We start from the raw sequence: 72,089 nt of genomic DNA on the forward strand, positions 1-72,089 counted from the left end.
TGGAGTCAAAAGTTGAGATTTTTGGTTCCAAACGCCGTGTCTTTGTGAAACACAAAGTAGGTGAACGAATGATCTCCGCATGTGTGGTTCCCACCGTGATGCACGGAGGTGGTGTGATGGTGTGGGGGTGCTTTGCTGGTGACACTGTTGGTGATTTATTTAGAATTCAAGGCACACTTAACCAGCATGGCTACCACAGCATTCTGCAGCAATACGCCATCCCATCTGGTTTTGTGCTTAATGGAACTATCATTTGTTTTTCAACAGGACAATGACCCAACACACCTCCTGGCTGTGTAAGGGCTAATTGACCAAGGAGAGTGATGGATTGCTGCATCAGATGACCTGGCCTCCACAATCACCCGACCTCAACCCAATTGAGATGATTTGTGATGAGTTGGACCACAGTGTGAAGGAAAAGCAATAGAGCTCAGCATGTGTGGAAACTCACTGTTGGAAAAGCAATCCAGGTGAAACTCGTTGAGAGAATGCTAAGCTGTCATCAAGGCAAAGGTTGGCTACTTTGAAGAAACTAAAATATATTTTGATTTGTTTAACACTTTTTTGGTTACTACATGATTCCATGTATTATTTAATAGTTTTGATGTCTTCAATATTATTCTACAATGTAGAAAATATTTATAAAAGTAAATGAAAGTAAAACCCTTGAATGAGTAGGTGTCCAAACTTTTGACGGGTACTGTGTATTCAGTTGTATACATGTGCAAACGGTCTTTTTTCCCCAGTGACCCAGTAGGTATATAATTTAAAAAGGCCTAATGAAAGATTTTAAACCATTGGCCTTGTAGGAGGAGAGGAGAAAGAGGGAGAACAGTGTGGTGGAAAGAGGCCCTCCAAGCAGAGGATTGCTAAAAATATGCAGTTGCAGTGGAGGAGTGTCATTTTTATCTCAACTTTTAAATTAAGTTAAAAACTAGGCGTGTCAAACAAAAGCCTTTCTTGGCTGCACTCATCTGTGCCCGCCTGTGACCAACACATACAGACCATTCACTGTGAAATGACAAGTGATTGAGATATTTAATTACCAATTCTATATAAATTATTTACAAGGTGCAGGTCTTTTCATTTAACAATAGACTGACTGGGGTGTCATTTTGTGTTTCTTGGAGAATAAATCAGTAGACTCTCAAGAGAAAGGCACAAGAGACCCATTGTGTAGCTAAGGGCTACTCCATGATGTACTGGCCACAATATGGGGCAAGTGGCTGGTGGCAGGGTGGCCGATAATCAGCTACCCTGGGGTGTGGGGAGGCTTTGGTTGAGTTAAACGGAACCAGGACAGACACTGCAACTGGGCTGGGGAATAATAATGAGCTTTGGGTCTGACTCAAGATTTCAACAACTATATAACAAATTAAAAAATAAAACAAAAATAGACTGCCCTTTTGATATGTTCTGGCCGGTTCTCAAAACAGAGAGCAGACGGGTTTATAATATTTGGAACTTCAATAATTGTGGTTTTTAAATGTTTGTTCACGTCGGATCAGTGTTACGTTTCGCTCTTTTGTTCCTTTTCATCAAATCTTTAGTAAGAACATAACAAAGTACAACACAATCCCCCTAAGCAAGTCTCTAGTGGAAAAACAACCCTTAACAACAAGCCAACTTAGTGAGGAGTGGGGCTGGGGGGAGTGATGGCAACAGGAAGTGACTGGCGGTGCTGATGAGGGGTGAAAGGTCAAGCCAGGGGTCCTTAGCACCCTCTACTGGGAGCTGGCCCTCTCCAGGGGGTGTCTGTGGCCCCTGCTCACAGTGAGTCTGAAGGAGGCTTGGGGGCCATTGTGGTGGAGGAGGGAGTCCTGCGCAGTGTATCCGGAAGGGAACATGGCCAGGATGGTGTAGACGAAGGCTGGGTCAGCAGGGGCTTGACCGTGGGTTTGGGTGGGGGACACCGTTAGCCCCCCGACTGCCAATCTCGGAGGCTGTGGTGCTCTGGGAGCCCTCCGACTACAGCCCGGGCTCTGGAGAGCTCACCTAGCAGAGAGTCCGCCTCGGTCCTGCTGATCTCTCCCGGCAGGTCAGTCACCTCCAGGACTTGCCCACTCACTGTCACAGACAGAGCAGCGGGAGGGGGGGAGCAAGAGAGAAACTGTCAAAACCAACTTTGAGACAACCTTAGGCCCATGACCTAATTAGTTTTACTGGTACAGACTAACCCTAGCGTCCTTTGCAATCAGTTTTGTTCTATGTACAAATCTGTGGGAATTCAAATCAAAGAAAAATATAAGAGATCTAAGAGTGAGATATGAGGGAGGTTTTTAGGCTTGGAGGTCCACATCTCTGTCCTCTAACAGACAGAGGGTGTTCCCTACCATTACCTGGATCACCTACACTGAGATCTGTAGACAGAGCTTTCCTTGTCTGCTTCCTCCCTCTGCCCCCTCCACCGCTGTGCCGCATCCCCATGTGTACCTGGGTGCAGAAAGAAGGACAAGAGCATGTTCAGATTACCATCTCTCGCAACTATACTTTCTTTGGACTCCAGCTTAAGGTATCGGAATGATATTGATTCAATTGGAAGACAAATGAGGAACAAAAGAATTGGAGACCAATGTTTGACGTATTTTGTTTTATTTGCACAGTACTAAAGAGATGTTTCCAGGCTTTGTCAAGCATTTCAGAAGGGTATATCGAAATCCCCACATAATTCCTCCTATAAACAATAGGTAGCTTCAACTTAAGTGGATGATCTGTCTTGTGTAGACTCACCTGATGGTTGGGGACCATGGGTGAAGCGTGGAGAGGAGGACGGATCTGGGGGTTGTACTGGAGGGCCTGCCCTAGTAACGGGTACCGCGCATCTCCTGGGAAACACAGAGATGACAACACACTTAGTTTGGCTCAATTTCATTAGGGTTACAATTTTCCATAAAGATGGAGCAACTGAGCTGTCCTCAGGGACCCTGAGCATTCCACACATTTGTTGAATTTAGTACTAGCACACCTGATTCTTCTTGTCAACTAATGACAGCAAGCCCTTGGGATATCATATATTCCTATATAATTGGAATAGATTAAATATGTAGAAATATCTGGTTGAAGGTCCACCAGGACTGGGTAGAAAAACACTGAGTGTCTCCCTCACCTTGCCCTGGCATAAAGGGTCTGGAGAACTGGGGCATCATGGGTATGGGGGCGAGGCCTGGACGGATGCTCTTCACATTGGTTAGGTGGTGTGGGTGGGAGGGTGTTGGCGACTGGGCGGGGGAAGTTGAGGGACTGCCCAGCTGGGGAATGCTCTGTACGGACAGTTGGAGAGGACAGGGGAGAGTTAGTGGGTGAACACGGAGCTCACAGACACCATTACATTTAGTCTCAGGGATACTCCCTTCTTAGAAAATTACAGACCATGGTCACGTCTGTCCACATCATCAAACCAAACCTCATTACTACATTTACACTCAGCATGTGATACTGATAAATATATATATTTTTAAATTAAATTGTTTTTTTTTCATATATATATATTTTTTTAAATCTGCAGGTTCTCTCTAGGCTCAGCTGGGTACCTGCACTCACCTGTGAGGTGTCTAGGGTGGAGAACTCTGTGGACTTCTGTCCTCTCGTGTGGTCCAGACTGTAGTACTTGCTGTGTTTCCACTGCGGGGGCGAGTGAGGCCGTGGTTGCTGGCCGGGGGGCAACGTCAGCTGCATCATCACCATCCCACCGCCTGGGGGAGGGGGAACGCCTAGGGGGGCACAAAGACATCAAGGACAGACATTAGAATCTCATATTAAATAAACGTTTATTTATCCCCTCAGGGGCAATTAAAGATTTAATGTGTATAAACATATTGACCGCCTGTTAACGTGGGAATTCCATTATGTTCATCCTGTGTGTAGCAGGTTTACCTTAAAAATATTTATCAAGTTCAATAGGATCAGCATAGGTCAGTGTGACGTAAAAATGTCCACGTTCACTGTCTCACCGTTAGAATCCTTTGTAATCTATTTGTGTGACGTTAACCTCCACTCATTTGATATGTAATATGTTAATAGTAACTACATTCCATGTTTGAACAAAGTGTTTGTTGATATGTGTATTATTCTTGTCTGGTCGCGACTTTCAGCGTGTCTTCTTTCCAAGGACAGCGCCAACCACTAATACATAATCATATCTAAAACCTTCAGCCGTCAAGCATCCATTTAAAGTTGTTTGCCCAACAATGAGGGGTTAGGAAATTTACTAGACCTGCACTTAGCCTGTCTAATGATTTTTGGCGGTGGTTTAAAAGTAAACAGTATCTATATAATGCTCTTATCCTGACAGGGTGTAAACCACTGTATATAGCTAACTCATGCTTGAAGAAAACAAGTCTTCAAACAAAGAAAAAGCTGTACTTGTAATAGAAAACCAGGCAAAACATAAAATATTTAGGCCTGTCTTGGTGCAATATGATGCAGTTTATTGGGATTTAATTGCAAATGAAGAAGCTTAAGGACCAAAACACAATTCCACATTTAAAGAAAGAGAATGCCATTATAATTTTGTACTAAGGACTTATCTAACTCCTTGTAAGCTTTCATATGAACATTTTGAATGATGCATCCTGTACACTGTGCCCTCTTAATGAACCTGTTACCTTTATACACATGGTTTAGGAATTCCCTCGTATCTCTACTGAACAAAAATATAAACGCAACATGTAACAATTTAAGATTTTACTGAGTTTGTTAATGGAAGGAAATCAGTCAATTGAAATAAATAAATTAGGCCCTAAACAAATTTGTGCACAAAATTTGAGAGAAATTTCTGGGATCTTTTATTTCAGCTCATTGAACATGGGACCAACACTTTACATGTTGCGTTTTATATTTTGGTTTAGTATATATTCTGGGATGAAGTAGCTTTGATCTTGTCCACTGATGTCCGAAAATATTCCTGCAACTCCTTTCGTTTTACTTTTAAATGTTTTCTCTGTACTTCATTTCTTTGTCAGTGGCACATTCTTCTTGCTGGCCTAACGGCTGCAAAGAAAATGATTGCCGTATGATGGAAGCCTCCACACACTATCTGGCAATGGATCCTCACTTTTTTGGATGTCATTTATATGGAGCTGTCTACCTCTCGCATTCATGGAGCTAAAGAAGTCACTTTGAACCAATGGTTCTTTCCGCTGAAACACTTTGTGATGTGTTGCTTTGAGTTTCTCTTTTCCTATCATTTATTTTGATCCATGTATGTTTATTTAATTTGATACTTTAGGTCCTCGGAATGATTGGGATGGGGGGAGGTGTAACTTCATTTTGTATGTATGTATTCATGTTTGCTGACTATTATTACTAAATTTAAAAAACATTTGATTAAAAAAAAGAAACAGAACGCAACAAAATACATTTGTTAATTTGATAGTATTTGCCACAAAAAAAATGAAGGGAATTATTTTTCACTTGGTAATCCCTGCATGAAATTAAAACATTTACCACCTCACTTCTGAACGGAGCGAAATCTAATTTCAGGATTTGAAAGAACATTTCCCTTTCCATTTTAATTAGATATTCAAGGAGAAAAGACAAAAAGAGAGGGAGAGATGGAAAGGAGAGAGAGAGAGATGGGGTGACTGACGATGGCTATACTGATTCACAGGGCTTCGCCACAGAGAGGAAATTAACATTAACTGAAATTAGAACACCCATGAAAGCCCTTACTTTTTAAAGATGGCCATAACTGGGAACAAAGCAGCAGAGGAATTACTTTTTAATTACCAGCCTATATCTGTTCAATAATTAGATCGTTAAGACTTGGAGTGTCATTTCAATTAGCACCTTAACGCTTCACAGCTAACAATCGGTGGGGGGGCTGGCAGGGTGTTAAGGCGTCTACATGACTACCTTTCTTTTGTTGTTGCCACGTCGTATAATTATAGCTTTGGCCCTGGGAGATGAGAATGCTGCCTGCCTGTCTGTGCCCCCTCACCCTTTTAGAATCGATTCAATCAATTTTGAATTGCCAGAGAGTTCAGTCTGAAGTAATTTCTCCTGATGACACCTGCCTCTGTTAAGTGGGGTTCTAATTCCAGGGTTTGGGGAAAGGTTATAATAGGCTATTACACTCCAGTGTTTCGCACAGGGGGGATTGGATTGAAGAGAGTATTAAAGAACAAAAAAGTACAGGTAGCAGAAAGGTTTAAAACAGGGTGCGAAGAGAAAGTCGTACATGGAAGCTAGTGATCTGTGGGTTTTGTTCTAGAGACAACCTATACGGCAGCTAATTTTATTGACAGTGATTGTTATTTCATTCCTAGTTGAGACCTGGTTGTAATGGATGCTGTTGCTCAGGCTGGGTCTGTGCTTTGACTGGGCTGTGTACCTGAGCACTGCTGTGCCTGATGGAGGGGCTGCTGGGAGCTGCAGGGGGAGGACGGCCGAGGGAACTGCATCTGCTCTGATCCAGGAGGAGGCAAGAACCCAACAGAGGAGCTGCAGAGAGAGAGAAACACACACTTTTTAAATCTGAGCAGCAGAGAGGCAAAGCTCTGGCAGCGCTTCACTCAATGTAATCAGAATTTGGCTCATCAGTTTAAAATGGGCTAAATTACTGAAGTGGAACACTGTACACAGGGGCATTAGAACTACCACTAATATCCTCAATCGGAAACGAGTAAAGGCTGGGAATCGCTACGGACCTCATTTTCTACCAAATCAAAACAAATCAAGGGCAAGCATCATTTTTTACTGTGTCTCCGTAACCAACGTTGCAGTTGCCGTGTGCAACTTTGGATTTTCTGCTTTCCAGGCTCTTCTTTCGCTCATTTCAGTTGTGATTTAATAAGGATAAAAAGCAAAGCGAAGGCAGGCAAGAGGCAGGGTAATGCGTCAGCCCAAAGCACAGAGGCAGGCAGCTGCTGCTGGAGACAGTCGGCTCTTCGCTCCGCTCTGCACCCTGAGGAATAGTGTGCGTCTGCACAGCGGACCAGAGGGCTGGCATGAAAGATGGTGTAGAGAGAGCAGCTCACCACATGGGACCAGCAATGTTATATTAAGACTCAGTAGATATCTGGCCTTATAAATCATCTTGAACATGGCCTACTAAAGAAGAGGCCCCATGAGGGGGAGGGAAGAGGGGGGTGGAAAGTGACCCCTTTCTTTGCCATGCATAGCCCAGTGTGAAGCGTCACAGAGACTGGCTAGTTATCGGTTAAAACTAAAAACGTCTCACTGTGAAATAAGGAATATATTAACGGTCTGTAATATTGTAATTCGTCTATAATCAGAGTATGTTCACATTAAAACATTGTGATTTCCTACTACATGGTGTTTTGTTAAACTGGGAATACATTTAGAACCAGTATTCAACAATGTAATGGGTCTACAATAAGCATAATAATGGGTATAGGTATTTCCATGTTAAAACAGTGTGGTGACGATGTCCAACCTCATGGTGTTCTGTTGATTGGGTGTGATAACACTGTAGTAGACCTGGACACCAGAGCCAGGCATGGGCCCCTGGTTGGACTGGTTGTGGTTGGGGATGATGATAGGCTGCTGATATGTCTGCTGTGGCACACCCTGGGAGCCTTGGGGCTGCATGGATACCTGCCAAGACAGATCCAAATTACACATTGTCAACATGGGATGCCAAAAAATATACAAGATCGTTATTGTAAAAGAGAATGGTTCTTAACGACCAAGATACTTGGCTAAATAAAGGTTTAAATAATTATACTTTTTTTAACGTCTTAATAATGTTCATCATTGACAATTGTGTTTTGACATTGTAGACTTACACTGACTTAGTGTTGGTGAAATGCCAAGTACCCACCTGATAAGATGGCATGGAGGGATACTGGACCATCATGCCTTGCATCTGATTTCCCATATTGCTATGCAGGCCACTGACAGTGTTCTGACTCTGTGGCACTCCAATCATACTCTGATAGCTCTGTGGCTGATTTGGCATCACAGTTTGGTAACCTGGAGAAATAAAGAAAGCAAGTTGAAGTTGATAAAATCAAAAAGTGGACACAAATTACTTGAGGATCTTAGATTTCAGCAGACTTGCATTGAAATTAAATGCAAAGTTCGTTGGCACAGGACAGGCAGGCTGGGTGCTTATTTATTTGAAAAGTGATCAATGATTCAAAGTAAACATTAAAACGGCTCGGTGAATAAACAACCTTTAAGAGCCAAAGTCATTTCAATAGGATTTATCCTCCGCTGGTAAGATTATGGGAGACGAGAAGAGAGAGAGAAAAAAACTTTTCATAGAGTATGTTAGAGAAATTATCCTCTTTTTTTTCACTGGGTAAAATACATCAGTGTCAAGGTTACCAGAGTGCGTGTAAAGCTCTGAGAACGCCATTGAAAAACCCTCCAAAGCAGGCGCCCTGAGGAGAGGTATGGGGGGATGGAGGGGAGAAAACTGCAGGAGGTAAAAAGGAGGAAGGGAGTGAGGTGGGGGGCTGGGCAATTTTCAATTTCTCCTGGCTTTTGGCCAGAGCGACAGCAATCAATTTGGTCCAGATGAGAAGAGAAGTGGGACAAAAGGAATGGATGGCCCCCGGCGGGGAATGAAGGAGAGGCAAGCGACGAGAGAGGCTGGTCGCTATTTTTAGTGCCATTCTCTCGCCTCCACTTACAAACTGAGCATGAAGCGAATATAATATTAAACACTCTCTGCTTCGGCTGACTGAGCAGAGGAAGGTGAGGAGAAAGGAGACGCGTTGCACTATGGTACCACCCAGACTCTGAACCTGGACATAGGGACTCAAAAGGCTTGAATCGCTTGCTGCTTGCAGACAGTTTTGCCTGCCTGGTTAAAAAGGTACCGACTGTCAGGCGGCTATAGCAGATAAGATGAAACGGGCACGCCACCCCTCTCCTTGTTACAGCAGATAAACTGAGGCTTCCGCTGCCTTTCTCAAGTTCAAAAGCTTAATCTTCGCTTACAAGAATAAGGGAAAGGACTAGGCTTTCTCAGACGCCTGGGGAAAGGAGTTTTCAGACGGTACTGGTGTCCTTCAACTCAGATCTACCACAACATTTTTCTTTCTCCCTCTTTTCACCAAAAACATTTTCCTTCAGCTTTATTTGACCACATGTGGAGAAGTATAGTACATGTTCACAGACAATGTCCAGTTTCAGCTGACATTAAGAATTCTGCTGATATTTTATGATTACAACAATTGCACAATTATGAATATAATACTTTGTCTTCATAATTGCAGTTGAGACTCTTGCACAAGCCTTTTATAGTTAACAGAATCAGCTTATAATGAGCAGTATAATATATGTTAACAGAATCTGATTTTATTATGAAATAATTATAGAAGTGGAGCACACAAAAAAGTCGAAGCCTGATGTAGAAGTCAAAACCAAAATGAGGGCACTTTTTATGGCAGGAACATTGAGGATAAAAACAAAAATACACTGAGTCTTCACAAATATTCACAGCGAGATGCATTTAAAGTCTCAGTCAAGTCAGAAGGCCTTCTGATTTGACCGTCAATAATCAAGAATGCCCAGAAGACAGGAGGGCTTTAACATGCGAGTTTTACAGCAGTTTGATTTATTGCGTAATCGTTCGTGCCGAGCGATTAAACAACATTTCTGTTATTTTTCATTTTTTAAAACAACTATTGTCCAACATTGGTTCAATTATTTGGATTCCATTTCATTCAGGGTTTTTTTGTGAGCTCAATGCAAATTATATCACTGCAGATTCTCTAAAGACAAATCAGATCAACCCTGAACTGTGCGATGTAGTAGGGAGTTATAATTCTCAACAGGCCAATATTCTATAGTTTAGCGCAGTGTTTCCCAATCCTGGTCCTCGAGTACCCCCAACAGTACACAATTTCGTTGTAACCCTTGGCAGACACACCTCATTCAACTCATTAAGGGCCTTACTTTTTATTTTATTTAACTAGGCAAGTCGGGTAAGAACAAATTCTTATTTACAATGACGGCCTACCCCGGCCAAACCCTAACCCGGATGACACTGGGCCAATTGTGCACCGCCCTATGGGACTCCCAATCACGGGCGGTTACGATACAGCTTGGAATCGAACCAGGGTCTGTAGTGACACCTCTAGCACTGAGATGCAGTGCCTTAGACCATTGTGCCACTTGGGAGCCTGATGATTAGTTGACAGGGTGTGCTTGAGGACCAGGGTTGAGAAACACTGGTTTAGCGCAGAAAACATAGCAATTAACTACAATGACCATAATCCATTGCACGCCTACTTGTCCGAACACAACGCATGATGGAGAGGGATAAAGAGCAGTTGCTTTGCGAGGCACTGTATCTCTACCTGAAAATATATGATCTAACTGATTAATAGTTGGTATTCAGCAGTCAAAAGTATGCCTTATTTACTTTAATGAACAAATAAAATTGAGATTTTGTCAGACAGCATAGACAGCCACTCTAGAGATGAGATGACTAGGAAATAAATATAGTAATCAAATAAAACAAATGTAATATACACAACTGAAATATTAAATTAAAGTAATGTGAATAAAATATGGGTAATAAGTGATAAGCAGTAATTGGTAGTCACTACCATCATGGGACTTTAAATAATTATTTTATTCTGTGTTACAGCATATTGCAATGTGCTTCTGCTGCCTTTCATTAAAAATGTCTACAAAAATTCTGTAAACTGAAACCGACCGCAAAAAGCACTGATCGATCGCTCAGCACTACTAGCGGTAGGATGTGGTTGGCGAACAGTTCTGTCTGAAGAGGTGAGAGTGAGGGGCTGGAAAAGAGACCGGTTCACTGTGAGAATCATAGGCCTCTCAGACAGTGCCCCGGCCCCGTATCCTGAGCCTCTGGTTTTACCATGGAGGGCCAATACCTGGTTCCACCCATGGAGGGTCTAGATCCACCAGTATCCAGGACAGGCCTTTCGGTTCTAACCCAGTCTGGAGGGCTGATATCCAGGTAGGAAACCCATCTAAACACCTGACTTTGGACCCACAGGCATATAAACGTTCTGACATTTCCCTGCTGGAATTCACCATCATTTAATAATTTTCCCATTTGAAATCCCCATCCTTTTCTCCACTGCCAACCTGCATGACAGATGCATGTACAAAGGCTGGCAGGTAATTAAAACGAAATTCCCCATTTCCTTTCAGAGATCAGATTGGCTTCTGGATTTCAGTGGTGCAGCGGAGCATCTGTTTCTCTAGACAGGCCAGTGAATAATGCCTCAGCGATACACAGAGGGGGAGGGAAACAATGCTAACAGTGTATTTGATTGGGAATTGTTATTATGGGGTAAAAGGGTAAGGCAAAACAATGGCCAAAACTGCAGAGAAAAGCATTCCAACACAGTAGCTTTTCGCTCTGCCCCAGGGGCACTGTCTAATTTCCCTTCTGCAGTTTACTTAAATTAGCCTATTGTGTACCCGCCATAAAAGCAGATAACCGGAGAGAAGAAAGTGCTGAGTGTAATAGAAAAGAAGTGTGAAAAGGGAGGGAGGAGCAGTAACAGCCATCTCCCCGCAGCTTGATATTAACTGTCTTAAAATAAACACACAAGGAGGTGTGGTATGGGGTATTTTACCCCCCATGTAGATACCTTCAATGCAAACCACTCCACTGATGGTATTACATATATTACACCAGAGAAATAACACACCTGAAAGTAACACCTGTTTTTAATAGAAGAACTTGGCAGCTGAGATGGATGGTTGAGTTACTGGTTCAGCCTGTGCTAGATACCTACCTGTCTGTTGTGTGGGCGGGGGCATTGGCTGACTCTGTGGGGCGCTGAACTGCACTGTGCCCACAGGCCTGTACTGCTGGTTGGACAGGGGGTACTGGCCTGGCGCACAGTAACATGCTGGCATCTGTAGGCAGAGATAGAGCAGTCTAAAATGGCATACCATTAATACCAACACAGCTATCCATCTCTCTGAACATACAGTACAGTACCTCTGCTGGTGTGTGGTATATAGTTACCAAGTGCCATTTAAATGCTATTTCAAGTAGAGAGAGAAAGTATTTATGAACAAATGTATTGTACATGTCTCTCTCAGATAGTATTGATGGAACATTACAATCATGTAGTTGTGGGAACAAAGATACTGGCCAGGCATTGATTAAGATAGTCAGTTAGATGGAACAAAAGTATATTAGTACTAATGTAACAGAATAGTGTAAAGACTAAGAGGAGTAAACCAGGTTAGGCTCGGATGTACAGAAACTACCTGCTGCTGCATGTAGCCCTGTTGCTGCATGACCGGCTGGTTGACAGGCGGAGGGGCGGGGGTGTTGTAGGCCTGGGGTGCCGGGACGGGCTGGACTGGAGGGGCCACCATGTAGCCCTGCTGCTGAGGGGGGGTCTGGAGCACGGCGGAGGAGGGGTACATGGCAATGTGGGTGTCCCGACCTGGTCCCTCTCCAGAGACCTGCCGGGCCAAGCTCATGTGGCTGAACTGGGCTCCCAGGTTGTTTTGCTGTGGGAGCACACAGAAACGTGTTAAATTTATACATTACATTATTACATGTCTTTTATATATTTATTAATATAATGGGAGTTCAGTAATGGCTCTACTTGAACTACAACTGAACATTGTATAGAATTAATAATACATCGTACTTTATATAGCGATTTTCTGAAACCCAAAGACTTCTATAGAAAACTATAGGCTAGTAGTACTACCGAACGACTACTGCTGGATACAGCCACCCATGCAAATCAAAAATCTGAAGGCCCTAAAACTGAATTCCTCCTGACCTGTTTAAGTGTGGTTTGGTTTACTTTACAGGATGGCGGTTGGTTAGGGACTTTCAGCATTGCTATTCATAGAACATCAAATTCCATCATCTGCTGTGAAATTAATTATTCAAAGCAGCCTTCCACAAATGTAAAAATGTAATTAGTTATTAAGGGATGTTTATTGGTAGAGGGAGGTCAGGAAAGAGGTTAACGGAACACATGATTTGCATCAATGGATGGAGTGGGGTAGAAATACACAACACATGAAAATACAACGGATTCCATTTAGCATTAATTGGCATATTAAGTCTTACTAAGGGGGAAAAACACTAACCATTGACTAACTGCATTCGATTAGCCTCGAGAAGTAACGCTAAGCAATGCCTGACACTAGTGAATATAAGTTCATTAAGGAACTTTTGCAAGTCTTGTTTGAAATTCTGTCCTTGTGTGTATTATTTCATGAATATTAGCCTACATGTTACATTCAGAATCTAATGTGGGCATATAGCAAGAACAGAACATTAGCTCCATTCATTTTGCTGTAGAGAATTTCTATATTTATTAATCACAGTCATCTATCATATAGCTGGAAAATGACCCTATACTATTCCCATTTAGCAGTCTCAGGCACCTACAGTAGCAAACACCAGTTTGGCTCTGTACTAAGTTCACTATGTATTTACAAAAAGTATCAACAGATTATTTGGCTCTGTACTAAGTTCACTACACATTTACAGATTTTTTAAACAAGCCATAAGAGGGAAGATGGGATAGAACCCAAATATTGAGGTTGAAAGAGGAGGTGAATGAAGGAAGAGTAAAGAGATGAAAGTCAAGTACCACAGTGTATTGTTGGTTAGGGCAGACGGAGAGCAGCTGAGGTGGGTAAGAGACAGATGCGTACTGGACAGGCTGAGCAGAAGGCTGGAGGGGCCGGACCGGCTGAGGAAGGGATAGAACAGACTGAGAAGAGGAGGAGAGTAAAAGAGATAGAGGAGAAGAAGAGGTAGAGGAGGAGAGGAAAATAGGTAGAGGAGAAGAAGAGGTAGAGGAGGAGAGAAGAAGAGGTAGAGAAGAGGCAGAAAAGACAAGAGGAAGATTAAAGGAGAGAAGTAGGCGTAGAAGGTGAAGAGGAGAGGTAGGAGGAGAGAAGTACAGGAGAGAAGAGGAGGAGAAGCGGTAGAGGGCAATGGGTTTAGTCAAAGACATTAGGCAGAAGATGCAAACACTGCAAGAGGAGAAAGCATTGCCATCTCATAAACAAAATAATTACAGTAGGGGAAAAGGATATTAGTTTAGTGCTAGCTCCTGGGGAAATACAACTAAACAGTAATGAAGTTAATTAAGACAAAGAGCTCAGTCAATAGATGACCATGGATATGAATATCCTCTGTCTTCTACCAAGGTTGACTGGTGGAAATCAATTACAAGACATAAATATGAACACCACGGGACAGCTCTTAGTTCAACATAAATATCCTCCAATTTGCAAACCCCTCATCAGCCTCATCCCCTGTGTCTATAATGATGTCTTTATTAGAAAGGGACATTGCTGCTTCGCGTCATTGGAAAGGCATCCTTGTCCGACTCCTGGGTTGTGCACCCTACACTATCAGAGGTCAACTCATTTTCCTGCCCTGGTATTTTCACTAATGAAGCTCAACCCCTCTGGCTCCGGTTTATTTTTTTAAAGGACCTCTCCATGACAGGTTGTGTTGATGGGGATCTTGCTATTAGAGATTGCTATTCCTACCACCGAGGGCCTGTATAAATTCTAATGATTACCGTTTGGGCTGTGTGCTGGACCAGGGTCACAGTGTTTAGCCGAGACTCTGAACTCAATTCATTTACTCTGACAGGGGTGGCGACTAAGGAGAACGGCAGGTTGCAAAATTTCCTCAATGAATTACACTGTACAAATGTCAAGCACCGCCATGGTAATGTTTTGAAATGGGGACCATGTCAATCACCAGGGTGTTTTAGGATGACTGAGTAAGAATTTAACATGTACATCAGTTGTTTTCCTACTTTCCCTTGCCCTGCTAGGGATTAAACAAGCACGTTATGGTTTGTAATGTGTAGATGTTATGAATAAGCCAATGACATCTACATTTTCTCCTATGCTTCAATTGAATTGAATTAAATCTCAAATTAAATTCAGTGCCCTGCTAAAGGGTGTTAGCGGACCTGTGAGAGTACGTGGTTGTGATTGGTGGGCTGGTGTTGGTGGCGGCCAGGAGGGTGTGGAGGAGGAAGCATGGGCTGCTGGGTCCTGCCCTGCTGATTATGATGCTGATGATGTTGATGCTGAGGAGCCATGCTGTGGTTGGGGTTGTATACCACAGCACTGCCATCCGGGTTCACAAAGGGCTGGCCTGTAGGTAGAGAGGAAGGGCTGAAACGCACTGGAAAACCACCAGCACTGGTATCTCTATTAACACATTAATGATCATAATTTTCAGCATTATAATCAATACGAACCATCTTCTCAAATCACATCAACCATTATTGTCAACATTCTCTTCATCCCTATTGATATTGGCCCCATTATCAACATTAAACATATTCTTCAATGCTTTGATACGAATTTGCCAAATTATTAGGTATCCAGAAATGTAATTTGGCTAGCATTATCCTTACAGCAGTTGTAGACAGTATAGTGTCCAAAGGGCTTCATTTACATAGCCTATTTCTGAATTCACACAGTGTAGTGAGTAAATATTTATAATAAATGTGTACCTTTGCATGAGCAGGAAAAAGACGAAGAATATTGTGTGCGGAGGCACCTTGTGTAGAGAGAATATGAAAGAAACATCTAGGATAGATTTCTGCCCTCATTCTTTCCTAGGGCTCATTTCTCCTCTGAATCGCAGGTGAAAAATGCATTGATGGTTCTGAGGGTTCACTGTGAAATAGGCTGGCTCCGAATGCCGAATATCCTTTTGTGAAGGTATTTTTTAAGGCAGAAAGGAGGTTATTGCCACGGAGCAGTGCAGAGACACTCAGCTCCAGTGTATGGCTTATATATCACATTACCTGGTCAAATCTTGGGTGTTTTTTCCTTACATTTGTATTCTACACACGTCTAATGAAGTGCCTGTTGGTAATATACATTGCCATAGGGACAAAGGTTTAACACTCCACAGACATGTTTGCTTTGTGAGCTCTACAGTTACTCATATACTAAGAGGATTAGAGAGGGTTTGGGCCAAGCTCTTATTTTACTAAATCTAATATCAGTGAGTATCTACTATAGTTAGCATTTTTCCTACACATTTGGAGTCATAATAAATTATTGAGAAGAAAATATATAGGCTATACATTTGCACTCTGGGCTCATTTGCCAGTGGTGAGAGGATGGGTTTTCCTCAACTTTTTGCACGTGTGACACACACATGGACCTGAAAATAACTCCTCTTGAGTTTTGAACTATCAGGTGGCTAAATTAATTCCTGGGTACTACACAAGACATTTCCAAGTCCTTACGAAAGGTCAATAAGCAATTACACACTCCTGACTGGCTCTTGAAAAACATATTAGTGCCAGCTCCATATACCCGGGCTTATCAGCCAGACCCATGCATATTTAACAACTAACCTTCTCTATGTCGGCCGCTGAACGAGCAGACTGAAGAAAAATGCATTATACATCAGAGCTCCGACTTACTCTCTAGTTTTTCTATATTCAACACCGTACAGTATGGCTCCATTATCCCTTGTCTCAGCAACACTTTATGGAATTTGTTTTGACCAACGTCGGGAAATATTGATCTTGCGAGCGCACTATCGTTTTTCAAAGTGCTTCTGTTCTGACCTCATCTGCGGGCAGCAGAGAGACGGATCCTCATTTGAATGCAAGCCGCCTCAGACAGCAACTCCCGTGTCAAATCTAAATAATTTAAGGAAAGTGATACACATTCTGTCGGTTGGGTTTACTATTTAAAAGGACAATCAAAGCAAGTTCTAATTTTCACCTCCCCCAAAATACTCAGAACTCAAATACATCATAAATAATGCATGAAGAAATGCCTTGTGTTCTGCTGTGGCGTTCCACCACTTTTCTTCCAGATACCCCCCACCCGAGATACATCACCCTCCCCAGCTGGCTCCAACGTTACAAACTACAGTACGCTGTCTGTCTCTCTATGCACCACAAGAAGAAGAAAGCAGTCAAGGAATAAGCAGCCAGTTGTGAGAGTTTGTGAGTCGTGTTAGTTTGAAGGAGAAGATATCGGTTTGTGAAAGAAACACATTTTACATCCCCCATGCAAGCACCCGTACTGTACAACTAACTTATTCCTAACCAACCTGGTCCGATGGTATGGTTAGAGGGTACCAACCTGTGTGTGGGTTGACCAGGATACTCCCTGGCGGTATCCCTGTGGCTTCCAGGGGAAGCAAATAGTAGCTAGTGTTAGCTGCATTTGCTAGTGGTGGCGGCACCGGGCCGCTCCTGCCTCCCGCCTCATAAGTCACAGTACTACTAGTGCAGGTGGCTGGGTAAGCCACTGGGCAGGGGGGCACGGCGTGGTTGTGAGGGTGGCCAGCCTGGGTTAGAGCTGGGACGGTGAGGGGCAGCTGGGAGCGAGAGAGCGAACCCGTTGAGGACCCTACACTACTAGAAGACTCTAGTGAACCTAGGGAAGGAAGGAAGGAAGGAAGGAAGGAAGGAAGGAAGGAAGGAAGGAAAGCCTTAACCTACAGACACAGCAGAGTTAACACACCATGCTTAGAGTTGTTATATGGGGTTGGAAAGGGAGAGTCCTAAGATGCATGCCAAGGGTCAAAGGAGATACTGATGGTATCTACTGGAGAAGCTGCTTGAATTCATTGGATAGTTATATTAGTCTGGCTTAGACAATCACCTTTAACTGTACAATGCATCAATGGTTGAGACCATTGCCATAAAAACCTTTAGTTGACCCAAGTAGAAATCTAATGTTTTTCATTAAGAAATGCACTACATTGAAAGGTCAGTTTTGAAATTCCAAACCTACACAACCAATGATCTATTCTAATTACCTGTGGGACTGATGCGGTCATAAAATAGAAAAGAGGATGATGATATCGTCAGCAGCTCTAAATGACAATTTAATTAATTTCTTGATTAACGTCTTCATTTAACTATTCACTTTGTGTGTCCAAGCACCACCACCATGTCCATGGTGGGCAGAACACAACACAACACTTAATGAAACTAATAGATTCTTGAACTGTACATAATTAGATCATTAAGACTGGAATCTAATCATGTCAGGTAAACAAAATAAAACATGATTGACTAAGACATTCTACTACAATTCTAAAAGAATGGCAAACCACTGATAGCATATTACCATAATATTTGTAGAACTATGGTTCAAAGAAAGAGAAAATGCATAAATGCTAAAATAATGCTTTGTTGAATTGGCTAGCTACTTCCCCTATTAAACTGACCATTGTATGTTTGAGATGGGGCTCTTCTTTTTGTGAACGTAATAACCAATGAATTCACACTCCAGATACCAAATGGTTGTAATAAAATGAGAGTGGAGGAGCGGCAAATGTAATAAGAGGAGAAAGTATGCTGGAAAGGCACGCATTAGAAAGCACACTGTCAACAATGTACACACTGTCAATATGTGAGTGGTATGTTAAGTGCCAGCAAGGTGTGACAATGCACCAAGACCTGCATCAATGTTGGCAAATAGAAAAGTGCTCCGTCAATATCTTGATCAAATCAAATGGGGGGGGGGCGACGACACGATACACAAAAAGCATCCTATATCAACGCAAGGAGACAGGAGATGAAATGTGCATGGTTTGGGAATACACCTACAGCACAAGACCACACAGTGAAGCACCCATTTCACCTGGCAGGAGTCGTCATAGGGAATTTGTCTCTTTAAAGACTAAAAGCATTCAAACCCTTTGATAGAATGATGGACATTATTCTAGAATCTGCTTTTGTCATGTCACATGGCTTCTCTGATTGGACGCTCCTCTAAATGGATAGGCCGTTTTCACAGGTGCTGCACTGCTGATTGGCCAATATAAAGGTGGAGATTTAGAGTGAAGTGAACTGTGGTTGGTGGTTAGTTTGGTTAAACCAGACTGAACACTGCACTCACCATGGAGGGTGGCATTCAGTCTGGTTTAACCAGGCTAGTTGATAGTGGAAGTAGTGGTTATTTATTTACCAGTCTTAGAGAGGCGACCCATGCTCTTGCTGCTGCTCGAGCTGTCTCCCCTGATGAGGACAGAGATCCCGCTGAAGCTGCTGGCCTTGGTCATGGCTGGCCTCAGGTTACGGTTGGAGCTGTCAGAGTCTGTGCTGCTCCACGGCCGAGGGTCAGAGTACTTGGGTTCGTTCTCAGAGCTGCTCTGGCGACTGTTGGCCGGGCGGCCATCTTTTAACCTGAGGAAGGAGCCATTTTAAACCATTATGGGATTATACATTTATTAGCTATTATAACAGATATAAACTAATGAATCACATAACCATTTCCTAAGCAGAGAGTAAGAGATTGGTGAATTTGTCATGGCTATGTTACGGTGAGAGATAATTACCTAAACATTTGCCGCCTTTGCTGTGTACTGTTACAAGCATCATCCTCCTGTTTTCTTTTTTCAAGAGCCAAGCCATCTGGACCCTGGAATAAAATAAGCTCTGTTCGCTACTTGTATTTACTGACTCAAACTATATATTAAGGGAATTCTATGGGATGGTTCTTACATCTTGAGCAAATATCCTGTCTCTGGCCCTCTGGTACTCCTCCTCTCGTTCCTCTATAGACTTACTCCTACGGTCGTCCTTTAGCCGCATCCGCATCTAGACACGTCAACACAATGCTTTAGCACTAACATCTGACACATACATCCACTGTCTCCTTTAGCAGTGGTTTGTTAGTTAATAGTAACAAAAGGCTAAGGGAATATACTCTAGGAAACACTGAACAAATCACCATTAATACCATTTGTCCATTGACTACTGCTTTTACTTTGTGCATGGAGGAAAAACATTCTGAGCTGTGCTAGTAGTGAAGACACCATTAATACCATTTGGCCATTGACTACGCTTGGCGCATCAAGGAAATACACTTTTCAAAATAGGGTGTTGTCTTTTTAAAACTTTACTGGCTTTCATGGAGAAAAGCGAATAATTTATTTTCACATTTTATCTTTCTTTCTTGGAAGCTAATTGATCATAATGAGGTCTAGTATTGGGGAGCCTCACATCAAATGACTATCTTACCATGTTGTCATCTTTGTCTGAGCCGGAGTTGTCCCTTTTGAGAATGTAGCGCTTTTGGAAGTCGTCAGTTTTGTCGTCTTTGATGTGTTCTGAAAACTTTTGATCAGGTCTACAGAGAGAGAGATATGGGGGGAGAAAAAAATGAGGAAACTTGAGTTGTAGTACTAATTTGTTCCAAGAAACCTGAGATGTTTACACCATCTCCCTTCCACCTCAAACGCTGTTGCTCTCCTCCCAACTTTCATCACCCAATATTGAAAACGCAGATAATTACGTTTCCCCAAAAACTCATTTCGAGGGCTGCAAAGGAAAATCTCTTTTGCCTTGGCAGAACATTTCTGCAGGCTTAGCCATTTGAATTAAGAGTAGGGATGAACATTTAAATTATTGGTTGTGGCAGAGAGGGACGAGAGAGATTACTCACATTCTTGTATTGCTAGTTTTGTTGATGATTACAGATTTCCCGGTTTGGTCGACGTTGTGGTCTAGGCCGAAGTAGGCGGCGACGCGGTGCAGCAGCATTCTGTGGTAGGATGTCATTGGAGGGAACTTTCTCTTCTGGCTTCTGAGGAGGTGGATGAGGAGAGGACAGGACAGTGAGGAGAGGACGATAGAAGACAGAGGGAGAGGACAGGAGGTGGGAGAGGATGGGAAAAGAGTGGGAGAGGACAGGGAGAGAGGAGGATAGAGGAGAGGACAGGGAGAGAGGAGCATGGAGGAGAGGACATGGAGGAGAGGATGGGGGGCGAGTACAGGGGACCAAATCAATAATTCAAAGAGGGACTACAGGACAATTAGGAACAGTCGTTCTGTGCAAAACGGTCCAACATAGCCTGGAGTGAAATCTCATTAGTTCTCCCCAGGCAGAGAGAGACATCACACGAAATTATGCATGAGGCTTAATAAATGAACAGAAACAGCTTATTCTGTTTAAATGACCCCCCCCCCCCAAATCCTCAACAAATCGAGACACAAGAGACTCGTAAATTCAGTTGAAATGCACCCCAAAAAAACTTGACCCAGCTGAGCTACTCACTCGTTATTACTGATAAAGTCGAGAATGTCCTGTTCCAACTTCAGCAGCATCATTCTGTCCCTGTGAATATAATGGATTGAACATGGAGATAATTAGTTTGGAGTCTGTTTAGTCATTTGAGCATCCATCTCATTACCTCGGGGTATGAAAAAAACTGCAACTGATGACTGATGAAAATGCCAAGTGTTCAAACCTTTTAGAGAATGAGTCTTTGCTTATTCACCAGTGAAAACCAGTGAAAGAGAACAACAGCTGGGCTTGTGGGAACAGACTATATATTTTCAAATGACTGGCATGGGTACACACCTGGGGTTGTTTTTCAATGTGTTTACTAAGAATTCATGGATATCGATCCCGGTAGAATCTGTGTACTCCTGACTGGAATCTGGAGGGGAAAAATAGGCATTAAAGAAAAACTTTTCTATTGCGTCTCCTCATTTCGCAGAAACTTCGCAAAAGTTAGAGCATTAATGAGCAATAATATATTTTTTTTTTAAAGTAAGCTAAACTTGTAGGACATAAGACCATCCATTGTTGTGGTTTATTTTAAATCAACTTTACAACCTCTGAGAAACCTCTGATTCCAGACAATAGCCGGTGCTTACCCACACAGGATGCCTGTGTCCCAAATGGAAACCTTTTTTGTATTTAGTGCACTTCTTTGGACCAAGGCCCATAGGGGACGCAGATAATGCCTACCTCTGGACAGCATCTTCCTGGGCATCCTCTCAGTCTTCTCTAGCAGCTTCTCCACACCTTTGTCCTCCTCATCCTTGATGGGTGACACCTCCTCTTTGTCAAATGACTGGGAGACCTGGATCTCAACTTCATCCTGCAAAATAAAATACTGTTGGAGTCACCTTTTATCATGAAACAAATGGGATAAGGTGATTTCTCTTACTTAAGGAGCTATCCATCAGGATAATGATGACGACCCCACCAACTTTCCAAATGTACAGATTATGTAGCTAGTGGGGTGGCATGGTAGGAAAGCCCATGTGTACTAAGGGTTATAAGTTTAATGCTATGATCTTGAGCATTCACACCCTACAGAGTAGCCCAGCCTACTCTTTCTCTGATTAAGAATCTGAAGCACCCAGAAATGATTTCATTTAATATTTTGGTCAATACAAAAGTAGAAGTAAAACAAGCAGACAATGAGGCAGAGGGACAGCAGATGTTTTTTTTAATGGGGAAATCTGCTATGTTTACATTGGAAGAAAAAAAAACATTGCACCACCCCTGTAAAAAGTACTAGCTTAGGGGAGTTGCAGCTTGCTAACAATGCTTTGATGCTGCACAGACTGAGTAAAAGCGAGAGAGCGAAGGATAGTGAATAGAGTGGGGGGAAAAACTCCTGGGAAAGGAAATCTCAATTACACACCAGTTCAAGGGCATACATCTGACTGAATGAGTCTTCGTGACACCCTGCCAAGCGTATTCTTTCATGAGGTGGGAGATAATTTGACAAGCATTTGTTTAATTCACTCACACAGTCAGGGAGTTTCCATACTGCTCCTGATTTAGGGTTTTTATACAGTAAACCAGTTAAACGAGACACTATTTCTACTATGGAATGGGTGGAATGAAAGAAAGTTGGCCTAACACCTAATAAAACAAACGTGTTCTACAGAAGCTTGCATTCAAATAATTCAACAGATTTGAACCCCTGCTGTCAGATTAAAACAAATTATTTTAATAGGCTAATTCTAGTATGACCTTTTGGATCTTAAAAAACAAAAAATCAGATTTCATGTTGAACAAACAAATGTGAGAATCTAGACCACAGCTAACACGGAACCCAAACCGGCTGCGCACGTGCGCCATCGTGCATAAATGTATTTTGTCCCCCTACACCAAACGTGATCACGACACGCAGGTTAAAATATCAAAACAAACTCTGAACCAATGACATTAATTTGGGAACAGGTCAAAAAGCATCAAGCATCCACACATAAAACGGCCAACCGAATCGTTTCTAGTCATCTCTCCTCCTTCCAGGCTTTTTCATCTTTGAACTTAAATGGTGATTGGCATCTACACTTTCATAGTATTACCACGAAAACCGGCAAAACGTGTAGTCTTTCAATCACCCACGTGGGTTTAACCAACGAGATGGCACGTGGGTACCTGCTTCTATAAACCAATGAGGAAATGGAAGAGGCAGGACTTGCAGCACGATCTGCGTCAGAAATAGAACGGAGTTCTATTTTACCCCTTGGCAACGCAGACACTCGTTGGCGCGCGCAAGCAGTGTGGGTGCAATAATTGAATAACATTGATTTCTACATTTATTTTGCGACGCTTGCGCCACGTGTCCGGTCTGGTCAGCATGTAAAGCTAAATATGAATCATGTGGTGAGTGACCTGAAACAAGGTAGGTGCTTCAATAGTCACAAATCATTTCAAGCAACTGGAAACGTCGTGTTATTCAAACAAATTCCTTTCTGAAGCTTTTGTTGCGGGGAAAATGTTGTTCTGGAAGCTGAAGATAACCAAAGAGGGGAACAGTTGGTGAGGTGTGGAAACTACAGGAATTTCTTGTAAACCTTTCTTGACGTTTCATTATTAAAAGAGATGCACTTGTGGGGTATAAATATGCAATGAAATGATGGTTTGACACCAGCTGATGGTTTGGGGAGGGGCAGTGAATTGTCATAGGAGGGGCGTGGGGGATTTGCGGTTTACCTTGTGTTCTCGAGGCAGATCAGTGGTAATAGGGGGAGGAGGAGAGGACTCTTCGCAAACAGCCAGGCTCCGAACTAACTTTAACTTTGAGTTAGACTGGGGATTGGAGAGTGGTGAGGGTTAAGAAGAGAGTCAGGATGGGACAAATACGGTGCAGGCAGAGTTTGAAAAAACACCACAAACCAAGCGCATGGATGGAGGGAAATGTATATATCAGAAGGAAAATCAGAAGGAAAATATCAGAAGGAAAATTTAAAAAGAATCCAGAATTCCCATGCAAGCACAGCACACACTGGCATGGCAACCCAAGCTCAAGACACCAAGCACACGGTCACCTAGGTTAGATTGACCATTAACTGGTCACTGGTTAGATCACTCGTCATGATTGTGATGCATTAGAATTTACACTCGAATAACTGAAAATCACAAGCTTAAAAATATATACTACACAAAATGGGGGGGTGCAGGCAGTGTAAATTAAAAGGGAAAAACAACTCATTGTCAGCTATTAGATGGTGGGGTTCATCAAGCAAACACTGTTACAGACATGCCTCTTGCCACTGTACCTTGGGCCTTTTTCCCATCTGTCCCGGTGTTTGCCGCTGTACAGTAGGCAATGAGACAAAATGGATCACATGAGACAAGGGTCTCATTGTCTGTAAGCCCTGGGATGAGTCCCCTTAATTAATAACAAAATGACTGAGGTCAATTACATAGTAAAGATGGGAATCTGCTCTTGAAACCATTTAGTCCATCTCTACAAAAACAGAACCATTAAATGTTTTTGTAATGAAGAAATATATTATTAACCTTTTCTTTTGCCTAAATATCCAACAGATTCTAAACCTTATTTATTAATGGTTGATGCACAATAACATTTGAATTTGTTTGCCCTAATGTTTGTTTGCCCTAATGCCCTAATGCATCAGGCTAAATTATACCCAAGTCTAAATAAGTCACTGTAGTAGAGGATTTGGAAAGAAAGAGTTCCTTGCCCTCCATGCTACTCTGAATTCTAGACTTGGAAGAACGGCCGCGGGGAATTGTAAAATAACTGTTCTCTCCTGCACACACGTCTAAAACAGCACCTTGTGTGCAGTGAGGCGCCTCGATCTGCAAAGTGGAGGAGACAGATGGCAGTAAAGGCATTTGTTCCGCCTCCTCATCCCCCTAGGGGTGATACAGGAGAAGTTTGTGGATAAACTGGGATTTGAGATCGAGATTATCTGCTTTTCCGCTCTTGCATGGATCTCCTCAGCAGACTGACTGCATGGCTCCTGGCCTTCCCATTCCCTTACAGGTATATGCCCCCCCCCCCCCCTCTTATCTCAACTGCCTTTAGTACTATACAACCACCTTTACAAGGGGGGGCAGCCAGGCTAAGATACAACTGAAGTGGCAATCTTTTCCATATAAAGTGCGCTACTTTTGACCAGAGCCCTATAGGCCCTAATCGAAAATAGTGCACTATATAGTAAATAGGGTGCCATTTCAAACGCAGCTCTCCTCTGACTGCTGTAATACCATATATAACCACCTATACACATGGAGCCAGGTTGAGAGAAGACTGGTGGTGCTGAGATATGAAAAGGGTCAAGGCTTTTCAGAAAGGGGGATAGCATGAGGGAAATGTTACAGCATGAAAGGAAACTAGCCTAGCTGTTCAAATCTTTCACGCACTACCTGTCAGAGGATGGGAGAGAAAAAACGATATAGGCCGCCTGCCATATAAAACCTCCACAAGGTTAACCTTCAAGCGTATGATAACTGAGTAGTGGTTTTGCGGTACACCGCTTCTGCGGGTTCTCACAACTCAATTATCTGACAATTGATTGGTTGTGCTTTGCCAGGGACTCCCCAGGGCCCCTGAGCCTGTGCTGTATCAGAAAGCAATTATTTCTCCCCGCTCTGCTAACCATTACAAAGCCCACCGATACCCCCAACCCTCACACGTCTGTCTCACTAGTCCCCTACCATTTCTCGCTGCATATACCTTTAGTGTAGTCCTCTGGTACATAACCCAACCCCGTCAACGGACATGCCATACTTTGATACGGAAATTGTGTGGGTAGGGATGGTTGATTTTGTGGGGAGGGGGGGTTGCAGGCATTGGTTAAAAAAAGGCTGACTGGTACGGGACGGTGTGGGGCCCAGGTGGTAAGATACAACCCTGCTCTGTGATGAGATTTACCTGAGTTTCGTTCTTGTCTTGGCAGCAGCTCTCTGGTTGAATCTCGGGTTGGAGCTGGTTTTGAGCTTTGGCCTGTGGCGGGGTCTCTGCCTGCTCCCTGCCGTTTGTCTTGGTCGGGCTTGGTTCTTCTCCCCCCGCTGGTGTCGGTGTGGCACTGACATGGTGGCTCTCCTCCGTCTCCACACCTCTCATAGTGGCGCTAGTCTCCTTTACAGTGACAGTATCAGACATCCTCATTAGAGAAGGCTACTTGGAGCTTCGTCTACCAAGAGCTCGAGACCTAGAGAGCAGAAAGAGATGGACAACACACGACACGGTTGTTTCGGTCAGCCTCAGCCACTGCCTGTCCTCCCCGAGGCTACTGTTTCAGCAGCAGCTATTTGTACTAACAGATCAATGAAGTTTCCTCAATGACAAATCACCCAATATTATAGCCACCTGTGTAATAGTGCATAATTTTAAACTCTTAACCTCTCCCCCTTTCCTTTCCCTACACCCCTCCCTCGATCTAAATTGATGAAAACCGTGTCCCTGAGAGTGTGAGCAGCACCTGGCCCTCAGGAGAGCCCAGCCAGCTCAAAGGTGCTAATGAGAATCAGTGGCTTCTGAAGCGCTTCCATTAACACTTTAGAGGGTGAGATGTGCTCTACTCCTGTGTGTGTGACGCTCCTCTACTCACACAGTGGTCCTGCCTGACAGTGCGTGTCTGGTGCCAGGGCGGACGTCAGCATGGCCAGATGGTGCAACGAGCTGTGACTGCTCTGCCTGCCAGGCTGCCTGCCTCGCAGGGAGAAAAGACACGGTGGTGGTGACACTCCCATATGCAGGCCTGTAGACGCTGTAGCAAGCAGCACTGAGGCCTCCAGGGATCCCGATCTTCCTTATCGTGAAAACGGGAGAAGCAATCTCCCTGCGTTATCTCCTATCTGGCAACCTGTCACCACACTGGCATCCTATTCTCTCCCACCCAGTCTCTCTGGCTGTCACTGCCCGCTCTACCCTGCCTATCCAGTCTGCCATCTCTTGTCTGAAATGGACTGCCTTTTTAATGCTTTGTCCTGAGACATGGGCTGTGACTATTACTGCAGAGGCTGTAATGTCTGTGATGCGAGTGATGTCTGACTGTGTGTGTGTGTGTGTGTGTGTGTGTGTGTGTGTGTGTGTGTGTGTGTGTGTGTGTGTGTGTGTGTGTGTGTGTGTGTGTGTGTGTGTGTGTGTGTGTGTGTGTGTGTGTGTGTGTGTGCATTTACCGGCTGCGGTGCTTGGCCTGCAGGTCAGTGGTAGCGCCGAAGAGAAGGGCGAGACCCACTGAGGCGGGGTCCCTCTGCGTGCTGCTGCCGTTGGTGTCTGGGTGGTGCTGGACCAGTTGGTGGCTGAGGCTCTGGCTTGTGTGGAGCTGGGTCGTGCTGGAAGCCCTGAGGAAGAGGCCCATGTCCCCGTCACCAGCACTGGGTCCGGCAAGCAACAGCACTGGCCTCCGACAAGGCTCTCATGCCCCTCAGTGACCTGGGGAGAGAGGTGGTGGAGGGAGGAAGAGAGAGAATGGTTTGTTAGTATGTGTGTTCACTGATGATTTATGTATTTAAATGTAAACTCATCTTTAACATATTTGTAGAACAGGGTGTTGAAGTTATCAGTTGCATACACACTCACAGAGTAGGAGTGATACTAAAACAATAATTTTGAATCAACTCTATTTGGCTGACCGAACGGCTACTGTCTAGCTGAGAAGACGTGGATTTGTTGCTTCTCTGATTCTTTACTCTCCTGTGGTTGGAGGCCAAACTGCAGTGCAGGAGGCTGTCACAGAGAGCTAACGTTTCCATCTCTCAGCTTCCTCAGAGCTCCGCCACGCTCTAACCCCGCTAAACTCTGCTCTCTTCTGGGTTAAGAAGCTGTGTGGAGGAAGTCCCAGTCAGAGGAGTTGGCCAGGAGGTCAAGTGGATTTACAGCTCGCTCCATAATCCAGTTAACAATGGCTCCAACTCACATCTTAGCCCTACGGAGCCCCAGGTAACCGGGCACTGTGTCACCTCGTAGAGGTTGCCATGGGCACCAAGAAGCATGGCGTCATGGTAGCTAGTTCATCCTAAATCTATTCTCTCTCTTCAGTACAGTTTACTGAACAGTTATCTGATCTGCTCCACACTGGCCAGGATGACTGTGTTGGTGCTTCTCAATTCACATTTTTAGCAGAATTCAGCAGTGGAAATACCAGTCCAAATAGAGGCCTGAGATCATTGGGACGTGTTGACTTGAGAATGGCAGGGTACAGCTAAGCAAACACTTGCTGTGTACCTGACTGACTACGTAGCACATTTATCAGGCTAATGGAGGTGGCGCAGAGCTGAAGCAGGGGCTGCTGCATTATTTAATCCTCCGATGGCCTCGCCTGATTGGGATTCATGAGATCTGTAGCCCAGGGCTGGTAGGGGGCTGTCAGTAGAGAGGACAGGTGTGTGCGCGTGTCTGGTTGGCTTTTAGTGTCTCACACACACACTTACGGTCACACAAATGCTTGTCAACACACACACACACCCGTCTGTCGGTGTGCGGCAGCCTCCTGTCTGTCAACAGGGCGTGTGGTGTCTGTCACAAGTCCCTCTGCTCAGTCTCTTTCCCCAGGCCTCCTGCTGTCTGGGCTGCCTGCCCTGTGCTTTTTGGGAGTGACAGCCTGCCATAAGCCCTCCACATCTCAACTACGCAAGCTGCACTGTGGGGGGGGGGGGGGTCACAGGGACCAGACGTCGGCGAGGGGCTGAACGAGACACTCTGCATATTTTCCCACCTCTTCTCTAGGCGGACTCACACTCAAGGACAATTATGCTTTTAATGCGACCAGACAAGAGCAGTTCTGGAATTCATGAGAGCTCAGTAGTTCACCACCCCACCCCCTCCCGTTTTTTCCGCAGCACATCCAGCGTCAGGAGAGCAAGGACGCCCATGCCTGGCCAACCTTTTCCCTCCCACGCCCCCGCTTTGGAGTGGCCACAGATGGAGGCTCCCCCAGGCTGAGAGAAGTGGAGGGCTGGTGGTAGAGAGGAGAGTACAGTGCCGTCTCTTCTAGTGGGAGGACCAGTGCTGCCTGACTGAGGCCCCATGAGGATCAACCTCCATTAAACAAGTTTGTGGTGCGTGCAGTGGAAAATCTAAGAAGCAGGTCTTTCTTGACCCTGGATGTTGAGCCTTGTAGTCACATGACTCTTCTGGGACTTCTGGTCTCAGCCGGAGCACTGACTGGACGTTCCGTAGACTTTTCGGTGTCTGTCCATATGCTTGTGGTTTGTGTTTTCTTATGAATTTATGAGTGCATCATTTCTACGGCAGATGCTAATGCTTTTGTGAATGACAGATGGACAATATTAAAGCGGCAAAGGGCATTCTTCCCCCCTCTTGGAGATTCAAAAGTCCAATTCATTTTGTTACTTTTCCTTCTTTCCTCTTCAATGGGGGAGTCTGAGTCCACTTTTCACACTAATTGGTCAGGGTGTTCTATCCGAGCGGCTAGCCGGAGCCAGACAGAGACAGCACCGGCCATCTCTTCTCCTCACAGTTGACTCGAGGAATGCTTAGATGGTTAAGGATTTACATTGAGCTGCTCAACCAACTGTGGCCGACCAGTGAGCAGAGGGAAAACTAAGAGTACAAATAAGGTTGGAAGTGGCGAGTTTGTGAGTGATTGTAACGTGTGTTTGTGTGTGTGCGTGCCTCTCTCTTTCCGATCGGTCATCCAGTCGGCGAATGGATGTTGGAGATACAAATGAGATCTGTGTTGGTGTCAACGAGTGACAGCTAAGAGTGGAAAGGGTATTGATTTTGTCAGGCTGGATAAATAAGCTGTTTGCTGCTTCCTCATCCCTGCTGTGTACAAAACAAGAGGCAGGGTAGCATCCCAAATGGCACCTTACTCCTGCATAGTGCACTACTTCTGACCAGGGCCTGTCCAAAGTAGTGCACTAATATAGGGAATAGGGTGCCATTTGGGACCCATGCAGGGAGGTGTCCTATAGACTTAAATAGTGAGGAAGCATGGCACGAACATGGGCAGGAGGAGAGGAAAGCGGGAGCAGTCCGCTATGGTCGATCTGCAAGTTGACACCGTAATAAACCAGAGACAAATGGACTGATCTGTCTGTGACAGTCCAATCATGTGTTAACTAACCATGAACATACAATTTTATTTTCCAGAATATAAACTAGGTAAACAATATTTCCTTCTTATGAAAGCATGTGACTCACCAAAAATAATTTTACCCTTTATCTGTGGGGAAAGCATTTATGACAATGCAACAAGGAACATTTTTTGGGGTCAAGAATAAAATAGTAAATTTATATAATTCTGCAAGATTAGAATACTTTGTGATATTGAAATAAGAACTGAGGGAGATGAAAACTTTAATTAAATTCCTTCCTTTCAACCTTTGTTATCTTTTAAGCACATAGACCTGGAGAGAGTTTTTTTTTATTTTTTTACCACCCACACACAGGGGGATGGTGTCCTTATTAATAATCCCCATCAGCACTGGGTGAACTATTTTTTCATAGCCAATTATATTTACGGATGATTGACAGTTGGCTGACGTCAGAACGGAATATAAATTGCAAGAAGAGGGGGGTGCTCTGAAGCTGACACAACTGTGCCTTAACTACACACACGCATTTAAAACACATAATTAAAAGAAAAATACCAGTGATGCCAGCTCCGTAACTGCCCCTTTTTGCTCCCACCATGCCCCCTTCCCTTACATACAGCACCATCTGAAATATGTAATTCCCTGGCTTCAGTTTGGAACTGCGCCAAGAAGTACACCGTTCCATTGACAGACTAAGATTCCGGTGCATTCAACACTCAGAAGGCTCAAAAGACAGTCCACCTCTAGCCCCAGGGTGCTTTCTTTAATGACGCTCTCTGAGTTAGGGGAGATTTTTTTTTTTTTAAATACCCCTGAGGTCGGAAGGTTCAACTCTCAGACCCCAGTGGTGCTGTTCATTTCCATCTGCTTAAACACAAAGCCGTGATCAAAAGCAGAGTCTTGCGCACAAAACATTTTTTTTTTATTGAATGCAGGAATAAAGAAGTCTATATCTATGTCCGAGCCAGGGATATCAAAAATGAGATCGGAGAATTCCCAGTAGTGCGGGGCAATATGGACAAAAATCCATATCACCATAAATGCAATGAAATTACCACGATAACGATACATTGAACATTAATGTGCACCAATTACTTTTTATTATATTACCCTTAAAACTACTACTTTAAATGTGTCTATCATTGTCCTGTTAGCAATAGCCCATTTTAGCAGCCTTATTTTGTTTCAAACTTCACATTCCTCTAGTAAAGGCTACTTATCGTTCTTATTAATATCAGTAAAAATGTCCTCGATAAATGGTCGATATTGATACATTTTGATTGATCGTCCCAGCTCTAATTCACAGTACATTGAGCTACACTAATGACTTCAATAGCAAATCACAATATCCACTATCCATCATTTCATCCAGCAGAGAGAGGAGACATGGTGAATCTCTCACCTGCTGTGTGAGTTTCCTAATAGATGGGCCAGGTGACTTCAGGGCTGCCGTCAGAGGTGAGGCTACCTCTAGCTTCCTTTCAATTACCAACGGGGGAGAAAGAGGAGAAAGAATGAATGAAACATATAAGGGAAGGAAGGATGGATAAGGATCAAAATCTTGGTGCAGTTCTTTCCTTTGCTGGACGGCAGCAGCCGACACTCAGCACACAAAGAAGCGCTTCTTTTCACTAATGAGGCCTTCCTGCGGAGGTTAGAGCGCAGTGCGCCGGACTACGCTCCCTCCCCGGCTACATCCATATAGCAATTACACCACTTAATTGCCTTCATGGGCCAGATATTCCCCTGCCTTTTGCCCCAATCATAATGCAATTACGCCAGGTTCCTGGGCAATGTTAAACGCCATCTCTGGAGTGCATCTCTGGGGCATTGTGGCTTGCAGTAGCATTGGGTCCCGTTATGTTATTAATTTCAACCCCCTCTTAGAGTGAGGCTGGAGGAGACTGAACTGAATCATTAGCCAGACTCTGAAAACGACCCTTGTCACCTCGCTCCGGCCGTCTGGGACTGTGATGGGAGCCAAAGCTCACTGATGGCAAGTGACATTTGGGCTAGGCATCAAATTAGAATCCTTCACTTGTCCCCTTCATTAGATGTCCGATTAGTAGAGATAAAAGGATATGAGTTGAAGACTGGAGGGGAATTGATGAGAATGGCAGAAAGAGTAGCCATTAGGTGTGCGCTGACAGTAGTGGTCTGACGGACTCCATTTCCATCATAACCTTGTCCCACTTTACCAGAACTCTGATTGCCCCATTTAACAGAAATTAGATGCATAGTATTCAGGGAAACTAAATACAAGTGGCCCCACTCTACCAATTACAACACAGTTCGCACACACTTAGCATAAAAATAATTTGCTAACAGTCCCCTAAGGTATCATATGGGGAAATGGAATAGACGCAATTACCAGTGAACTATTAGCAAATAAATCCAAGCTCGTAACGCTATAGAATAATCTATGACAGGGATAATAACCAATTCATCAGCCAGCCAGAGGACGATTGAGGAAACAAACACACCTGGAGACACAGAAATGAGCATAAAAATGCTGACAGAGGCACAAGACAAAAACAGCAAACCTCTACACTTCTAAATTGCTTATGAGCTGATTGAGCACTTACTAGTAGAATTGCAAAAATTACAGAAGAACAATAGCAAGCGCACTCCTACCAGACAATGTAATAATATTCAGAGTTGCAAAAGATCTGCATATTCCGCGCCCCATTAGACTCAACAACTTTTCCGGTGTGAAGAAAGCCACAGTGTCACAAATTGACAACGCCATTGAAGGAGAGAGATGGAGACTGTCTTACTGTTGCATGCATTTCCCTCCTGGTCCAAGCATGGCACAGCGAGTAAGGTTTTAGAGAGGGACTGAGCAGCTTGGGTCCGAGTGTCGTGGTGCTATTCAGCACACATCAAAAGATCTCAGCAGGGGTTCAAGCGCACCGCTTCCTTCCCCCTCTCCATCCTAAGGGGAAAAGCTCTTTGGAAAAGAAACAACGTCGCAGCAGCGCAAATAACAATATTTTCAAAGGGGAAGTTAATGGGACTATGGCCAAAGACAACCGTGGTGCAAAAAAACTCACAAAGCTCCAGACAGCTAATCATATTCCTCCTTTTTCGAACGCAAAGCTTGTGAACTTCTAGAAAAGCCGCAGCATTTTCCCGTCAAACTCTGCTCTCTCACTGCAAATTGCTGAATACTACAGCCATGCTCAAACAGTCTCAGGTTTATTTCACTATGTACAAAGACCCACTTACACAGGGTGCTCATATATTGGACCTTGTTCTGGTAGGTACTTGCACCTCTCGAGTGGAGCGTGCACAGCACATATCACTCACCTGCCACATTGTAGCCACCATTATTTCCATTGGTCAGAGGTTTAGTTTCCATAGTACCAGAGGCTGCATTGGCTGTGAAAGTTGCTGCTCAGAGAATTGTCCCCGAGACAGCCCCCTTCTTTCTTCCTTTCTTCCTCTCTTTGCAGCGCTCTCTCGCTCTGTCTGTGCCGGGCTGCCTAAGTGCCAGAGCCCATGGTTGGGTTGAGACTCTCACTCCGAAGCCTCGGAGACAGAGCCAAATCAACGACTGGGCTGTATGATGTCAGAGCCGGGCTCAGCCACTCAGGTGGCTCGGCTGAGCTCGCGGCACGTCACTGGCTAAATTGAGCTCTTTATTAGCGATACAGCTCGAGCCCACGGCGTTGAGAGGAGCCATGGGATGTTTACCTACCTCACCCATCCCTCCCACTTCATAACCAACCACCCTCCCCGCAATAAAATCACAACCCAACCAGAGTGTGTGTGTAGGTGTTTGTGTAGGAGTGAGTGTGTGAGAAAGGTGGGGGTATGTTGGACCACAGTATATGCCTTACAGAGGAATAGTGTAAAGAGGTAGTGCGATGTAAAGAAAGCTTGAGAGAATTCTACTGTCTAGGTGTATTTGATTGATTGGCCGTAGCAGTCAATTAAGGGGGAGAAACATCTCATTTGAATAAAGGTTTTGACACTTCTCTTCTGCAAATCTTTTAGTGAACAAAACGTGTTTCTAAAGAGATAGTTACGACAAGATAAAATATTTGATGCATTATGCATTAGTGATGAAGAATTGTTTATTAAGGAATGCTTGGCCTAATCAACCAAATAGGACAACATACAGATGCTCAGGCTTACCCATGGCTGCGCCCCTGCCCAGTCATGTGAAATCCAAAGATTAGGGCCTAATTAATTAATTAAAATGGACTTATTTCCTTATATGAAGTGTAACGCAGTAAAATCATTGAAATTGTTGGTTATTGCGGTTATATTCCTGTTCAGTATAGTTCTGTACGATGGCGAGTGGTGGGGTCGATAAACCAGGACGATTCTCCAAAGTTTAAATCTCCAGTTAGGGAACATTTTGGCTTCACAGTAGACTGCAACGGCGATGGAAAGAGTGGGTATGTTGCCAGTTCTCAATGAGAATAGCCTACGCAGCTGCCAACACCTCAAACATGTTGACACATTTACACCAACATCACCCACGTGTACATTGTACCTCAATTACCTCAACATCGGTGTCCCCGCACATTGACTCTGTACCGGTATGCAATGTATATAGCCCCGCTATTGATATTTACTGCTGTTCTTTAACTATTTGTTACTTATCTCTTACTTTTTAAAAAAAATGGGGGGGGGGGGGTATTTTCTTAAAACTGCATTGTTGGTTAAAACGTCTTATGGCTGCAGGGGCAGTATTGAGTAGCTTGGATGAAAGGTGCCCAGAGGTGCCCAGAGTAAATGGCCTGCTCCTCAGTCTCAGTTGCTGATATATGCATATTATTTGTAGTATTGGATAGAAAACACTCTGAAGTTTCTAAAACTGTTTGAATGACGTATGTGAGTATAACAAAACTCATATGGCAGGCAAAAACCTGAGAAGAAATCCAAACAGGAAGTGAGAAATCTGAGGTTGGTCGATTTTCAACCCAGGCCCTATTGAATTCGCATTGGGATATGGATGAAGTTGCACTTTCTAGGGCTTCCACTAGATGTCAACAGTCTTTAGAAACTGGAATGAGGCTTCTACTGTGTTGTGGGCCTGAATAAGAGCTGAATGAGTCAGGTTACTGCCAGAGAGCCATTTCCTGGTCAGACGCATTCCACATGATATCAACCTGCGTTCCATTGCTTCTCTAGACACAAAGGAATTCTCCGGTTGGAACTTTATTGAAGATTTATGATAACAACACCCTAAACATTGATTATATACTTAGTCTGAAATGTTTCTTTGACCTGTAATATAACTTCTTGAAGATTTTGACCGACGTTCGGCTGGACCTGCACGAGCGTTTGGATATGTGTACCTAACGCGCTAACAAAAGTAGCAACTTGGACATAAATAATGTACATTATCGAACATATCAAGCATTTACTGTGGAACTAAGATTCCTGGGAGTGCATACTGATGAAGATCAAAGGTAAGGGAATATTTATAATGTGATTTCTGGTTTCTGTTGACTCCGACATAGCAAAAATGTTACTTATTTTCTGAGCGCAGTCTCAGATTGCATGGTTTACTTTTTCCGTCAAGTTTTTTAAAAATCTGACACAGCGGTTGCATTAAGGAGAGGTATATCTCTAATTCCATGTGTATAACTTGTATTATCAGCTACATTTATGATGAGTATGTCTGTTGAATCGATGTGGCTATGCAAAATCACTGGATGTCTTTGGAACTAGTGAACGTAACATGCCAATGTAAACTCAGATTGTTTAATATAAATATGAACTTTATCAAACAAAACATACATGTATTGTGTAACATGAAGTCCTATGAGTGTCATCTGATGAAGATCATCAAAGGTTTGCGATTCATTTTATCTCTATTTCTGCTTTTTGTGACTCCTCTCTTTGGCTGGAAAAATGGCTGTGTTTTTTTGTGGCTTGGTGGTGACCTAACATAATCGTTTGTGGGGCTTTCGCTGTAAAGCCTATTTGAAATCGGACACTGTGGTGGGACTAACAACAAAATTACCTTTAAAACGGTATAAGATACATGTATGTTTGAGGTACATGTATTTTGTATTATGTATTTTAATTATGAGATTTCTGTTTTGAATTTGCGCCCTGCACTTTCACTGGCTGTTGTCATATCATTCCGTTAACGGGATTGCAGCCCAAAGAAGTTAAGGGCTTGTAAGTAAGCATTTCTGTTGTATTCGGCGCATGTGGCGGCAGATAGCTTACTGGTTAGAGCGTTGGACTAGTAACCGAAAGGTTGCAAGATTTAATCTGACAAGATAAAAAAAACTGTTGTTCTGCCCATGAACAAGGCAGTTAACCCACTATTCCTAGGCCATCATTGAAAATAAGAACTTGTTAACTGACTTGTCTAATTAAATGAAATGTTTAAAAAATTAAAAGACCAAAAAAATTGACAAATAAAATTTGATTTGAGTATTCCTACCAGCCAAGCAAGACGGTAAGGCACAAAAAAAAAAAACTCTCCCACACCTCTGCATTCAAGCAGCCGTTTGCAGGGGATTCTGACCAGGCCAAAGAAATAACAATAACGATAGTTATGTTAATAGCTGGGGATATGCGCCATTCTCAGTGGTTGAAAAGAATAACGGATTTCAGCACCTCGTGAAAGTGCTATAGCTAAGTTATTAACTTTGCCCTCTCCAACCCATTTGAGAAAACGGTTAGTACCAGCTCTATATAAGCAAGCTAAAGCCAAAGTTGTCAATGAACTGGCCAATGCACCCTGTGTTGCAATGACAACAGATGGAAGGAGCTCAAGGGCTACAGAGATAGCCCATCACATTACCTCGGAGTGGGAAATTAGAAGTAACCTGCTACAGACATTGGTGCGCATGTTTCTCTCTTTGTAAGAAAACATGGCATAAGCCTATATAATGTCTGAGCCATTTTTACATATTGATTTCATACACATAATGCACTTTGTTTTAATGTTACATAGTAATCGTGTATTCATTTCAGAAAATACAAAGTGTTGGTATTCCTGATTGTGCTCTCATCAGGCATTATATGACTCATGATCATATATGGAATCAGGAATACCAACACTTTGTATTTTCTGAAATAAACCAAAATTAACTACAGTACCAAAACCGAACAAAACCGAACAGTTACCCCAAAACAACAATACTACTAAACCATGGGTTTGGTGAACCTTTACATACATACCTACTAAACAAGTAATTAAAATCTAGATGGTATTAAAATAAACAATAGCATTTCTCTCAAGGATAGGGCACAGGCAGCGAAATCCTTTCTTTACCCCTCTGCCATTGATCTACGTGGGGTCCTCACAACCCCCCCGGGCAAACACACCGACACCTTAAAAAAACATCCAATAAACAATTACTGCACATGAGTGCGGCACCCTGCCTCTACTGTAAACAAACGTGATTCTCACACCTTCAGAATTATAGTTCTAGTAGGGAATGAATGCTTACTTCCTCCATCCTCCCCCAATAATATACTACAGATCCCTGTCAAGCAACCATCAGGAGTCTGTGTTCATTAAATGTGTTTACATTATACTGCAACGACGTGGGGAGTTGAGCCCAAAGTGATGGTGTTTGGCAATAACAGACGCTTTGAATGCCTCAGTAAGAAGCAGATGAGAAAGGGGAAAGTTAGTAAAACAAAATGTAACCAAGTGTTTGTTTTTGCAAGCATTTCCCTGAAACCTTGTTGCATTATCCCTGGCAAGCTCGAGTCCTAGATTAAAACATGTCCCTGGGTGTCCCTGACAATATTCATATTTAATGATGGCTCCTGAAATGGTTGAAACTGCAAGTGCACACACCTTCTCTAAACTGTAGGAAAAATATAATTTGGCTATGGCTTAAATTATCTTGAAAGATAAATTCTGCTGAAAGAGAGAAGAGGCTACTCCTGTATATCCAACCTATTAGACTTTACTCTGTAGTTGAAGAAAACTGCACCTCTGAAACCTGTGCAGACAAACAATTATTTCAGAGAAATAATGACATACGGTATAATTAACTAAATTGGTCAAAGAGCCTGTTTTTTTTAAGCATCACACCATTGAGCTGCAAAGTTACACTGTCACCTCTGGGTGGACGACTATAAGTGGAGGTGCGAGGGATATAGTTGTCATCGCTCGAGTGCTAGAGCAGGTCTGGTTGGGCGAACTGTGACAAGCTCACAGGGCTATTTGCATAAACACCAACAGGCTACACAAGTACACACACAAGCTATACTTACGCACAAACAGGAAGCCACACGCTCACAGCATGGTGCGGTGGTGAAGGAAACATCTAGGCACACAGGTGCTGGTGCCCTCAGCATTTCATACTTCACCAGTGATTGGAAGAAATTGAGTTTCATACCGCAATATTATTTTTGGCAATATTATATTGATATTTTTTATATTTCCTCATGCTCTCTCGTCTTTCTGTAGTCGACATATAGTGAGCAATATGTTTGTAATATCAAATCTTAATACATATAGAATCTCAACACATCGTTTTGGCACCGAAGAATTGTGATATCGTATTGTGAGTATCTGGCAATTCCCAGCCCTTCAGCTGAATAGATTGGTTAACAAAATACCTCTGGAAGATAAAATCCACCCGGTGCACTACACAACACACCCCTGGCAAATAAGGTAGGTCCTTTCGCCACTGTAATTGGAGAATATTCACTCATACTAATTAACTGAATGCATTGCAAAGCAAGCTGGGGTTGGAAATGGATTCAGATTAGGGCTGGCGATATGACCAAAATATCATATTACAATATTTCTCACATTTTTTACAGTATTTTATGTTTTTGAATAATAAAAGTTTGCTTTATGAGTAGCGCTTGTCCCTAGTGTGGCAACACATACATTCTAAGTGATTTCAAAATGGGGCTTTCTATTCTGATAGTTTTATACTGTTCAATTAAACTTCAACCAAAAATGTTTTTCAGCATTATCAATTTCCTGCACTCATTTCAGACCACACTGCCACTTAGGGCTGTACAGATGGGCAAAAAATCTAGACCTTATTTTAACTAAATATTGCAATTTGACTTGTGATTTAGATCAAAACACTTAAGCTGTTGAAAACTGTTGGAATCATGGAAATAGAACGATTATTCTAATAAGTGGGCACAACCTAACGTGAGATTAGCATTAGCTGTTTACATAATTTGGCCACAAACTAGCTGTTTATAGACAGTAAGAAACAAACAGTGCAATTATAGAATGCTTGTGGATTTAAATTAAGGAGCAAAGTGGAAACAGCATCGTCGTCATCATCATTTTGTTGCATGTGCCCCATTGACCATGCAGACTGAACGCAAGTGTTCTCGTGGTCGAGTAACATCTGCGATCCTTGAGCTTGAGTGACAGGGGACGGGCTAGGTCTGTGTGGAAAGTGGCAGGGAGAGGAGAGAGACGACTCAAGTAGCAAAGTAAACTATAAAAATGGACATTACACGCAGCTGAGTAGCGCATCACATTTAAACAAACCAAACATTGAAATAAGGTTATAGAAGGTAAAGTAAAAACCTAAAACGGTCCTTGCATCAATACCGGTATATAGTCAAAAATGGTAAACCTCTCAGCCCTAATTCAGATTAGCACTGATTTAGTTCAAACTGACAAGTGTGGTAGTAGTAGTGGAGACAATGTATTTACAAAGAGCAACCAACCCATGAGTGACTAATTCTAGTAGTGAAATACATCCTGCAGTCAATTTAACATGAGGAACATACAGGTAACTGTGAAATTTAAGGAAACACCAACATAAGTGTCTTAATGGGCACTGGGCCTTCATGAGCCAGAACAGCATCAATGCACTTTGGCATAAATTCTACAAGTGTCTGCAACTCTATTGGAGGGATGCAACACCATTTTTTCAAACAATAAATTCCCTAATTTTATGTTTTGTTGATGGTGGTGGATGGGGGCATTGTAATACCTATGCAGGGATAGCCATGGGAGCCAAATCAATAGCCAAAATAATGGCCTGCTGTAAGGGTGGATGGTAGGCCCCTTACTTAATCTGGTGAGCAAGGGGAGGCAGGAAGCAGAAGATCCCGTGCACCGTATTTATTTAAGGCTCTTAGAGCAGGTGCAGGTATTTACAAAATCTATAAATCATCCAACAAGATGGTGGACCAGGCTCAAAGTAAATAATAAACTGAAACTAGTCAAATGAATATAAAGACGGAAGATCTAACAACTCTACAGTAACAGTTGAGATACTATAACCTGTACGATACAGAAATATATATAGAATACTTTTAAAGAGCTGGACTGGAGCAGAAACTCTCCCCCCCCCCCCCCCAATTAGTAATGGAGTGTTCCTTCTTAATGAGCAGACCATGGCCACGCCAAACATTTGTGGAGACAAATCTCACACGCAAAAATGTGTAAGTAATGCTTCAGACTCGCAAAATAAAGTTTATTAGTTATCTAATTTAAAAATTTTAAATGATTTGGACTAGATCAAAACACATGAAACATGTAACTTAACCAAAACAAGCAATTATATATCACCGTGTATTCTGTGAAATGGGACCAGTGAGAAAGCACAACTAGCTTTCTCACACCTGCCCAACATTTTTATACATGGCTATAAGCATGATGAGGTGTTAATCGCTTAATTTAACCACATCTGTGTTTCAGCATACTTTGTATCCCTTATTTATTCAAGGGGTTCCATTATTGAGGCCGTTACCTGTACATGTAGCGGTAGCAAATATGACAAAAATACGGTCTACAAGGCGACGGCGCCGTCACGTATACTCACTCCCTCTCTGGGACTCGAGGTCACCAGGCTTCTCATTATTACGCACACCTATCACCATCGTTATGCTCACCAGCGCCTCAGTGAAATCAAACTGTCCACTTAGGAAGCAACACTGATTGACAATTAATTTCACATGCTGTTGTGCAAATGGAATAGACAACAGGTGGAAATTATAGGCAATTAGCAAGACACCCCCAATAAAGGAGTGGTTCTGCAGGTGATAACCACAGACCACTTCTCAGTTCCTATGCTTCCTGGCTGATGTTTTGGTCACTTTTGAATGCTGGCAGTGCTTTCACTCTAGTGGTAGCATGAGACGGAGTCTACAACCCACACAAGTGGCTCAGGTAGTGAAGCTCATCCAGGATGGCACATCAATGTGAGCTGTGGCAAGAAGGTTTGCTACCAGGAGACAGGCCAGTACATCAGGAGACGTGGAGGCGGCCGTAGGAGGGCAACAACCCAGCAGCAGCACCACCGCTACCTCTGCCTTTGTGCAAGGAGGAGCAGGAGGAGCACTGCCAGAGCCCTGCAAAAATCACATCCACAAATGTGCATGTGTCTGCTCAAACGGTCAGAAATGGACTCCATGAGGGTGGTATGAGGGCCCGACGTCCACAGGTGGGGGTTGTGCTTACAGCCCAACACCGTGCAGGACGTTTGGCATTTGCCAGAGAACACCAAGATTGGAAAATTCGCCACTGGCGCCCTGTGCTCTTCACAAATGAAAGCAGATTCACACTGAGCACGTGACAGACGTGACAGTCTGGAGACGCCGTGGAGAACGTTCTGCTGCCTGCAACGTCCTCTCGCATGACCGGTTTGGCGGTGGGTCAGTCATGGTGTGGGGTGGCATTTCTTTGGGGGGCCGCACAGCCCTCCATGTGCTCGCCAGAGGTAGCCTGACTGCCATTAGGTACCGAGATGAGATGATCCTCAGACCCCTTGTGAGACCATATGCTGGTGCGGTTGGCCCTGGGTTCCTCCTAATGCAAGACAATGTGGCTGGAGTGTGTCAGCAGTTCCTGCAAGACGAAGGCATTGATGCTATGGATTGGCCCGCCCGTTCCCCAGACCTGAATCCAATTGAGCACATGATGTTTCGCTCCATCCACCAACGCCACGTTGCACAACAGACTATCCAGGAGTTGGTGAATGCTTTAGTCCGGGTCTGGGAGGAGATCCCTCAGGAGACCATCCGCCACCTCATCAGGAGCATGCCCAGGCGTTGTAGGGAGGTCATACAGGCACGTGGAGGCCACACACACTACTGAGCCTCATTTTGACTTGTTTTAACATGTAAACTCCAAGGAAAACTGTTCACCCAGAAAACAAAAAACAAGATCAATCCGCCAGTTGGCTGTATTGTCTATGGCCTGCGAAAATATATACATCTCAGTTTACAAGTCCTACAGCTTCCACACGATGTCACCAGTCTTGGCAATTTCCTTGACGTTGTTCCTTGGTCAAACGAAGAAGAGACAATTGATTTATTCCGGTCCACGACAGAAAGTTTTGGAAGAGAGAATTATGGACCCTCATTTCAAGACGTGGAGCTATTGAATACACATTGCCCCACGATCAATTTGATCGATTATTAACGTTTACTAATACCTAAAGTTGGATTACAAATGTATTTTGAAGTGTTTTGTCAAAGTTTATAGGCAACTTTGTTAATTTAAAAAAATGACGTTGCGTTTTGTAAAGCAGTTTTTTCCTGGATCAGACGGGCTACATAAATGGACATTTTGGGTATACATGGACGGATTTAATCGGAAAAAAGACCCAATTGTGATATTTATGGGACATATAGGAGTGCCAACAAAGAAGCTCGTCAATGGTAATGAATGTTTTATATTTTATTTCTGCGTTTTGTGTAGTGCCGGCTATGCTAATTCTTTTGTTTTACGTCCCCTTCAGGTATTTCGGGGTGTTGCATGCTATCAGATAATAGCTTCTCATGCTTTCGCCGAAAAGCATTTTTAAAAATCTGACTTGTTGGCTAGATTCACAACGAGTATAGCTTTAATTCAGTACCTTGCATGTGTGTTTTAATTAAAGTTTGAGTTTTAGCGAGTACTATTAGCATTTGGCGTTGCGCATTTCCATTTCCTGTTGGCTAGGGGGGACGCAGACGTCTCACTTATCCCTAAGAGGTTAACCTGTTACTCCTACCCCCTACTTTTTCGAACATTCTGTTAAAAATCGCGCAACATTTCAGCATCCTGCTACTCATGCCAGGAATATAGTATATGCATATGATTAGTATGTGTGGATAGAAAACACTCAGACGTTTATAAAACTGGTTAAATCACGGCTGTGACTATAACAGAATGTGCGTTTCATCGAAAAGCGCAGGATAATCTGATCACTGAAAATGGGAAAATATATCCATGCGCCACTAGAACTCATTGTTGAATGTGATCCACATTAAAATGGGGCCGAGGTTGCAATACCTACAGCTTCCACACGATGTCAACAGTCTTGTCATTTGCCTATGATTTGTTTCTTGGTCAAACGGACAAGGTAGCGCCTTTCTTCCGGTCTCCGACCGGATATTTTGGTTGAGATTTACCCAGACATTATTTCCAGACGTACAGCAATAGAATATACATCGCCTCGTGATCAATTTGATCGCTTATTAACGTTTACTAATACCTAAAGTTGCATTACAAAAGTATTTCGAAGTGTTTTGTGAAAGTTTATCGTCGACTTTTTTATTTTTTAAAAATGATGTTAAGTTATAAAACGCTATTTTTTTCCTTGATCACACAGTCTTCATAAATCGATATCTAGGCTATATATGGACCGATTTAATCGGAAAAAAAGACCCAATAGTGATGTTTATGGGACATCTAGGAGTGCCAACAAAGAAGATGGTCAAAGGTAATGAATGTTTTATATTTTATTTGTGCGTTTTGTGTAGCGCCGACTATGCTAATTATTTTGTTTACGTCCCCTGCGGGTCTTTTGGGGTGTTACATGCTATCAGATAATAGCTTCTCATGCTTTCGCCGAAAAGCATTTTAAAAATCTGACTTGTTGCCTGGATTCACAACGAGTGTAGCTTTAATTCAGTACCTTGCATGTGTATTTTAATGAACGTTTGAGTTTTAACGAGTGCTATTAGCATTTAGCGTAGTGCATTTGCATTTCCAGATGTCTAGATGGGACGCCTGCGTGTCGGGTAGGAGCAAGATGTTAAACACGTCCTGTTATAGTCACAGCCGTGATTTAACCAGTTTTAGAAATGTCTGAGTGTTTTCTATCCACACATACTAATCATATGCATATGCTATATTCCTGGAATTTTGCGCGATTTTTAACAGAATGTTGAAAAAATAGTCCCGAGCTCTAAGAGGTTTTAAGGACATTACATCAAAGTTGGATCAGCCTGGTTTTCCACTTGAATTTTGAGTGTGACTCCAAATCCAGACCTCCATGGGTTGATCAATTTGATTTCCATTGATAATTTTTGTGTGATTTTGTTGTCAGCACATTCAACTATGTAAAGAAAAAAGTATTGAATAAGAATATTTCATTGATTCAGATCTAGGCTGTGTTATTTTAGTGTTCCCTTTATTTTTTTGAGCAGTGTATATACAGTGGGGCAAAAAAGTATTTAGTCAGTCACCAATTGTGCAAGTTCTCCCACTTAAAAAGATGAGGCCTGTAATTTTCATCATAGGTACACTTCAAAAATGACAGACAAAATTAGAAAGAAAAAATTCCAGAAAATCACATTGTAGGATTTTTAATGAATTTATTTGCAAATTATGTTGGAAAATAATCTCAATACTTTGTTATATACCCTTTGTTGGCAATGACAGAGGTCAAACGTTTTCTGTAAGTCTTCACAAGGTTTTCACACACTGTTGCTGGTATTTTGGCCCATTCCTCCATGCAGATATCCTCTAGAGCAGTGATGTTTTAGGGCTTTTGCTGGGCAACACGTACTTTCAACTCCCTCCAAAGATATTCTATGGGGTTGAGATCTGGAGACTGGCTAGGCCACTCCAGGACCTTGAAATGTTTCTTACGAAGCCACTCCTTCGTTGCCCGGCGGTGTGTTTGGGTTCATTGTCATGCTGAAAGACCCAGCCACGTTTCATCTTCAATGCCCTTGCTGATGGAAGGAGGATTTCACTCAAAATCTCACGATACATGGCCCCATTCATTCTTTCCTTTACACGGATCAGTCGTCCTGGTCCCTTTGCATAAAAACAGCCCCAAAGCATGATGTTTCCACCCCATGCTTCACGGTAGGTATGGTGTAGTTTGGATGCAACTCAGCATTCTTTGTCCTCCAAAAACAACGAGTTGAGTTTTTACCAAAAAGTTATATTTTGGTTTCATCTGACCATATGACATTCTCCCAATCTTCTGGATCATCCAAATGCTCTCTAGAAACTTCAGACGGGCCTGGACATGTACTTAAGCAGGGGTACACGTCTGGCACTGCAGGATTTGAGTCCCTGGCGGCATAGTGTGTTACTGATGGTAGGCTTTGTTACTTTGGTCCCAGTTCTCTGCAGGTCATTCACTAGGTCCCCCTGTGTGGTTCCTAGATTTTTGCTCACCGTTGTTTTGATCATTTTGACCCCATGGGGTGAGATCTTGCGTGGAGCCCCAGATCGAGGGAGATTATCAGTGGTCTTGTATGTCTTCCATTTCCTAATAATTGCTCCCACAGTTGATTTCTTCAAACCAAGCTGCTTACCTATTACAGATTCAGTCTTCCCAGCCTGGTGCAGGTCTATAATTTTGTTTCTGGTGTCCTTTGACAGCTCTTTGGTCTTTGCCATAGTGGAGTTTGGAGTTTGGCTGTTTGAGGTTGTGGACAGGTGTATTTTATACTGATAACAAGTTCAAACAGGTGCCATTAATACAGGTAACGAGTGGAGGACAGAGGAGCCTCTTAAAGAAGAAGTTACAGGTCTGTGAGAGCCAGAAATCTTGTTTCTTTGTAGGTGACCAAATACTTATTTTCCACCATAATTTGCAAATAAATTAGTTAAAAATCCTACAGTGATTTTCTGGAATTTTTTCTAATTTTGTCTGTCATAGTTGAAGTGTACCTTCGATGAAAATTACAGGCCTCATCTTTTTAAGTGGGAGAACTTGCACAATTGGTGGCTGACACGTTTTTTGCCCCACTGTGTGTGTGTGTGTGTGTGTGTGTGTGTGTGTGTGTGTGTGTGTGTGTGTGTGTGTGTGTGTGTGTGTGTGTGTGTGTGTGTGTGTGTGTGTGTGTGTGTGTGTGTGTGTGTGTGTGTGTGTGTGTGTGTGTGTGTGTGTGTGTGTGTGTATTTCCTTAGACGTTATGATTTCTGTTCCAGCGTTTCATGTCTGTACGCTACTCAAGTTTCTTGTTTTGTTCCTTGTGTTATTTATTATTAACATCACTCTCTGTACTTGCTTCCCAATTCGCAGCGTACACGTTACAGGCTCCTTCAATTCGGCTGTGTCTGACGAAGTTACTTGAGGTCAAATCCTTGCTTTCGTTCTTGTTTCTATCAATTATTTTCAAATCTCATTTTGGGAGTGAAACATGGATGGAAGAAGCAAGGACTTGACGCCAGCAAGTAAAGTTTTCAGACACAGCCTTGGAGTTGACCAGAGAGACAATAAGTGGAAGAAATAGACAAAACAAATGCCATTTCTTCATCCAGGCTCCGCCATCTAATTGCCCCTCGCCTTCTTTCACCCAGATGAAAATTATCCCTATCCGTTATTCAATTAGAAAGAATATAAATCACAGGCAACTCAGCATTGTCAAATTATAATCCTTCTGACCATAAATCAGAAGTAGCATCACTGCACTGCTAATTACAGACACTCCAGAGGTTCGGAGAGTCAACCACACCGTGCCACCCTACTTCAAAATAATTAATGGACGGACACTATGCACACTCATTGGTTCATCAGGATTCTATAATCCCATGGAAAGAACAAGAACATTTGGGGAAATTAAACGTCTGGAAAATTGTGAGTCATTCTTGACAGAGGGTCGCTTATAATGGCCAACAGTAACACAATCACAATGCTTCCTGGACCCGACCTATCAACCCATTTCCCAAGAGGTCTACAGTGACAACTGGGTGTTTTGAGGTCCAACAAAATAAATTGAATAATATTCAGGCGTGCATGCACACACACACACACACACAAAGTGATAGAAACCTCATCTCTCAAATGCCAACCCAACACTTAAATAGCAGACATCTTGCCTTTCTGTAGTTAATAAATCCAATGTGAAACGTGATCAACTAGCATTGAAAAAGTTACTTGATTGTTCTCCAATTAAAATCTCTCTCTCTGAATCACACCTGTAACATCAGTAGCTACAGTAGAATATGCACGCTTCGGAGGGAGGGGCAGGTGGCCTATACACACACACACACACACACAGGCAAAGATGTTAAGCTGGTAGTCTCTGGAATAAGTTTGAGAGACAGTGAGGGCTTTGTTGCATTTTTTGTGGGACTGAAAAATCCAAGAACGTTAAAGAAAGTTATTAACTGGTTTCCATGCTTTAAAAATAGCAGTGCTGTTCCGGAATATTATAGTCCACTTTCGTTCTCGGTTCTGTTCCTCACAAAAATATATTTTCCAGTTTTTGCTACCGTTCCCTGAACTGGTTCCAACCCCAGTTGGAAAAATGATTTACATTTTTGGAAATTGGGTTAAAAAAATATGCACATGCATAATAAAGAGATACTGTATGTGATCATATACAAGTTTAAATTAAAATCTGTTTGGTCTTCTTGCAGTCAACAAATGATTTGTTTTTATGTTCCGGCCTCCTGACCATGCCCTCAAGAAAGAAAAAAAAGTCCCACAGCTGAATCAAGTCGAGATTACCTTGGGTTATTGGCTCAGCAGGATATATACATTATATACATTATCACTGCATTACTTTGCAGTGATTTACAATGTTAAGAAGAGCATACCTTTTGCCAACCAGACACGAGTCAGATTCCAATGGAAGGGTTTTTCATGCCTATTTGTACAGTTATAAAATGTATTGTATATCTATTATATTACATTGCTCCCCACAGTGATATGCTGCTGGCCATTATTCTGTATACTTTCACAGTGAAAAGCCCAATCAAAAACAGAAAAGAGGTCTCATTGAAGTGACTAGATCAAAATCCTCCCAATTGACGTCAATCCAAATTACACAGGGGAGTGAGTCTTCAACATCAAGCCATTTCAAGTATGAGTTTTGGAATGAGGGGGTTCTTCTAAGCAATAAATGCACTTTAAGTGACTTGGCAGAGCTGAATGCGCTGGCTCAGCTTGGGAAAGGAGAGCAAACGGAGAGGCAGATCTAACAATGTTGTCACACCCACTATTCCCAGTGTCTCCTTTTCACAGAGATTTTGAGATTGAGCCATTAACAGATGGTATTCTCAATACAAAGCAGTAAAATCCAACGTTTTATCATTTGACTCCATCCAAAACATTTAATGAGGACAGACCACCAGCCAACTATATTCCTGCCTGCCTTCTGTAGTTTAATAAGCTGTTCTCAGGTCCATTCTTCCACTGCCCATGCAATGGATCCACCATCAGATGTGGAGGTTTGTGGCTGGCCTGGTCAGGTGGTGGAGGTTTGTGGGTTTATGAAACGGAGGAGAGGAACTGGAGAAGGCGTGTCAGGGAGCCCTAATCTCCCTATAAAAAATGTTTCAATATTAAACGACTGATAACACCTGCAGGCTATTCAGCACTGCAGTTTTCAGGCACATTGCACTCTGGATTTATGAGTATCAATTTCCACGTTTGGCAAAGATGGTTTCCCGGGAAAAGGGCAGAGAGCGAGAGGGTTCCTGAATAACTGAATGCTGAACAGCAGTCTGTCCAATAGGCACTCGACAGCCACCACTATGCACCCAAACTGTAACAAAGGATACTAAAGTAGCCCGTCACTCATGTCTTTCCAGCACTATAGCTGGAAAAACTGAGGAAAAACTAATCTGTCAAATAATTATAGCTTGTCCTATGATTTCACAGTGCAGTTGTCTTTTTGATTCTTTCACATGCAAAAAATAGACCCCAGCATTCAGCTTGGAAACACCTGGCACGGGGCTTGTGAGACAACACTTCCAAACCGCTCGACCAATTCATTTGCATAATAAAGAAAGCGTAATGGCAGCGTTTACTAATTAAGCCTCAAATTGCAATTTGCTCCCAAGAAAGAGGACGAGGGAGAAAAAAATAAGAGGGAGGAGATAGAAGTGACAAATGCGTTTATTAAAAATTTTCCCCAAGGACATACTGATTCCTGCACATTCTAGGAAGGCAAAAAAAAACTTTCTAATGAGGTCCCTTGGCGTGTGGGGAGAGCCTTCCCGCTCTCCCGCTTTCTTTCCTCCCTCTCTCTCATTCCTTCTTTCTCCCCCTCTCTAACGTGACAGACCTCCTGTGGACACGGTTCTATCCTTAGAGCACAGGCAGAAACCGGGGCTGCACAGCCACTATAGGTTCCGCATATGTCAGATGGTGACACGTCCTCACACCGTGAAATGCTTGTGCCGAGACAAGAGGGCTGGTGATGGAGGGGCAGCAGTGTGAGCACGTAATGGATTCTGAAAGCCCAAACCAACGTTAGCGTACATTAGATTTCCAGTGCGCTCTAGCCAATAGAATAATATTGGTCTAAACTTTGATTGGCTGGGTCAATTCAGGCAACTCGCAATTATTGCATGTCAACAACAGCATACAACTGCAAAGTTGTAAATGGCTTTAAACAATGAAAATTCTGTGTTTGCAGAACACAGGTCTGGGGTGGTTTGTGATGGCAAACCTTGATCCTCAAATGACGACCTCTGGTACACATCTATTGATCTGAAGAGCACGGTTTCCTCTGGGCTTTTTATAGGACACCGTGTTTCTTAGCAACCGTTACATCATTGTTTTTCTTTACCCAAGCCGGCGGAGCAAAGCCCTAAAATGATTATGCGACTCCAGACAGTTTCCCAAGCCCAGACTTCATAAACAAACACAGCATATTAATGCATGAGGCGACAGATCACTGCTCACATTTATTGATTCCCAGAGCGGCAGGCAGGCAGGCAGTATGATGCACATATCCAGATTGGCATCTTCATACACACACAGTGCAGAGCGTCAGTCTCCTCCACAGTTACTTAAGGTAATAATCTCCATGCAACCCCCCCTAGTGATTGACCTTTTCTATTGAATAGGTATACAGAGCAGCAGAGAATCCACTCCAGGGAAAGGGCAACAGTGTTTGTAGAGCAATATTAAACCCCTATAAGGACCAAACCGCAACGTTTCTCTACATCGCTCCTGCTCTATCCACAATCTGCAAATATGTGTGAGAAAAATTGCTAGGGGAGAAAAAAACTAATTAGAAACACACGGGACAGATCCGTAGCAATTAGAGGGGAGCTCGTCAGCTGTGAACCTCTACTTGCAACAGTGGCTCTGCAGCTCTGCCGTGCAGAGATGACAGGGTGAGCTCTCAGCACAACTGACGCTCTGTCTGCCCACCTGATCTCCCTCTATCCCTTTCTTCCCTGCTGTCTGGCAGCCCTGAGCGTCGGTGGAAAATGCGCAGGACTACGGGCAAACACAGAACATTTCTCCGGGGGGTTTCGGAAGAAAAAGCGGATAAGTGGGGTTTCAACGGGCATATGTTCTTCCTAGGTCAACACTCGTCCTACTAGTCGACCTCTACCTTGATTTTACAGAACCAGGTGCTGGTGGACCCCCGCCTGGCTCACATCGCAGACTGCAGGGGGAGGGGTTAGAGGGAGGGAGAAACATCAAAGGGGAGGGTATCGTTCAAGCCCAGGCGAAGGACTACCAGACGGCAAAACAAAAATAGATTACCGTCTGGGCGAGAGCAAAAGTTTATAAAAACGGGTTTCCACCCTGGCTTTCAGTGCTTTATCGCTTGTATCTTGCACTTGCAAGCTTGCTTACAGGGAACTGAATGCAATATAAATACCTGACATTGTCCGAGAGATGTCCTCATGCTGTGTAGAATGATATACATCGCTAGCCAGCCATCGCAGGTTATTCCATAATTTTGTGGCAATTTAATTGGCTCTGGGACACTTTTCTGACGACGGACAACTCCGAATTTGGAGAGCATTTAAACAATGAGAAAGACTGATCAGAGTCTAATAAGAAAGCACTTGGGTCACTGCATAGGTGGATAGATGAAACTGCTATCTGCCTGCCTCAAAGGAAAAGCTCCAACAAATCTTGAGTCAGGTATTTCACATTTGGGTATTTTCCAAATAGGACATTATATGTCTTTTTGGGCAGGAGTACCGGCACCTCAAATTGTCTTCTGCTTGCGCTACTGCATCGCCATAGAATATTAGCTCAAAATTATTGAGTTCCTGCACACAAAGTCAACCACTGGCCAAGACATGCATACACTATCAAATAGAATTCATAGCAAGCAGTTGGGAGGGAGTGGGACGAAAGGTATATACACTACATGACGAACAATATGTGGACACCTGCTCGTCGAGCATCTCATTCAAAATTCATTGGCATTAATATGGAGTTGGTCCCCCTTTGCTGCTATAAAAGCCTCCACTCTTCTAGGAAGAACATTTCACTAGATCAGTGGTTCCCAAACTTTTTATAGTCCCGTACCCCTTCAAAACATTCAACCTCCAGCTGCGTACCCCCTCTAGCACCAGGGTCAAAGCAATCTCAAATGTTGGTTTTTGCCATCATTGTAAGCCTGCCACCCACACACTATATGATACATTTATTAACCTCTTGATTCTAGCCATCCCGGATCCGGGATCGTGAATACAGCCTCAAGCTCATTACCATAACGCAACGTTAACTATTCATGAAAATCACAAATGAAATTAAATAAATATATTTTCTCTCAAGCTTAGCATTTTGTTAACAACACTGTCATCTCAGATTTTCAAAATATTATTTTGAACCATAGCTAAACAAGCATTTGTGTAAGAGTATTGATAGCCTAGCATAGCATTTAGCCTAGCATTCAGCATGCAACATTTTTTTTAAACAAGAAAAGCATTCAAATAAAATCATTTACCTTTGAAGAACTTCAGATGTTTTCAATGAGGAGACTCTCAGTTAGATAGCAAATGTTCAGTTTTTACAAAAATATTATTTGAGTAGGACAAATCGCTCCGTTTTGTTCATCATGTAGGCTACGAAAAAAACCTGTATCCAGGAGTGTAATTCTCTCTGCAAGCTCATTAGCATAACGCAACGTTAACTATTCATGAAAATCGCAAATGAAATGAAATAAATATATTAGCTCTCAAGCTTAGCCTTTTGTTAACAACACTGTCATCTCAGATTTACTAAATATGCTTTTGAACCATAGCTAAACAAGCATTTGTGTAACAGTATTGATAGCCTAGCATAGCATTCAGATGTTTTCAATGAGGAGACTCTCAGTTAGATAGCAAATGTTCCGTTTTTACAAAAATATTATTTGTGTAGACAAATCGCCCCGTTTTCTTCATCACGTTTGGGTAAGAAAAAAACAGAAAATTAAGTCATTACAACGCAAACTTTTTTCCAAATTAACTCCATAATATCGACAGAAACATGGCAAACGTTGTTTGGAATCAATCCTCAAGGTGTTTTTCACATATCTATCGATGATAAATCATTCGTGGCGGTTGACTTTCTCTGAAGAAATGGAACGCGCATGGACCTAAAGATTACGCAATAATTTCGACGCAGGACACCGGGCGGACACCTGGTAAATGTAGTCTCTTATGGTCAATCTTCCAATGATATGCCTACAAATACGTCACAATGCTGCAGACACCTTGGGGAAACGACAGAAAGGGCAGGCTCATTCCTGGCGCATTCACAGCCATATAACGAGACATTACGCCAGGGTAGTGGGTTCGATCCCCGGGACCACCCATACGTAGAATGCATGCACACATGACTGTAAGTCGCTTTGGATAAAAGCGTCTGCTAAATGGCATATATTACATTGGAACACAGCGCCTTCAGAATCTGGGGCATTTCCTGTATGAAATTTAATCTTGGTTTCGCCTGTAGCATTAGTTCTGGGGCACTCACAGATAATATCTTTGCAGTTTTGGAAACGTCAGAGTTTTGTCTTTCCAAAGCTGTCAATTACATGCATAGTCAAGCATCTTTTCGTGAGAAAATATCTTGTTTAAAACGGGAACGTTTTTTATCCAAAAATTAAAAGAGCGTCCCCTATCTCGAAGAAGTTAAATATAAGAACGAGTGTGAGTTTGTCACTTCCCACGAGCCAGGTTGTGACAAAGAGCTCTTATAGGACCAGGACACAAATTAATATAATCAATAATTCTGCTCTTTATGTAACCATCTTACATATAAAACCTTGTTTATTAATCTAAATGAATTAATCGTGGTTGCAAAGGGAATCAGTGTATTAACAGCGCAATTTGCCAAGGCAGAATACTCAGAGCGCAACCTGATCCAGAAATCTGTCAGCAGCTTCTGATTAAATAAAAAGTTTCACAGAACCGCTTGTTGCAATTTCGATGAGGCTCTCTTGTTCAGATATCGGTAAGTGGACTGGAGGCAGGGCATGAAAGGGATAAGAATCCAGGTGTTTGTGTCATCCGTTTCGGGAAAGTACCTGCGTAATTGCGCACCCAGCTCACGCAGGTGCTTCGCTATACCACATTTGATATTATCCGAAAGCTTGAGTTCATTTGCACACAAATAAATCATACAATAATGGAAATACCTGTGTGTTGTCCTTGTTAATGCAGACACAAGAGCTCCAACTTCTTAATCATAGCCTCAATTGTGTCCCGCACAATGAATATAGTTGTGAAGAGTCCCTGTAATCCTAGATTCAGATCATTCAGGCGAGAAAAAACATCACCCAGATAGGTCAGTCGTGTGAGAAACTAGTCATCATGCAAGCGGTCAGACAAGTGAAAATTATGGTCAGTAAAGAAAACTAAGCTCATCTCTCAATTAAAACGAAATGTGTCAATACTTTGCCCCTTCATAATCAGCACACTTTTTTTACCCCCTTTTTTCTCCTCAATTTCGTGGATTCCAATTGGTAGTAGATACAGTCTTGTCTCATCGCTGCAACTCCCGTACGGACTCGGGAGAGGAGAAGTTTGAGAGCCATGCGTCCTCCGAAACACAACCCAACCTAGCCGCGCTGCTTCTTGAAACAACGCACATCCAACCCGGAAGCCAGCCGCACCAATGTGTCGGAGGAAACACCGTACACCTAGCGACCTGGTCAGCGTGCACTGCGCCCAGCCTGTCACAGGAGTCGCGCAATGAGACAAGGACAAGGATAAGGTGCGACAGAACCTGGGCTCGAACCCAGAATCTCTGGTGACATTGCGATGCGCCACCCAGAAGGCATCAGCGCACTTCTGTATGTTGTAAAAGCGGTACATGGTCGCTACCCATATCGTTGCATAGTGCAGAAAATATACAAGAGTTCAGGGGCCTTGCTTTAACCAAGTTAACCATTTTCACTGTAGTGTCCAAAACTTATTTCAAGCTGTCAGGCTTGAATGGATGCTGCAGTATACCCAAGTATACCTGACGTCGGGAGCAACTGCTTGCACGCGAGTTACCACTCCACTATGTCTCCCTGTCATGGCTTTTACGCCATCAGTAAAGATAACAACATAAGCAGCAGCTACGTTTGGCTACATATGGACCATTAGTGGAATTCCCGCAAGAGAGTAACGGTTAATGTGGCGCATAATCTATTTGTCAGCCATTTTTTTTTTGTTAATGCAAGTTATTGCTAGTTTGATCGCATCTTTGAGAAGCATTTGATAGTCTTCCGTATTTGGCATTTTGGTATTTTATTAGGATCCCAATTAGCTGTCACAAAAGCAGCAGCTACTCTTCCTGGGGTCCACACAAAACAGAATACAGAATGACATAATACAGAACATCATTAGACAAGAACAGCTCACCATAGATTTCTAAAAAGGCACATGTAGCCTACATATCAATGCATACACACAAACTATCTAGGTCAAATAGGGGTGAGGTGTTGTGCCACGAGGTGTTGCTTTATCTGTTTTTTGAAAATCAGGTTTGCAGTTAATTTGAGCAATATGAGATGGAAGGAAGTTCCATGCAATAAGGGCTCTATATAATACTGTATGTGTTCTTGAATTAGTTTTGGATTTGAAACTATGAAAAGACCCCTGGTGGCATGTCTGGTGGGATAAGTGTGTGTGTCAGAGCTGTGTGTAAATTGACTATGCAAACAATTTGGGATATTAACTTCTTTGGGATAGGGGGCAGCATTTTCACTTTTGGATGAATAGTGTGCATAGAGTGAACTGCCTCCTACTCAGTCCCAGATGCTAAAATATGCATATTATTATTAGTATTGGATAGAAAACACTCTGAAGTTTCTAAAACTGTTTGAATGATGTCTGTGAGTATGGCAGGCAAAAACTTAAGTTTTTGAACTCAGCCCCAATCGAATTCACAGTGGGATATGGGTTATTTTGCACTTGCTAAGGTTTCCACTAGATGTCAACCGTCTTCAGAATGTTGTTTCAGGCTTTTCGTGTGAAGGGGGCCGGATGGGAGCTGTTTGACTAAGGGGTCTGCCAGCAGCCTCGTTCTCAGTCACGCACATTTCACATGAGAGGGATCTCTCGTTCCATTGCTTTTCTACAGACAATTGAATTCTCCGGTTGGAAAATTATTGAACATTTTTTATAAAAACATCCTAAAGATTGATTCTATACTTAGTTTGACAAGTTTCTTCGACCTGTAATATAACTTTTTTACTTTTCGTCCGACTGGACCTGAACGCGATTTTGGATTTGTTTACCAAACGCCCTAACAAAAGAAGATATTTGGACATAAATGATGGACATTATCGAACAAAACAAACATTTATTGTGGAACTGTGATTCCTGTGAGTGCATTCTGATGAAGATCATCAAAGGTAAGCGAATATTTGTAATGCTATTTAAGACGAATGCTGACTGCGCAACATGGCAGATATTTATTTTGGCTGGTTTGGGCTCAAGGAGCCGTTCTCAGATTATGCTTTTTCCGTAAAGTTTTTTGAATTCTGAAACAGCGGGTGCATTAAGGAGAAGTTTATCTAAAGTTCCATGCACAACACTTTAATTTTCATCAACATTTATAATGAGTATTTCTGTGAATTCATGTGGCTCTCTGCAATATCACTGCATGTTTTGGAACTACTGAAAATAACATGCCAATGTAAAATAAGATATTTGGATATACATAGGAACTTTACCGAACAAAACATACATGTATTGTGTAACATGAAGTCCTATGAGTGTCATCTGATGAAGATCATCAAAGGTTAGTGATTCATTTTATCTCTATTTGTGCTTTTTGTGACTCCTCTCTTTGGCTGTAAAAATGGCTGGGTTTTTCTGGGAGTTTGTGGTGACCTAACATAATTGTTTGTGGAGCTTTCACTGTAAAGCATTTTGTTAAATCAGACACTGTGGCTGGATTAACGAGAATTGTATCTTTCAAATGGTGCCTAATACTTGTATGTTTGAGAAATTTGATTTATGAGATTTCTGTTGATTTGTATTTGGCGTCCTGCAATTTCACTGGCTGTTGGCGAGGGGTTCCGCAGTTAACGGACTTGCCTCGTTAAATAAAAGGTTACACTAAGAGCATAACATTTCTGCACCCTAATTTTCCCTATGCTTGCCTCAGAGCAGCGCGAAACATTGCTAAAATAGTTGTAGGCTTTTGCTTCGAACCTCAATATGCTCTTTAAATAAATAAGACCCCCACCATTTTTAACATCACATTAACTCAACACTTGTGAGACTCAGTTCGCCTATGGTAGGCCTACAGTATATCGAAAAATATTTTTTTCACTTATAATTAATAATTACATTTAGAAGATTGGAGGACTCTAAATTAATATCTAAGGGGCATTTTCCATTAGATATTCTCAGATATTCTCACAGATCCCACAGGGCTTTTATACAATTATTAATTAATTATAATAGCTTTGTTTAAAAATGAACAATATTTGAAATTTTGTTTTTCATTTAACTTAGAGCGAGAAAAAGGCTATTCTTGAACATGGGGTTTCGCACTCATTTGTAAATAGTCAGTTTGGTATTTAGAATGTTTTATTTATTTAGAAACCAAACTAGATTATTTTTGCAGACATCACTTGCTTATATTCATGAAGATGATAAAGGCAATCTAATCTGCTAACATCACGGCATGACGTCGCTCTAATTACAGTCAGAAGACAGTTGAAGAAACTAGCATGGAAAGGCTCAGTAAGAAATTTTATATATATTTTTTATTATCAGAACACTAACCATGTGTTCACTTGTTTTGAACTGTTCTGTAGTTTCGAACCAATAATTAATCTTGACAAACAAAGCATCAAACATGGCCCTTGAGCAATTTGCTCAAAATCGCTACAGAAAAAAAAGAAAGAAGATCAAGCAAGCCGAGTGCCAAGCATCTGCTCAAACTCCATGTGTGGGGGGGTAATGTCTCGCCAGGGACCAGGCACATATTTGATTTTTTGACATAAAATACTGTAGCATACACCTCACGGACTGTTATGTGTTCCACAATAATTCACTCTTGCCTCCTTTTTCAGGTATCATCCTTGAAATTTATTTGAGAAAGAAATCAAGAGATCTCTGACATGGGGTCCAGCATAAGTGTTTCTGGATACACACCGTTTATTTCAAGGTAGAATTATAGCAATATTTTGTTAGGTTTAGGCCTATTTACATGTATAGTTATATTATTGTACCTCATTTTGGTTGTTAGGCTAAATGTATATTTTTTCTTCTCCAAATGCAGACAATGACCCAAAACACACTACCACCCGGGTTTGCATTGCAAAAGAGGGCATAAACTGGGTCAAGATGCCAGCAGAGACAGTAGACCTTTATGTTGTAAAATAAAGGTTCAATAAAAAATAAATAAAATACCTAAAACACCTTCGGTCTCATGATTTAAACCCGATCTAACTTGTTTGGCATCAACTGAAAACATTAATCCGTAACTCTACCAAACCAACAGGAAAAGATGAACTGGTCAATGCCATCAAGATGTTTTGGCTAGAGAAATTGACAATACAACAATGGAACAAATACATTGATCATCTCAGCAAGGTTTTACCTGTGGTCGTGGAGCTGGGTGGAAGTGCGACTAAAATGTAGTTAATTAAACATCTGCATTTCGATGTCTTTTTTCTCTTTATTTTATTAACGAAAGAATAAAGATGTTGAAGAAATACTGTACTTCTGTTTTGAGTTAGAAATGTAACACTTTAAAAAGAGTACTTAAGCATTGAATAAATTACGAGTTGAGGGACTTCCAAAACAGTAGCCGGGTTATAAAAAAAGTATATTGTCCTGCTAATAGGAAACATTTGCATGATGGGCTACACCTGCTACAGTTGTGATGTCTTCACTATTATTCTACAATGTAGAAAATAGTAAACATATAGAAAAATCCTGGAATGAGTAGATGTCCCCAAATGTTTGACTGGTAATTAATTAATTAGATTAGATTAATATCATGGTGTTTATATTCCATGTAACACGAAAAACACTCGGTTTCTGTTAGGATAGAATGGAAAATATGGCACGGTACAACGTGAAAGTTCAAAGTAAAGTACTGGGCTATTTAGCTAAAGAATCCCTGTGTCGTGCGGACGGGAGACCAGTTGTAATTCTAACTAGGCCTAATAAATAAAAAAAATCGGACTTATATTAGGCCGTTAAGCCTCATAACTGGATGAGGTAGGCAAAGTTATTTTATATATGTCTAGGCTCCGAAGAAAGACTCAAATTAAGCCCTCTTGTTGATTGTAAAGTCAAATTAAAATTAATGTTGAAATGAATTGCTCGACTGGTGTAAGTTCTCCCTTTGTTGGTGTGCAACACTCGCATAAAAAGTTAGCTATATTTTTCAGCACCAGCCACTGTTCAGCTCCTATTTATTGCGCCATGGTTGCCGCCTGTTTTTTTTTTAATTAAACCTTTATTTATTTAACTAGAACAAATAAGAACAAATTCTTATTTAGAATGAAGGGATACCCCGGCCAAACACAGATAACGCTGGGCCAATTGTGCGCCCCCACATGGCACTCCCAATCATGGTCAGATGTGATACAGCCTAAATTCGACCCAGGGACGGTAGTAAAGCCTCTTGCACCGAGATGCAGTGCCTTAGACCGCTGCTCCACATGGGAACCATGACCAATTATGTATGTATGCATGTACAGTGGGGAGAACAAGTATTTTCTACACTGCCGATTTTGCAGGTTTTCCTACTTACAAAGCATGTAGAGGTCTGTCATTTTTTTTATCATAGGTACACGTCAACTGTGAGAGACGGAATCTAAAACAAAAATCCAGAAAATCACATTGTATGATTTTTAAGTAATTAATTTAAATGAACTTTATGACTTGCTTTTTTTAACCTTTATTTAACTAGGCAAGTCAGTTAAGAACAAATTCTTATTTTCAATGACGGCCTAGGAACAGTGGGTTAACTGCCTGTTCAGGGGCAGGCAGAACGACAGATTTGTACCTTGTCAGCTCGGGGGTTTGAACTTGCAACCTTCCGGTTACTAGTCCAATGCTCTAACCACTAGGCTACCCTGCCGCCCCAAAGTTTTTGCTTGACTCGTTATGGCATTATAATTACTTCAATTAGCTTCACTGTAATGTTTTGTCAGTCATCTTTGCTGAAGAAAGTCACAAGGGACTGGTGGCTCATGTCAAATTTGTCATTGGAACCACTCGATATGATTGGTCATATAAAAACCTTGGGACCTAAATGCATAATGAGAGCTCTAACTCCCCCTTTCGGTGGTCTGGAGTAGAGGTTGACCGATTATCATTTTTAAACGCCAAAACCAATTATTGGAGGACCAAAAATATATATATTGTAATAATGACAATTACAACAATACTGAATGAACACTTATTTTAACTTAATATAAAACATAAATAAAATCAATTTAGTCTCAAATAAATCATGTAAAAACAGTGTTGGAGAAGTAAAAGTGCAATACAGTTGAAGTGGAAGTTTACATACCACTCCACAAATTTCTTGTTAATAACAAACTATAGTGTTCTCAAGTCGGTTAGGACATCTACTTTGTGCATGACAAGTAATTTCTCCAACAATTGTTTACAGAGATTATTTCACTGTATCACAAGTCCAGTGGGTCAAAAGATGACATACACTAAGTTGACTGTGCCATTAAACAGCTTGAAGACATAAACAGCGCTGTGCTTCAAGCATTGCTAAGAACTGCAGGCGAAAGCAGTAAAGTGCTGTTTGAATGAATGCTTACGAGCCTGCTGCTACCTACCACCGCTCAGTCAGACTGCTCTATCAAATCATATACTTAATTATAATAAAAACACAGAAATATGAGCCTTAGGTCATTAATATGGTAAAATACAACTGAGGACAGATGATTTTTACGCGCTACATCACTTGCTGGTCCCATTCTGTCAGCTTGTGTGGCCTACCACTTCACAGGTGATCTGTTGTTGCTCCTAGACGTTGCCATGACTTTTGTAAATATAGTGTACACTGACAATAATCATTTTAATTTTTAATCATTTAAATTTTATTTGGCAGATGTATTTCAGGTCAGTCAAGGACATCTTAAATAAAGTGTGCGATGCACTGAGATGCAATGCCTTAGACCTCTGCATCCATGTGTGTATGTTAACTGTACTATAATGCTTAAAATGCCGCAAACATTTTAAATATCTGTATTGCTTTTTTTTGGCAAGGAAAATATCAGTTATCGCTATCGACCAAAAATGTCATATCGGTGCATCACTAGTCTGAATACACTGTATATGAAAATAGGGTATTTACATTGACAGTAAATACATGATCCTATAACTTTCGAGAATTTAATTTTATTGGATATAGAACTTTGCCCTGTGCTTCTTTGCCCATGCACTATAGTTGGGCCCTATAGGCTATTGATCATTTAATTGATATCCCACAATACATTCTAGGCGCAGTTGAACTCCCGCGCCCAGCAGAGAATGGAACTCGGCTTGCATTTTGACTCAGTGATTTTGACTAAAAAAAGGTTGGTGACCACTGTTCTAGTCTATATAGGCTATGGCTGCCTATTGTGATATATTACTGTTATATTAGGGCATTATGTCCTAGTCTCAGTCTAATTATAGGCCTATGATTTATTATGTGTAGCCCTGTGTGAATCACGTTTTAAATGCAAGAGTCAAGGATTTTATGTAGGCCTACAAGACTATTTGGTCAGTAATGAGAAATCACTTTAGATGGGTAGTTGTGTGCGATTGATTACATTAGGGTATAGGGTAGGCATTTATGATAATTGAGTGATGATTTGAATACCCACATTTTGGCACACCTACATTTTTGCTGGCCCTGCCATCAACAGATCGCTGCCTAAGCCACTAGATTGGAGATGGGAAGATGGGAAGTTTTGATGAAAGCCACATGAAAAAGGTGAAGGTAAACTAGGGATACGGTGCTTTAACTTTTACACAAGGTATTGAAAATTCAGAATTCTACCATTCACATTTCCATAAAAAAATTGTTGGAAAAGAAGACAGAGAGAGGGGGGACAGGAAAATAAATGGCAAAAAAAAATAAGATAAGAAAAAAAGGCACAGGTTGTCTGTGGAGGAAAGATTGCTACGAGCTACTGTACTACAATAAGATCAGAACAAGGTTGTTCTGAAATGCATGTATACACATACTGTGTCATGGCTGTATTTCAGTTTCAAGACAACAGAAAGAGAATAAAAAGTTAGGACTTTATGAGCTTAACAAAAATCACTGACATGTTTTCCTGTCTAAGTGCAGGTACAAGCTCCATTTCTCTTTATTCTGGGTTTACAGGTCCCTGCAATGCAGCAGTTTCCCTAGGAGAATTAAACTAGCAATAATCCATGCCAAACATTTGAGCTGTACCATTTCCATAAACCATATCAATAAACCAAAAGGGACAAATTAGTCAGCTACTCTATTTGTATGATTAATGAACGAGTACAAATTACAAAATACGATTCAATTAGCCAGTCAGTCACACAATGATGATAGGCTAGGCTAGAGCTCAAAAGCAAGGACACTATTCATCAGTCCCTCTGTCCTAGTCTCATCCCAGAGGGGATGGGAGTTTTGTCATCCTTCTAGAACCTGGGGCTTTGTTACCTCAGTGCTCCATTCTCATCACAAGGAAGTGTAATTTAGCTGCAGCACCCGTGACTAGGACAGCACCATAGGTGTGGTAAAGAGATAAATCAAACTCAAACAAAACAATGGAAATGCCATGGCAACACCACTCAAGCGTCCCACCGAAGGGGACAAGATTCAGAATCTCCACATTGCCCCCCATCAAAATTAACCTACATTTAGGCTATTGTTTATATTTGTATTTATATGATCTATTATGATTGTATGGAAGACTACGTTATAAGACTACTCCTGAACTACTATTTTAGTGTGTGCGCGCTTTCTGGTGCCTGTGACTACCTGTAGTATCACCCAAGTGGGTGCTGCCCTCCTCTCTTCTCCAGACCATTTCCGGAGACCTTCTCCCTTACCTCACCTCGCTCATCAACTCATCCCTGACCGCTGGCTACGTCCCTTCCGTCTTCAAGAGAGCGAGAGTTGCACCCCTTCAGAAAAAACCTACACTCGATCCCTCCGATGTCAACAATTACAGACCAGTATCCCTTCTTTCTTTTCTCTCCAAAACTCTTGAACGTGCCGTCCTTGGCCAGCTCTCCCGCTATCTCTCTCTGAATGACCTTCTTGATCCAAATCAGTCAGGTTTCAAGACTAGTCATTCAACTGAGACTGCTCTCCTCTGTATCACGGAGGCGCTCCGCACTGCTAAAGCTAACTCTCTCTCCTCTGCTCTCATCCTTCTAGATCTATCGGCTGCCTTCGATACTGTGAACCATCAGATCCTCCTCTCCACCCTCTCCGAGTTGGGCATCTCTGGCGCGGCCCACGCTTGGATTGCGTCCTACCTGACAGGTCGCTCCTACCAGGTGGCGTGGCGAGAATCTGTCTCCTCACCACGCGCTCTCACCACTGGTGTCCCCCAGGGCTCTGTTCTTGGCCCTCTCCTATTCTCGCTATACACCAAGTCACTTGGCTCTGTCATAACCTCACATGGTCTCTCCTATCATTGCTATGCAGACGACACACAATTAATCTTCTCCTTTCCCCCTTCTGATGACCAGGTGGCGAATCGCATCTCTGCATGTCTGGCAGACATATCAGTGTGGATGACGGATCACCACCTCAAGCTGAACCTCGGCAAGACGGAGCTGCTCTTCCTCCCGGGGAAGGACTGCCCGTTCCATGATCTCGCCATCACGGTTGACAACTCCATTGTGTCCTCCTCCCAGAGCGCCAAGAACCTTGGCGTGATCCTGGACAACACCCTGTCGTTCTCAGCCAACATCAAGGCGGTGGCCCGTTCCTGTAGGTTCATGCTCTACAACATCCGCAGAGTATGACCCTGCCTCACACAGGAAGCGGCGCAGGTCCTAATCCAGGCACTTGTCATCTCCCGTCTGGATTACTGCAACTCGCTGTTGGCTGGGCTCCCTGCCTGTGCCATTAAACCCCTTCAACTCATCCAGAACGCCGCAGCCCGTCTGGTGTTCAACCTTCCCAAGTTCTCTCACGTCACCCCGCTCCTCCGTTCTCTCCACTGGCTTCCAGTTGAAGCTCGCATCCGCTACAAGACCATGGTGCTTGCCTACGGAGCTGTGAGGGGAACGGCACCTCAGTACCTCCAGGCTCTGATCAGGCCCTACACCCAAACAAGGGCACTGCGTTCATCCACCTCTGGCCTGCTCGCCTCCCTACCACTGAGGAAGTACAGCTCCCGCTCAGCCCAGTCAAAACTGTTCGCTGCCCTGGCCCCCCAATGGTGGAACAAACTCCCTCACGACGCCAGGACAGCGGAGTCAATCACCACCTTCCGGAGACACCTGAAACCCCACCTCTTTAAGGAATACCTAGGATAGGATAAGTAATCCCTCTCACCCCCCCACCTTAAGTTTTAGATGCACTATTGTAAAGTGACTGTTCCACTGGATGTCATAGGGTGAATGCACCAATTTGTAAGTCGCTCTGGATAAGAGCGTCTGCTAAATGACTTAAATGTAAATGTATGCATTTTGGTAGTAGCGAAGAATAGTTGGCTAGCTACTAATCCATTGGCTAGTATGGAAGTCTAACTTCATCTGACTGAGTTCTACTATGAAGCCACAGATGGCGTGGATGGCAATACACAGGGTTGACAGCGTGCCGCCTGCTCTCCCCTTTGACCACCTCCTCCATCCTCTGACCTCACTCAAGCAATGAACTTCCTCCACCTTCAGTATCTTGACTGTCGATCTACCCATGATGATTAATGTTGTTTGTTGTTGTTGCTTCACAAATGTATTTATGTAATGAATAGTGCTAAAAAAGTTTAATTACTAATATTTCACACTATTTTGAGGTACAAATCTGAGTATAATGCTTGTATGGGATGTCAAGCCCAATACATGTTCATGTCATCACCAATCAAACATATTACACCACCAATTTCTATATATGCTAGATATGCTACCAGCTTATATAGACGGGAGTTAGAATTTACCATAAATGTTTTCTAAGCACAAAAAGGCCAATTTGTAAATATTATGCAGCAAAAACAGCCAAATGTATCCAAATTTGATTTTAGTAAGGAAATTGTGGGCCTATTAGAACACAAAAATGATGACGGATTTGACGAATATCCACTTTGCAAGATCATATTTTTTGCATGTGTGCCAATGACAGTGTCCTTGTTCTTTCCCCCACAGTCTGTGTTCCATTGATCTCTTTAAGGCATGCATAGGGACCCAAAGGGCAGCCACCAAACAGATGGACTAACTCTTGACTTGCAACTTGGCAGTATGTGTCACAGGTAAACTACTCCATTCAACACCACAGAGCCTGCTTGCCTCGCCCATAATACCACTTAAAGCTTTTCAAAACAACATGATTAGAGAACATGAAATTTGATGTACTATATAAGATATATAAAATACACGTTTAGCTTCCAGATGATCAGTGGGGAAAGTGAAATGAGGTCATTCACAACATGCAGGTCAATAAAAAGGCAGGCTGTATGCTAAAACAACAAGGATAATGCATCCTAAAGTGTGTTTGTTTGAAGTTGGGCAACGCTACCTTATTGCTGTGTTTCCAAACACGAGCTGTGCAAAGCCAGGCAGTTACTCAGGTGAGAGCCTCCTGGGGCCTAATGGAGACTGACGTTTGTTTCTGTTTCTCATTCCGCAGGAGCCCATATGGGCTAAGTCGCAAATGGCACCCTATTCCCTATGTAGTGCACTCTTTTGGACCAGGCCCTGAAGCAAGCAACTCATACATCACATCCCCTCAGTCCCATTAATATCCCCCTGACAGATACAGGCCAGGGAAAAAGAGACCATTGCCAAACAATACTGAGACTGACATTAGCTGTAATGCAATTAGACAGCCTGACAAACCTCGACCAGAGAACATTACAGTCAGGGACGTAGCCTATCTGGAGGAAGGTGAGACTCATCGGGTGGTTCTTTCTCCTTTCAGTGTTTTTTTTTCACCTGACAGATAATCATGTTCTCTCGATAAGGCAAGGCATCGTCCTGACCGCATGGCACACAGCAAAGCGGCTGCTCTGTGCTTTGTCCAGCTTCACTTCAGTTGCCACTAGAGGACCGACTTATGATCACACTTGTTTGAACACCTTGTCTTGGTGGAGTGCTTTGCAAATTGGCATAATGCCCTCGAGTAAATGGATGTCCTGGTGGATTAGTATGGGTGACCTAACCCTGAGAAACAGGCAGAAACGGTTCAGCAGTTTGACAGTCCGTGAGTGTAGCATTGCTGAAAACCCACATGTATCTATTATGAACCACTCAAAGGCAGACAGGTGTATTAACACTGAGGTGCCGCTGGGCAGCCCTGATTAAAACGAGCCAATAATGTGGTTTGGAAAATTGCAGTAGTTGCAGGACCCGGAGAAGAGGAAGATCTTCCCGCAGGTGATCAACTATTTATTGCTTTGGAGCATGTGCAATTTCCCATCATGTGTAATATCATTCTGTAACCACGTTCCCACCCCCAGTTTTTATGCGAGTAAAGTCATACAGTATAAAAATATAATGACAGCTGTGATGGAAACAGAAGTTTTTGGGGGGGTAAATAAGCTTTAATATTGCAAATAGGATTGTGGCTTCCATCAATGCAATTGTCTGAATCATTTCCAGTCCCCCATATACAGTACATTTGGAAAGTATTCAGACCCCTTGACTTTATCCACATTTTGTTACATTCCATCCTTATTATATATATTTTTTTTATCCTCAATCTACACACAAGACCCTTTACTTTGTTGAAGCACCTTTGGCAGCTTTTAGAGCCTTGAGTGTTCTTGGGTATGACACTTCAAGCTTGGCACAACTGTATTTGGGGAGTTTCTCCCATTCTGCAGATCCTATCAAGCTCTGCCAGGTTGGATGGGAAGTGTTGCTGCACAGCTATTTTCAGGTCTCTCCACAGATGTTCGATCGGGATCAAGTCCGAGCTCGGGCTGGGCCACTCAAGGACATTCAGAGATTTGTCTCGAAGCAAATCCGACCTGGTCTTTGCTGTGTGCTTAACCTCTTCCGTCTACCCTCTACTTTTTCGAACATTCTGTTAAAAATCGCGCAACATTTCAGCGCCCTGCTACTCATGCCAGGGATATAGTATATGCATATGGTTAGTATGTGTGGATAGAAAACACTCAAGACGTTTAGAAAACTGGTTAAATCACGGCTGTGGCTTTAACATAACGTGCGTTTCATTGAAAAGTGCAGGAAAATCTGATCACTGAAAGTGGAAAATATATCCATCCGCCGCTTCAACCCATTGTTATGGGCGAAAGACATTAAATATGGCTGAGGTTGCAGTACCTACAGCTTCCACACGATGTCAACAGTCTTGTCATTTGCCTAGGATTTGTTTCTTGGTCAAACGAACAAGAGATACCCCATTTCTTCCAGTCTCCGACCGGATATTTTGGTTGAGAAATAGACGGACAGTATTTCAAGATGGATCCCTATAGAAGACGTTACGAAACGCTATTTTTTTTAATTTATCACACAGTCTACATAGAACGATATCTAGGCTATATATGAAAAAAAGACCCAATAGTGATTATGGGACATCTAGGAGTGCCAACAAAGAAGATGGTCAAAGGTAATGAATGTTTTATATTTTATTGTGCGGTTTGTGTAGCGCCGAATATGCTAATTATTTTGTTTACGTCCCCTGCGGGTCTTTTGTGGTGTTACATGCTATCAGATAATAGCTTCTCATGCTTTCGCCGAAAAGCATTTTAAAAATCTGACTTGTTGCCTGGATTCACAACGAGTGTAGCTTTAATTCAATACCCTGCATGTGTATTTTAATGAACGTTTGAGTTTTAACTAATACTATTAGCATTTAGCGTAGCGCATTTGCATTTCCAGAGCTCTAGATGGGACGCCTGCATGCCAGGTAGAAGCAAGAGGTTAAGGTCGTTGTCCTATTGGAAGGTGAACCAGTTTCTCATTCTAAGGGCCTGAGTGCTCTGGAGCAGGTTTTCACCAAGGATCTCTCTGTACTTTGCTCTGTTCATCTTTCCCCAGATCCTGACTAGCCCATACCGCTGAAAAACATCCCCACAGCATGATGCTGCCACCACCATGCTTGACCGTAGGGATGGTGCTAGGTTTCCTCCAGACGTGACGCTTGACATTCAGGCCAAAAAGTTCAATCTTGGTTTTATCAGATCAAAGAATCACGATTCTCATGGTCAGAGTCTTTAGGTGGCGTTTGGCAAACTGAAAGTGGGCTGCACTATTGGTTAGAGCATGTAAGTAAGCATTTCACTGTAAGGTCTACAGCTGAAGTATTCGGCGCAAATGACAAATAAACTTTGATTTGTGCCTTTACTGAGGAGTGGTTTCCATCTGGCCACTCTACCTTAAAGGCCTAATTGGTGGAGTGCTGCAGAGATAGTTTTCCTTCTGGAAGGTTCTCCCATCTCCAAAGGAACTCTGGAGCTTTGTAAGTGACCTTTGTGACCTTTGTGACAAAGTGACCTTTGTGTTCTTGTTCACCTCGCTGACCAAGGCCCTTCTCCCACGATTGCTCAGTTCAGCCGGGCGGCCAGCTCTGGGAAGAGTCATGGTGGTTCCAAGCTTCTTACGGAGGCCACTGTGTTCTTGGGGACCTTCAGTGCTGCAGAAATGTTTTGGCTACCCTTCCCCAGATCTGTGCCTCGACACAATCCTGTCTCAGAGCTTTACAGACAATTCCTTTGACCTCATGGCTTGGTTTTTGCTCTGACATGCACTGTCAACAGTGGGACCTTATATAGACACGGGTGTGCCTTTCCAAATCATGTCCAATCAATTGAATTTACCACAGGTGGACTCCAATAAAGTTGTAGAAACATCTGAAGGATGAGAAATGGAAAGAGGATCCACCGGAGCTCAATTTCAAGTCTCATAGCAAACAGTTCTGAATGAGTATGTAAATTGGGTATTTCTGTTTTATACATTTGCAAAAATATTTTTTTTTAATGATTGATTATTTAAATCAATTTTAGAACAAAGCTGTAATGTAAAAAAAATAGGAAAAAGGGGTCTGAAAAATATATTGCATTCTGAAAGTTTTCTTAAATATATCTATATATTTTTTAATATATTCTCCTTTATTATTTTCCCCTAACCCTACCACCACTCCCCTAATTGGTGTAAACCAAATGGCAAAAAGAAAACTAAGCTTCTACTTCCAGCTAATACATATACACATTTTACAGATAAAGTATATTTTATAATAGTTATCTTTTGTTTGTTTTCAGTTCCATCGTTCAGCTACCCTCAACCCCCCGATCAATCTCTGAACACCACCCAGTTTGCCATATATTTTGAGACTGTGCAGTGATGTTTTACAAAAGTTCTGAACCTTTCTAATCTTGTAGTTTCTACAGATTGTAAAATAAAATAAAATATTTCGCTATGAGTATATTATTATTGATCGTCAGCGGCCCAGCGACATCTGGGTTTGGTCGGGGCAGGCTGTCATTGTAAACAAGATTTTGTTTTTAACTGACTTGCTGTGTACTACTCCCTTCACAGAACAGCACCAACTGGCTCTAACCAGAATAGGATGGGAGAGCCCAATGCACAACTGATTAAGACAACAGTGTCTAGTTTGAGAAACAGACGCCTCACATATCCTCAACTGGCAGCTTCATTAAATAGTACCCGCAAAACACCAGTTGCAACGTCAACAGTGAAGAGGCGACTCCGGGATGCTGACCTAATAGGCAGAGTTCCTCTGTCCAGTGTTTGTGTTATTTTGCCCATCTCATTCTTTTATTTTTATTGGCCAGTCTGAGATATGGCCTTTTCTTTACAGAGTTCCATGAGAACTTAAATTTCTTGGCAATTTCTCACAAGGAATGGCCTTCATTTCTCAGAACAAGAATAAACTGACGAGGTTCAGAAGTAAGTTCTTTGTTTCTGGCCATTTTGAGCATGTAATCAAACCCACAAATGCTGATGCTCCAGATACTCAACTAGTCTAAAGGACCGTTTTATTGCTTCTTGTGCTTCTTTAACCAGAACAACAGTTTTCAACTGTGCTAACATATTGCAAATGGGTTTTCTAATGATCAATTAGCCTTTTAAAATGATAAGACTTGGATTAGCTAACACAACGTGCCATATGAACACAGGATGGCCGCTAATAATGGGCATCGGATCTGTACGCCTATGTAGACATTCCATTAAAAATCTGCCATTTCCAGCTACAATAGTCATTTACAACATTAACAATGTCTACACTGTATTTCTGATCAATTTGGTGTTATTTTAATGGCCCAAAAAAAATGATTTTCTTTCCAAAACAAGGACGTCTAAGTGACCCCAAACTTTTGAATGGTAGTGTATATTTTAATAACTGAGCATTTTCTAAATTCAAAACGGACAAGGACATTTTATGACTCCTGTTTCCACAAATCGAGGACAAAGACAGTATCGCCCAAGCTAAGGTTGTTTCGAAAATGTTCTGTGCTACAGCAAACAGTACCTAACCTGCAACTCCCAGTATAATGGATACCAAAAATTTTGATAAAATTCCATTATCTGGTGTTACAATCTGTAGCTATAGAATTACCAGACACCCTACAGTGTCCAACTCATTCCACGGAGGGTTGAGTGTCTGTGGGTCTTCGCTCCACCCTTGATTGTTGAATTAAGGTCACTAATTAGTAAGGAACTCCCCTCACCTGGTTGTCTAGGTCTTAATTTAAAGAGAAAAAACAAAAACCTGCAGACAATTGGCCCTCCGTGGAATGAGTTTGACTGACACCTCTCCCCAACATTGACCATCACCTACAATTAAAAACTAATACAAAAACTTAATTGTTGAAACAGGTGTTTAGTGCTGGGCTGATACAAAAACCTGCATGCCCACCAGTAGCTATTAGCAGGGTACGTTTTAGGCTGCGAGTCAGCAAGTTGTCAGCCTAAAGAATTCTATTTCCAAAATTGGGGGATCCCCAAAGTAGTTCAACTATATTGTCATTATGCTAGTAGTGACAAAAGTGTATCTAGCTACTGCACATGGATATCCAGTTGGGTGATAGCTAGTTCTCACTAAACTGGCACTTGACAAAAAAACACTTTCCATAAATCCTCTTGGATTACTAAAATTAGAATCTTTAGTTATCCATTTCATAATTGTTATGTATATTGATCAGAATGCATTTTAGATCATTTCCACGACTACCAATACAAAACAATATCATTACCACAATAGTTTTGAAAGTCCCAAAAAGTAAAACAAATACATTTACTTTTTTGCTCACCTAATGAAAAGGCCGGAGTTAAAAAAATAAATGTAAAACAAATATTTTAAAATGTAAAATGTCTTATTACCACAACCTTTTCTGAATCTTGTTTATCATAATTACTCGTGGATACATGTTATTTTTATGTACCCATATTTGGATAAAGAACAAAAAGGCACTATCAGATAAAACAAAAATTAAAAGTTTGGACACCTACTCATTCAAGTTCATTTGTGTAATTTCTTTCTTTCTTAATATGTTTGAGCCAATCAGTTGAGGTGTGACAAGGTAGGGGTGGTATTCAGAAGATAGCCCTATTTGGTAAAAGACCAAGGCGAGAACAGCTCAAATAAGAAAAGACATGAATGTCTGTCAATCTGGAAAATTTCAAGAACTTTGAAAGTTTCTTCAAGTGCAGTCGCATAAACCATCAAGCGCTATGATGAACCTTACTCTCATGAGGACCGCCACAGGAAAGGAAGATGCACAGTTACCTCCGCTGCAGAGGATCATTAGAGTTCATTAGAGTTACCAGCCTCAGAAATTGCAGGCCAAATAAATGCTTCACAGTGTTCAAGTAACAGACACGTCAACATCGACTGTTCAGATGATACTGTGTGAATCAGGCCTTCATGGGCAAATTGCTGCAAAGAAACCACTAAAGGACCCCAAAAAGAAGAAGAGACTTGCTTGGGCCAAGAAACATGAGCAATTGACATTAGACTCGCAAGTCCAAATGTTTTATTTTTGGTTCCAACCACCGTGTCTTCATGAGACGCAGAGCAGGTGAACGAATGATCTCCGCATGTGTGGTTCCTACCGTGAAGCATGGAGATATGATGGTGTGGGTGTGCTTCACTGGTGATACTGTCAGTGATTTATTTAGAATTCAAGGCACACTTAACCAGCATGGATACCACAGCATTCAGCAGCGATACACCATCCCATCTGGTTTGCGCTTACTGGGACTATCATTTATTTTTCAACAGAACAATGATCCAACACACCTCCAGGCTGTGTAAGGGCTATTTGACCAAGAAGGGGAGTGATGAAGTGCTGCATCAGATGACCTGGCCTCCACAATCACCCGACCTCAACCCAATTGAGATGGTCTGGGATGAGTTGGCCACCAGAGTGAAGGAAAAGCAGCCAACAAGTGTTCACCATACGTGGGAACTCCTTCAAGACTGTTGGAAAAGCATTCCAGGTGAAGCTGGTTGAGAGAATGCCAAGTGTGTAAAGCTATCATCAAACTTTTGACTGATACAGTATATCCATAAAAATGATGTCAGCTGATACATTATTTTGACTGGTTGAGAAGCGCTGCCTGCCTGGTCCTGACACCTTCATTACTATGGGACAGCTGGAGATGGAATTTGAATATTGAAACAATGTTGTAAATGTCAGAGACAGACAGG

General features: G+C 42.4%; 1 protein-coding gene across 1 annotated transcript; it reads right to left on the minus strand.

The window, feature by feature from the left end:
- Positions 1 to 1,019: 1,019 nt before the first annotated feature.
- LOC124043946 (R3H domain-containing protein 1-like) lies at positions 1,020 to 33,510 on the minus strand. Its single transcript, XM_046363116.1, is given in 27 exon segments — positions 1,020 to 1,966; positions 1,969 to 2,067; positions 2,340 to 2,433; positions 2,731 to 2,825; positions 3,107 to 3,260; positions 3,541 to 3,710; positions 6,332 to 6,441; positions 7,397 to 7,557; positions 7,784 to 7,935; positions 11,700 to 11,823; positions 12,184 to 12,432; positions 13,539 to 13,661; positions 14,886 to 15,073; positions 17,038 to 17,334; positions 18,877 to 19,094; positions 19,247 to 19,329; positions 19,413 to 19,508; positions 19,932 to 20,040; positions 20,356 to 20,496; positions 20,968 to 21,027; positions 21,274 to 21,352; positions 21,667 to 21,799; positions 23,656 to 23,751; positions 24,222 to 24,257; positions 25,847 to 26,053; positions 27,097 to 27,352; positions 33,289 to 33,510. Coding segments are annotated over 25 exon segments (3,501 nt in total). The 5' UTR covers positions 26,039 to 26,053; positions 27,097 to 27,352; positions 33,289 to 33,510; the 3' UTR covers positions 1,020 to 1,724.
- Between the last annotated feature and the right edge of the window lie 38,579 nt (positions 33,511 to 72,089).

Source organism: Oncorhynchus gorbuscha, linkage group LG09 (genome assembly GCF_021184085.1).
Source record: "Oncorhynchus gorbuscha isolate QuinsamMale2020 ecotype Even-year linkage group LG09, OgorEven_v1.0, whole genome shotgun sequence".
In the NCBI taxonomy this organism is placed as follows: Eukaryota; Metazoa; Chordata; class Actinopteri; order Salmoniformes; family Salmonidae; genus Oncorhynchus; species Oncorhynchus gorbuscha.